Source organism: Melanostigma gelatinosum (genome assembly GCF_949748355.1).
Source record: "Melanostigma gelatinosum genome assembly, chromosome: 11".
Taxonomy (NCBI): Eukaryota; Metazoa; Chordata; class Actinopteri; order Perciformes; family Zoarcidae; genus Melanostigma; species Melanostigma gelatinosum.
Genome location: NC_136644.1, coordinates 23,966,132 through 24,038,220, shown reverse-complemented (window position 1 = coordinate 24,038,220; position 72,089 = coordinate 23,966,132). Strand labels below are relative to the sequence as shown.

The 72,089-nt window shown below is 44.6% G+C and overlaps 3 protein-coding genes across 7 annotated transcripts in view; 2 read left to right on the top strand and 1 right to left on the bottom strand.

Moving 5' to 3' along the window:
- The window catches only part of strn (striatin, calmodulin binding protein), a 27,024-nt gene extending 18,175 nt beyond the window's left edge, over positions 1–8,849 (bottom strand). For all 5 annotated transcript variants that reach the window (XM_079278373.1, XM_079278375.1, XM_079278374.1 and 2 more), the window contains exons 1-2: positions 8,520–8,849; positions 1–32 (exon numbers count right to left, since the gene is read on the bottom strand). The exon at positions 1–32 is cut by the window's left edge and continues 72 nt beyond it. In XM_079278373.1, coding sequence (XP_079134499.1) covers positions 1–32; positions 8,520–8,744 — 257 coding nt within the window. In that variant the 5' untranslated portion in view covers positions 8,745–8,849. The remainder of the gene's footprint in view (positions 33–8,519) is intronic.
- A 1,404-nt stretch (positions 8,850–10,253) lies between these two features.
- Positions 10,254–11,839, top strand: map1lc3c (microtubule-associated protein 1 light chain 3 gamma; the record flags this gene model as incomplete). Its single annotated transcript, XM_079278402.1, has 4 exons — positions 10,254–10,320; positions 10,408–10,463; positions 10,556–10,662; positions 11,677–11,839. The coding sequence occupies exons 1-4, from the start codon at positions 10,260–10,262 to the stop codon at positions 11,837–11,839; spliced, it is 387 nt and encodes a 128-aa protein (XP_079134528.1). The 5' UTR covers positions 10,254–10,259.
- Positions 11,840–46,618: 34,779 nt separating this feature from the next.
- On the top strand, positions 46,619–49,267 carry irf2bp2b (interferon regulatory factor 2 binding protein 2b). Its single transcript, XM_079278385.1, has 2 exons — positions 46,619–47,722; positions 48,028–49,267. Exons 1-2 carry the CDS (start codon positions 46,954–46,956, stop codon positions 48,786–48,788), a joined length of 1,530 nt encoding a protein of 509 aa, XP_079134511.1. The 5' UTR covers positions 46,619–46,953; the 3' UTR covers positions 48,789–49,267.
- Positions 49,268–72,089: the final 22,822 nt, after the last annotated feature.

The window sequence follows — 72,089 nt, the reverse complement described above, 5'->3', positions numbered from 1 at the left end:
CTCCTCTCCCCCTGCAGGAAGGCGATCTGAGCCTGGAGGGAACAGAGGAAACACCGACTGATGACGGAGGACAGACAGAACAGTCGACACCACGTTTCGTCTTCTTTATCACTTCAGTCCATAAGATGGGATCCCTGCTGCGTGTTTTCTATCAAACACCAAAGTGCAGTTAATTGCGTGAGGCTAAGAAGCAGCGAAAGCCACAAAACCTCAGAGGGGGTTCGATAAAAACATCTAAAGTCCATTAAACATGAGGATGAGGGTGAGAGACCAAAATAAAATCATTCAATCAACAAAACAGAGAATCATTTAGTGAACGGTGTGTGACTAAAACAACTCACAAATTCTAACTTCATCCAAACACTCCCCTTATTCATCTGCAACATCACAGAGTCGCTTTCTCCTCTCAGACGCGGGTCGGACGTGAGTCAGGAAGCAGCGTGGGAACAGACGACATGTGACCGTCTCGAACCATTTCTGTGTCTACGTCTTAGTTCAGTTCAGTCAGAGTCATACATCCGAAGCAGCTTCAAGGTTGTGTGGTCTTAAATAATGAAATGGGTTCGTCCATGACCGTGAGTTCACTGTGTGTTGGGGCGCTGCAGGCTCTGTGTGCAGCTGTTACCCAGCTGTGTTCATGGCATCAGTGCTGACGTCACACCCTGAAACCCTTCTTTACCCCAGAGGTTCAACCCAGCTGTGCTCCTGCTCCTCCATACGACCGCTGTTTGTGTGCGCCGTCGCTTTAAAAACCAGGTCAGCGACATTTATGTAGCGCCGTCATCAGATCAACCTTTTTCAACGTGTCCAATACTTCTGTTTATGATCAAACACACGCAGAACTAATGACAATACAATGCGTCTTTGTGTTTACTGCCAGTCAGCAAACATTAGCATTGACCAGGCTGGTCTCAGTCTGCATTTGTAGCTAAACCTACGGAAGATAGTCCTGAAGGAGGATGTAAATACAGCGCAAACGATGATGACGGATGATGAAGGATGAGAAGTCAATGTTGATGTGTTTGAAAGGCATTCTGCATCCTTCAGTAACAGCACTTCTGTAGTTATTTCAAGTAGCTTTGTTGCCTAACGCCGGCCCTCAAGTGACCGTTTGAGGACCTGCAGCTTTTGGCACTTCCGACATGTCAGAAAATAAGGAACATTTTGAGACTTTTCCTGCTCACTCGAACCTGTAAAACAACAAAACCTAAACAATCAATCAATGGTGAAAATAGCTGCTGATTAATCTTCTGTTGAGTATCTAAATCGAATAAATCTGAAAATAGTTTGAACTCTAGTTTCAACGCTCACAATATTGCAGTGAAAGGAGGACCAGTTAGTGACCACATGAAAGTGTGAGTCATCGTTCCCCCCCCCCCCCCCACACACACACACACACACACACACAGACAGACAGAGGAGGAAGTAGGACACTCAGCCCTTCATTCATCTCAAACACACATTACAATTGCGTCGCGCCGCACTCGAGGCGACTGCCTCTGAATTTCACAGAGACGATGAACTTCATTCAGAGGAGACGAGCTCTCTGTTTGATCACGCAGAGCTGAACATGAAGATGACTCGCCGCAATCACAGAGATCAAACCTTTTTTTGGGGAAGGTAACGCTCAAACACAAGCATCTGGTGACTGCGCTCTGGTCGTTTTCTCGCTGCCGTTCTTGTGACTCTGTGATGGATTTCTGCTCGTGTGATTGATGCCGTTTGACCACATCATCAATAGAGGTTTTAGCTGGTGTGTTCAAGAGCAATCCGACAACTGAGATTTAAGAGTCAATTGTTGGTTAACATGCCAATTATTTTCTCAATTAATTGAATCATAAAAAAAACTAAATTATATGTTATAATGCCTCTATGTTTATGTTCTGTTCAGTCAGCGCTTGTTCTGAAAACAGGCGACACACGAGGCTTCACAATGAGAGTATCGCGCTCGCATTAGCTGCTGACAAACGAGTGCGTATTCAAGCATCATTTGGGCTCATCGGTGCATGCGACTTGTGAGTTCTGATAGAAAGCCACATGATATTTTCTGTTCTAGTTTCTTCGACTCTCTGTTTCCTACATTGTTTAAATAAGAAGAAGTGTATTCCCTTTAAACCACACCTTTCTTTTCCCTCATTGACGTTTTCTTTCCTGGATACGAGACATTCAGCCTCGAATATCTCACCCGAGCAACAGTCCAGACGCAGAACAACTACAATCATTTACAACAGAGAAGAGCAGCTTCAAGCTCAGAGGCTCCCAGAGAGGAAGTCTGGGTTTAACTTCTTCTCCTTGAAACCTGGAGTCAGTTAAAAACACACACACACACACACACACACGAGGAATTCACTGTGCGTGTTTAAGTTTCTGCACTCACCCCAGATACCACCTACACTTGACGTAAACGCCGTGCGTGTGTGTGTGTGTGTGTCTGCTATCAACACGTCATGGTTATTCTCAGCCCTCCCACTTTTGCCTCCAACTCGGAGCTGTCAACACTGGGAGGTCAAAGGTCACCAAAGCCAAAAATGTTATTCTGTCGACTGGGTTTTTCCCCCGGCTCAGCGTTTCCTCGCAGAGAGAAACGTGAAGTGAAGTTACCGACGTTAACGTCTTACAGAACGGCCCTCAGGTCACAAACACACTTCCTCTCTCTCTCTCTCTGACCTGCGGTGGATCAGCAGTGGGTTTTATCTGTTCCGATGAGGTCAAACTGGAATGAGGTCACCGGTCTTGCTGAGTCAGTCATCAGAGCTTCACAGCGGTCTGGAGAGTCTGGTCACGGCGCTGCCTTGAAATGTATCCGACGAACTCGCTCTGAACGCCAAGTCGGATCCACGAGCTTCCAGACGAACCCGCCGGCAACGCAGCCAGGAAGTGATTCACAGCTACAGACACTCTGTACAGTGAGCGGCTAAAACGCTATAAAACCTAAATAAAGCCACCAAGAATTAATGGGTTAAATATTGTGATGTTTGTAGAAAGGTGAAAAAGCAAGAAAGACTTTTGAAAACATATTGATTTTTCATTGTGATGAAGTGTCGTCGTATGGAAACCCCAGGAAGAGCAGTTTCTACTTGCTGAAGGGGCTTCTAGGTAAATAAATGACTTCCCTGACCTGCTTTAATTCTGTTATCTTCTCCTTCTGAACCTCAGCACTGGGCTGGGTGGTAGCGCTACTCTCACTGTGTGCCGTGAGCAGCGGCGCCGGCTGCGTTCACGTCGGGCTGAGGGGAGAGCGCGCTCATGTCATGGCGACTCTTGGCTGAAGGCCTGGTAAAACAAAGCCTGGTTACAGCACTGAGGCGTGGCAAGGGGTGGCATTCCCCGTCTGAAAAACAAGCAGGTGTGCATGCCATTCCTTATACGGCGGCTCGAGGGAGGAACGAGGTCGTCCGGCCGGGTTTCAGGAACCCGGGCCGGGCCCCGTTTGTGTTGCTGCACAAAGAGAAGGAGGCCGTCTTGTTGTCACGGCTCGTCGGGGCTGAAGGCAGAGGATCAGGTTCAGCGGTTACATAAGACACTTTTCCTTCCTCCTCATGCGTGTAACTACAAAAGATGCATTATTTAGATACACAGCACTGCAGCGGTGCAGCGCTGAGCGAGAATAGCGACGCTCGGGACCGGGGAGGTTTCTGCGCCGTGGGAAGAGTGAAACTGGGGTTCGGTACCATTTCGAACACAGTTGTGAATCCAGAATTGAGTCTGCTCACCAAAGCAGCTAAAGCCAGTACAGAGTCAGCTCAGCTGAAGTAGGCCGGGCAGGGTTGGTTGAATTAGCTGAACACTTGAGTCAAACGTCAACGACTATTAAATGCAACAAATATTCAGGGTGTTTTTGCCCTTACTCCGAAAAAAGACAATATTCTTAATAAGCCGTTTACATAATAGGAATAATCGTGGAACCTTGTGTCACACTGTCTGCACACAAACCCATAAATCCGCCGCACACAAACAAAGAGCACATCTGTCTTTCTGCGTGGGCAAATATCATTTAATTAGCGAAGGAAACGGGCTGCAGAAACAAGGCAGCGGAAAAGAGAAGAGCGGGAGAATTACTCATCGCTCCAGCAGTGATGGTGCACATGCCCCCAATAACACTTCCACGCCGATGGTGCGCTGTATGCACATGTGCAAGCTCGTGGTCTACGAGCAAAATAACCGGGATTGTGTTTTTGGACATAATGGTGCGGCAGAGGGGAAATACTCCAGTGGTGGAAAGTAACGAAGTACGTTTACTCACGTATTACACAATTTCCAGGTACTTCTTCCATTTTCTGCTCCTCGATATAAATACTGGAACCACTACATTTACTTGCCAACATCAGTTACAAGTTCTTTGCAGAGTAAATAAATATAAATGCAAAATGTAAATGATCAGTAATAGATTATGATGTATGTTTTATGGATTAAGCCACCTGTTCGTATAAAAAGTAGTTGAAATTGGCCAATGCCATGTAATAATATGAACCTGAAATGGGAATAATACTTTTGTTCAATTAGGGTTTTGAATGCAGGACTTTTACTTGTAACAGAGTATTTCCACGCTGTGGTACAAGTACTTTTACATAAGTTAAAGATTTGAGAACGCCAACGACCGTTTGGAGGCTCGTCGGCTGGATAACTTTGCATCAGCAGAATTATGGATGCACTCATTACTCCACGCTCCGCCGGCCACATCTTGATTCATCACGAACCAAAAGTAATAATGTAACGTGACGTCGTTAACGAGATGCTTTTGTGGAGAGGCTTTTTGAACCCGTCGGGTGAGCCCAGCACGCTCATGTCAGACGCCATAATGCTCCATCGCTCCATCCTTCCTCTGGTTGGTGCGTCTGTGTGATGGCCGGCCGTCGTCCTCTCGGCGGTGTATTTATAGCGGAGGCCGGAGAGGAAGGAAGCCGAGCGTCCAAACATCCTGCGCGTAACTCGCTCTCAAAGCTCACGCATGACTTCACCTCAGTGAAGCCCCCGGCAGCCCCCCCCCCCCCACACACACACACACACCTCCAGGGCCAAAAACTGATTTTTATTTTGGAGTGTAATCGACCGCTGGTGATGTAAATAAAAAAGGTGGCTGTTTGGAGATTTACCCAGAGTTCCTCTGCTCTGGGAGAGGCGGTCGTCTGTCCTGATACAAGACAACATCTTTACTTACAGGTTTGATGCAAAACGAGCGCATATTAAATTAATATTCCAATATGAATACGATTCAGACGGCAATGTATTTCACAATATGGCCGACGTAAGTCAAATCACGTATGAAATGATTACACCGACGCTCTCTGTTCCACTGTTCCATCAGACGAAAGCTCCTCGTGTTTATCGATATGATGTATCAGATATATAGATATGCTACATTATACTTCTATATCAATACAGAGAAGTACTGAATCATATTATATATTTTTAGTTGGTATCATATTACTTCACACATATTGCACTTTGCTGACATTGCAGTACTTCATAGTTTCTATTTTTGTTGTATTCTTAAATTAATGATTTGCTTTTTTCTTTTCATCTGTACGCATTGTGCTACTGCAACACCTACTGAGGATTAATAAAGGTTATCACAGTCATATTGGTGTTATTTTATTATGTTGGCCTATAATACATTTCTAAGTCTTCTTTTTAACTGTAAAACGTACAAGTTGTTTGATGATGTACTTACTTTTCAATATCGAAATCAGCTTTAAAAATTCCGGATTGGTTGAAATGATGTCAACTATGATTTAAATTACAGGAACAACAGGTGAGAGGTGATGAATGTTAAAGGTCTCACACTGTCGGACCAAGTCGTGATGATTAAACCACAGAGTCTCCTCAGCAAACTTCCTTCACAATCAACCTTTTCTGAGGGTTTTTTTTTGATAATAAACTCGGAGTAATCGTTCCCATCTTGTGTGCCAGCTTCCCCGGTTTCCTCTTCCTCTTCCTCCTGCAGAGGATGACCTCAGAGGAAGCGGCACTCTCTCTCAGTCTCAGCTTCAGACACTTGATGACGACACGCAGTCCGTCTGCAGCAGCACATTCAGTCAACACGGCAACGGAGCGAATGGATTTACAGCTGAAATTGGTTTTTACAGCTCCATCGCAGCTCTTGATCGACTCAATGGGAAGGAAAATTTTAAATCAAACGATGCCGCAGAGTGGAGGTTTTGGCACAAGTCTCTGCTCTGTGGAGCAAAACGCCAGTTTCCTTTCAGTACAAAAGCCCTCAAAACAGCCAGGACACAGAGGACGCTGCGGTGTGATTGGCCGGGAGGTTGTAGTAACAGTTAACGGTGCACAAACGCCACATAGAGCCACCTCTCAACAGCTCATCATCACAGGAAGTGACTTCCCTTCTGGATGATGTCGCACCGCAGGTCGGCTGATGACTCTTACTTATGTAATATAACAGAGGGAGCGCTCGTTTTGGAAGAGCGCACTGAGTGTGAACACGCAGCGGAGCAACAGTTTGGTCGTCGGTGCAGAGAAGACAAACACTCCTACGCACTCTGTCATAACCTGCAGGCTCATTGCACTGAATGCGTCAATGCCAGACGGGTCCAGTGGAGTCTGAACAAAGTCAGTTTTGAGGAATGTCAGATTTTGCAGGAAATGTCTGGCGAGTCACGGCACTTAAATATGAGTGAAACCAGACAGCAACCTCCAGTTCTACCGAGTGAAACCAACGCTGAAGTGTCTTAAAGCTGCATTCTCTCTACTGTCCACCAGGGGGCGACTCCTCAGATTGCATAGAAGTCTATGAGAAGATGACTCTACTTCTCTCTTGATTTATTACCTCAGTAAACATTGTAAACATGAGTTTATGTCTCAATCTCTAGTTTCAAGTCTTCTTCAACACAGCATGATGTACATTTAGTACATTATGGTCCATTTAGAGTCAAATAGACCATAAAGCAATGGATGAATTAGGGCGGGGCTTACTGTGATTGACAGGTTGCTGCTGCTACCAGAGACGTATACGGTGTCTCTACGTCGCTCCCCGCATTCCAAATATGGTGACTTCTGTTCATTGGCTGCAAAAAAAAACATGGCGACGGCCGTAATCGCCGAACTCGAGGCTTCAAAACAACGGTCCACAACCAACGGGTGACCTCACGATGACTACGTCCACTTCTTATATACGGTCCGTGAGTGGGACAGAGTCTCTGTTGTCCACAGACGATTTACAAATTATAAACACTGTCTGAGATTGGCTGCATTTCGATTTCCATGAACTATCAGATCACAGAATAAGTAAAGTAACGTCCCCATGCCAGCTTTGGATTGGACCTCAAAAACGCCGCCGTTTCTATACTTTGTTTTTGCTAAACTCTTGTAGAGCAGCTCGCGCTTCAATTGAATTAAAAGCTGCTGGGTTGACACATTTGGCTTGTGTTTATAATGACACACAAAAAGGTTTAGCAAGAAAAAAAAAGCATGATTTTTATAGATCAGTGCCCAAACTACTGCTGCCGCCAAAAGGGTTTCATACACTTCCTGGTCCCAGTTTGTTTATTTTTTATGCCAGTGCACGATGTAACTATATTAGTGGCGTCTTATCGCACGCTCTTGTTGTCCAGCAAAGGATCATGAAGATATTCACATAATGTGTCTGCACACATGTTGAATATCATCAATATCACAACCCTCTTTCCAAGAATGAATCTGATTTTAAACATGTTCCTCCTGGATGTGCTAATTCTTCAGCTATATATTACATTATAAATATCTCGCAGGCCTGAACCACAATACATCTCGACCTCATACACAATCTCTGTGGCTCCACAAATAAACTTGGTTCGTGACTCAACCTCATCGCGCACTGCATGGAAATACAACGTGGAACCAGCTGCAGACACGAGGTTGTTGTTTTCTCTGCGCTGCAGGTAATCGAGCATTTAAGCAAATGAAACAACGTAGGTTTGCTCAGATGAATCAATTATGAATAGAAACTCACACTCGACACCAATGGGGGAAGCCTGAAATCCCAGCGCAGATACAGCCTCAGTGAACGCAACATTGACGGAGAACTCCATTTACATAAAAAGCAATTATATCTGGTCTTGCTCGACATTGGCAATCAAACATCGCCGACAGTATTCAGTGCATGTACTGGGTTTATATGGGTCTGTGCTTTAATTCGGCATCACAATGCTCTGTGAAGCAGTCTGCATATCAACAAAACTTTACATGTCAGGAGGAATGTGCGTCACTCCTTGTGCAGACCAACGCACACCGCTAAAGGACGAGGCAAGTAGCGAGGCATCCATCAAAGTGCAATTAGTATACATACAATGAGCTGCTCACTGGAGAACACTGACGCCGAATCAAAGAGAGGATCGTTTCCACTCAAACCAAGTTGTGTTTGATACTTTACCTTGGAATTGTATTCCCAGATTTGCGATGAAACAATAAATTCCATAATTTGTCAATGCGGTTTGGTGCGATTTTCTGATCGTTGCGGAGACCACGCTTAGCTTAGCACACAAAACAATGGACACACCTGAGAGACACGAGGGTTGCTTTACCTGCAGCTCGGCCCGCTCGACCTCCCAGTGCGACTGGTCCACCTCGTAGCGGGCCCACTCGTGCTGGAGAAAGTGTAAAATCCCCGGGATGTTGTACTGAGCCCTGGCCGCCTCTGCGCACTCGACGTCGCCAGTCTGCGGAGCTTTGATATTCCCACCGCCCGGCAAGCCCGAGTTGTTGTTGTTGTTATTGAAGAAGACACCGGGGCCCGCCTGCTCGTCCATGGCCGGACCGGGGCAGTGCGGTTCTTCTGGTTCGGTCCCGGAACACTCAACCGCTTCGGTATAATATCCTCCTGAAGGAAACCTGATCCATCAACAGACCTCTACTCTGCTGGCCACCACAACTCCTGTCTGAACCAGCTGTCAGATGATGAGAGGACCGTGAAGCTACCGGAATCAACACGAACACGAGACTTCCGGTTTGGAATTTCAACATACAACCGATGTTAATGCACATGTGCAACAGATAAAATAATACATAACAACACGTGCCAATGTAGAAAGAATAATTATGTGTGCCATGTCTAATTTATTATAAAATGTCACACACACACACACACACAAAACTTGACTGCCAAATTCCAAAAACAGACAAAAAACAAATCTCACAGCACACTTGAAATTAAGCAGGTCTCGAACTTGTTTTAATGATTTATTAATTGTATTGCCATTTTACAATGAATCATTCATTCATAATGATGTCATTATTTCAGTATTGAACATGTCTATTTTATGATAAGCCATGTTAAACATTTACATGCACACATTTATCTCTGGTTAAGCCTTCGACCGTGTTGGCAAACTTTTACTTTGAAGGCACAATCCTTTCATTACCGGTATCCCGGTGGCGAACTGGAAATCACTTGACACACCTGAGCGGTGACATCAACTCCTCTTAGCCCCGCCCACTGTCGTACATATTGTCATATGATTGGCTGATCGGATAAATGGCACGAAAATGATCCAATTGGAGAAGTGTGCGAGGTGCGCCTCCAAACTAGCGTTACCACGGTTTGTGTGAAGCTAATTCAAGTTTATGTAACTCATTACAAATGTAATTTGATCAGCATTCATTTATGTATTAGCTTAGTTAGATCTTCAGAGTTTACATGAATAAAAAATAAATTCACTTCAATAGAATTGCCACCAATGCAACATTATAATGTATCAGTACTGACCCTTGCTTCTTTTATTTTTGTTGTATTATTCTTTTTTTCAAAGATATTTTTGTTCACTTCCTTCTTTTAATGGCTCATTGTATGCTACAATAAGAAACATTGCAAAAAGGAAATACAAAGAGGCCCATTTATAATGTTTATTCTGTCATGTTTGGAAAAAGGGGGTCTATATTTAGGCCTCCATGCTTTTACTTGGAGGCTAAGTAAACATTTTCAATGCAGAGTCTTTTCACAGGCTGGTAATACTTTTGAAGAGGCCACTTCTTCCACTATGGCGTATGGGACAGTGAGTGGTGCTCAGCCCAGCGGCCACCGTCTGTGTGTGTGTGTTTGTGTGTGTGTGTGTGTGCGCGCGTCTCTAAACTCGATTAAACCTCGCGGGTGATTCCTCCTGCGGCCATGTGCTCATCAGCTGACGCGCCACAGCCGCCTCTCCTCTCCTCCCTATTTAACTCCTGCTCAGCTCACGCGGTAAGTTCAACCAGCTCTGTCGCTCTCTGCTGCCGCTTCCTCCGTCACACACGCGCACTCACAACACACGGGTTCGAACACACATAGCATGCCTCCGTTTGACAAAACCCAGGTGCAGAACAAACCGTTCAAACAGAGGAAGAGCTTCGGTAAATGCCTCAAACACGAGAGTAATGTGACTGGAAACTTGAAAAAAACAAATCTGATGTGTTCTTTTTTTTTTTCTTCCTGTGCAGCTATAAGGAAACAAGAAGTGGCGGGGATCAGGTCGAAGTTCCCCAACAAAATCCCGGTGAGTTTGCAGTGGAACTCTCATAATTAAGTTGACTTAAATTCTCATTTTAAAGTGTCGTTAACAGTTTCACTAACTGATGATGCTCGCAGGTTATAATTGAACGGTTCGAGAGGGAGAAGTATCTTCCTCCGCTGGATAAAACCAAGTTTCTGGTGCCCCACGAACTCACCATGACTCAGTTTGTCACCATCATCAGGTAAAGTTCACCTCGTGTGTTTACAAGTATAAACGATTATTATAAGAGATCACTTATGGCACACTTTAAATGTGTTAAAGGATCGAGATTATTGGGAGTCTGACTATTTGCCTGAGCTGAGCTGCGATAGAAAACAGGGTGATGTGAAGTTTATATATGTCAGTGGCGTGGTGGAAAGAAGTGTTGCTGGTGAAATGGTGGAAATGCCTGAAAATGATTTCATAGAAACTCTTTGTTCAACCAAAAGCTCCGAAACTCAAAAGATATTTAGTTTATTATCATAACACCAAAAAAACCCAGAAAGCTGTACTCTGAACCCTTTTAAATTTTATTTTGTTTTGAAATGGCTAAAAATGAATATTAAATTAGGCCAATTGTATTATCTCCAGAATGTATTGTCTGGAAAATGTATCTTCTAAAGTCTTAAACAATTATTTTCAAGAACAGAAGAAGAAGTTATTTGCTGTAAAAACTCAAGGCTGCAAATTCACACTTTTACTGCGTGAAAAAAAATGACTAAAAGATCTGTTTGAGAGTTCTGCAGGGACGGGTCTATTTTCTAATATAAAAACGTCACCAAACGTCATTATGGAAGTCTCCAGTTCCTGAGAAGCTTCTTGTTGGTCATGATTACGCAGCAGAGACGGAGTCGGTCCGTTTGTCTCCACACAAACTGACTCGTTTAAAAGATTTTAGGACTCAAAGTGACAAACAGCCGGTGAGACGCAGAATATTTGAACGCGCTCTGTAACTGAAGCCTTCATGGGTCGACATCATGCATTTTTTGCATGAAGTGATCATTCAAAGAACCGCTGTCTACTCGAGAGACCTTAACCTGTTTCAGTTTGGCGGATCGGATTCAGATTCTTGTTTTTAATGAGTTTATTTGATTCCCTTCCATAGCACATTTTAGTGCTGAGCCAGCGTCCCACGTGGGAGCTGCAAGTATGCGACGCCGCTAACCGTCTGCAGGACGTCCCCCATTAAAGGCGCTCTTTGTCTTCTGTCCCTCAGGAACAGGATGGCGCTGCTGCCGTCTCAGGCCTTCTACCTGCTCATCAACAACAGCGGGCTGGCCAGCATGTCTCTCACCATGGCGCAGGTGTACAAAGACCACCAGGACGAGGACGGCTTCCTCTACATGACCTACGCCTCGCAGGAGATGTTCGGCCACTGATGCCGCCTTCAGATTTTATCAAGTATTAAAATGCTGCAGGCCTCCGGATCTGCTGTAAATATAAAAATATTGTGTAGATATTGTAATTGTTGACATGTTCATTGTGAAGGATGGATTTTAATTAAAGTATGTGGATCCAATAAATCATATGAATAGTGAATTGGTGCAGTCTGATTTATTTCTTTTAAATAAATGGTCAAGGCCCCAACTTCTCCAGTTGATTACGTCCATCAAGGCATTGCACATTTTCTGGAATTCAGTTTATCTGTGAAAATAGTGCGTTGTCTTATAAAGTATGCGCTAATTTGCAGATGTTCCCAGAACAGAACTCAACCTTGACTAAGGTCTGCTTCACAATTCTTGTTTCATGTTGAGTAAAGGCTCAAGGGCTTCTAAAGAGGCCACTTTGAAGATCTCTTTAAATTAAACTGTAAACCATAAAATAATTTTCTAGAGATAAAACTCTGTAATGTATGACTAAAACCTGCAGAAAGATGAGACTGAAACTAGAAAGTTAGGTGGATGATACTGAAGTGGAGATTTCTGACTCAGTCAGAGGAAAAAACTAATTCAGAGAACTACCTTTGAAGGTGTTCTACAATTAAAACTACAGAGTAAAAGACTCGACATTACCATGAAACTTTACCATTTGATTACTTTACGACTTTTTTTTGTATTACAAGTTTTCTAAAATGAGGTGGCGACTAACATTTGAATTATGGAGAAATCTACCGGCGCAAAGTAGTAAAATAAACCCCTAAATGTTTTTTTCCATTAGTCTAAAGGATGTTATGGAGGCAAAAAGCTAAAAATGTACCAGTGCATGAAAAAATGTTTTTGCCTGAAGTGTCTTATCTTTACAGCTGTTTTAGCAGATGTTTTCAGCAAACCAGAGAATGATTAAATAATGAATGTGCAATTCAAACCAGACAAGCCACAAAGAACTTGTGACCTCAATAATTGTTAAATCAAAGGGTTAGAATGAGTTCACGCCTTCTCTTACTTACTGTATTTGATGGGGGAAAAAAAGCAAAAAGTCGCAATGGTTAGTTTAGCTGTACTAATGGAAGAAGTTCTGCAGTGCATTGTGGGACAATGAGTGAAGTGGTGATGCTGCACAAGGAGGAAGTTTCCCCTCAAGACTTTCTGCCGGAAAGAAAGCAGCATCGCTTTAAAGTTCACACAAACTAAGTGGTTACACTACATGCGACAGGAGTTTTTTGGATGACAGCTGATTTCGTTTATTTTTCACGTTTTTCACTGAAGCAAACAGGAAATGAATGAATTCAATCTTCCCATGAAGTGATTCTTGTATTCTGTCTCTGCACTAGATGGCAGCAGCGATCAACTGACTCCTTCAGTTGAGCCTCCATTCAGACCTCTGATGAAATAAACAAACTATGATGGTCTGTTGGAGAACATGATTGATAACGAGCTTTATCTGAGCTGCATCAGCTCTCATAAGATGATGCTAAACATCAAATCTCTCTCTCCATTATCTCCATTATCTTTATTTTGGTGAACATGTTTCAGGGGAAGATGAACAAAAAAAATGTTTCTAATTATAAAACCAGACATTAAAAAAAATGCAACAACAGATATTTGTATTTGATTTGAAAGTAAATCAGATCACACAACGTCCACACGGAGGTGCTCTCTTCTTCATGTGTTCGTGCAGTGATGAAGTCGTTACTTCCTTCTTCACTAGATTTCATTACAGAGGTCATTAGAGGAGTTGACGAGAGTGGCTTTTCTTCTTCTGGATCTCACTTGTTCGTTTATGGTCCATTAATTGTAATTGAATTAACAAAACTGATTACATCCACTGAACCTCCACCAGCTGCTGAACCGAGGAGGAAACACAGACTCATCAGTCTGCCATCACAGTTTATCGAGAGCAATTCAGACTGAAGCCGGTAGAATTATTTATAATCGGTTCAGATTTTAACATTTGTAAGAAACAATCAATATTTAGGCACGAAATAACTGTGTCTCTATGTTAGCTGTGTGTAATACAAGTTATATATATATATATATATATATATATATATATATATATATATATATATATATATATATATATATATATATATATATATTTTTTTTTGTGACCAAATACCTGCAGAACTAATGACGGTCCCATCAGCCTCAGCTAAGATGGTAAACCGGACAGCCATCATATCTTTACATTACTGTACCTAAACATCAGCGTGCACGGCAGTGTGACAGTCAGTGAAATACGTTATCACTGAGGTTTCATCAGCCAAACTGTCTTAACTGTCTTACCAACTCATAGGAGGACATTTAATTAATCCCGGAGACGTAGACGACGTCTCTACGTCGCTCCTCCACATTCCAAATACGGTGACTTCCATTCATCGGTTGCAAAAAAACCAACATGGCGACGGCCATATTCCAAGATGGCGACGGCAAAATCGTCGAACTCGAGGCTTCATAAAGGCCGTCCACAAACCAACGGGTGACGCCGCGATGACTACGTCGACTTCTTACACAGTCTGTGGACTTAACAGACATTTAAATAACGGTCTGGTGTGTAGGATTTTGCGGCAGCGGTGAGGTACACAACGATTCTTATTTTCTGGTCATGAAACACACTTAATTCCATTTCTTTCAACAGATCCCCCTAAATGTTACACGCTGTACCTTTAAGTGAACATCTTTGCGATCATTACTTTTAAGCTGGGGTCAGCATCATTAAAGAAAGTCGATTTTTAGAAGCATCCAACTGAAAAACCCAGCTCAGTGTTCTTTTCCAATGAAAGTCACGAGCAGCAATAGCTTCAAAAGTCGCGAAAGTTAGCGAGAAAGTCGCCAAGTCGGCAACACCGACAGCCCGTCCCTTCAGGCCTCCCTCTGAAGCCACTCCCCCAAAATTGACATAAACATAAACAACTAACATGGGTATTGTTCAACGTATCCTCATTCATCGGGTCGTATAATGTCCTCGCGAACGTCAGCAACACATGTCAATGCATGCAGACGGCTTTCCGTCTTCACAGAAACTAATCGGTTAGCTTCAGGCAACATAGCTACTGAGTTGTTTGGGTTAAAATAAGCACAGAAGTGCTACTCTAAGCACTTGTTCTGCAGCTCTGAACACAAACTATTCGTTTGTTTGGGCGGGACGACGACATCTTTTCTTGTTCCCGCCGAGGTTGAATACATTTAATGTTAAGTTGCTTTGGACGAAATAGTTTGCCAAATGTTACGTTGCTTAAATCATACGCAGCAATCAGCCGGTGACCGCGGGCCTCTGGAAAAGCCAATCGCTGCAGTTAATGAAGCCTGTTGTGCAGCTGTGATGGTCCCAGCTTCACACGGACTCATCACGCCTGTCTGGATCCACTCTCGTTTGGGAAATGGGTTTTTGTCTTACTCATCAATTAACAGCGCTGTGAGCCTCTGGAGTTTAGAGGGGAGGAGATCGGGGAGTGTCAACTTGTACTTTAGAGACTTTTATTCTTTTACTTGAGTTTCCCAAAGTCAGTGAAGCCTGCAGAGGATCAATCTATTACTTTGTAACTGGTAATTAAAAGATTAAAAGATGGAAAGCATATTATCATAAATTAGTCAGTAGTGGAAATTAACTAAATACATTTACTCAAGTAGGCTACTACTTACGTACAATTCACTTGAGTATTTCTGTGTTATACTACTTACTACTGTGACTTTACTACATCTCAGATGTACATATTTTACAATTCACTGCATTACATTTATTTGGAACTTCAGTCACTTTGTACATTCAGATTAATAATACAAAAATATAATCAACAAATAAATTATGATGCAAGTATTTCTCTGATCTGATCTGAGTACATCGTCCACCACTGCAGGAAAATTTTATTTTTGTAGTTTTTCATAATTTCTATCAGTGATAATAAGATTGTACTGAATACAACCAGTAAGATATACACATATATATATATATATAGTTTGAATATACAGGAAAATCCACAGTACAACACAACAGCATCACACCTGTGACACTGAGTGTCTTCTACAAATTCGTTTTCGACAACACAAAGGTAAGGAGCAAACTGTAGAGGCAGTAAATTGTTGAGTCAGCAGACGTGAGAGTCACACCAGCAGAGTCTGCAGAGGTCTGTTTAGTTACAGGGAGGGAAAGTGACTCCGTCCTTATTGATATTCACCCAACACTGAAGCCACACTCCATGCGCCATTTATGGACATAAAATGTCCCATTTAACCTGCGGCTCATTAAAAGTTCATGTGTTCCCTTCACAGCCCTGCAGGAACGAGCTTTAAATATTCATGACACAATCACCTCCACGGAACCAGACTCCGTCCTTGTTTGGCTTCGTTTTATTCGTCCTCCTCGTCCTCCTCGTCCTCCTCGTCCTCTTTCATGTCAGTCCTGTCCGTCTGTCTGGGTCACAGCAGAGGACAGAAAGTTGTGTTTGGAACCAGTGTTGAAACTGTGCCTGGCTGTGATAAACAACAACAAACAAACAAAGGACAAACAGCACACAGGTTGGTGATGGTCCAGTTTTAGTAACAGATTTGTGAGTTTGAAGGTTATTTACACGTCACAGGGGTCTGGAATATTTCCTATGAGACAACATTTTAGTGCTGCCACCAGTCCTTTGAATTAAAGCACCAAACGCAGCATCCGTCCACGGCCTTTAAACGGACACAGATGCGTTTACTGATCCGACTCCATCAGCGGGACGACATCATTTGTTTGCGTCTTTCCAGCGTCATGAATAAAGTTTGGTTCGCTTTCGGCACGAAAACATTTTGGTTTGGTGCTCGACAGTCTTTGAGTGTGAAACAGCAATCTCTTATACTTACTCCTATTTATTTATTGCTTCTTTAAGCATGTTGCTGTTTCAGTTATGATGTTATTGTTGTACTATTATACTTTCAATGCATCTGCTGTAGTATACCTTAAAACACACCAATACTATTCCTAGGCAAACATTATAGGGTTAAGGTGGTGTGTTTGTCATACTTTCCTGTGTTATTTATAACATGTGGTCTCTCTCTATCATGTATTAAATAATGCCTATAGTGTTACCATTTACAGTATGTTTCATATATTTATTAGTACTATTAGAGAAATAAGACAAAATATGAGAAGAGTCTGTGAAAAATAACGATGTTTGTTGATTTTAACACCAGAAAAAAAATCTGTCATGAACAAAATAGAAGTTGCTTGCAAAAATAAGTTGACAGACACTCACCTGCAGGGGGCGCTGTGGCTCCAGGCAGCAGGCTGCCGTCCCAGCATCCTCTCTGTCTGTCTGACGTCACACCTCAACCGGGAAAAACACAGTTTACGCTGAGAGGAAGTGACCTCTGGATCTCCATCACCTAGAAACTGCCTCTTCTCACTTTCACATTTTTACGTCTCAACTGCAGATCTCATTCAAAAGAAATTCAAAAGTTTTTAAGCAGAGAGTCATGATACTGACTGTGACTGTGTGCTGTATTTATCCTGAGAAAAATAAATTCAGTCAGAATCAACACGCCGATCATCAGATTTTTACATTTCTGTTTGTGAACACATTCATTTCGCAAAACATAAAGTGTTTCAACTTCGTGAAAGTTAATTCTAACATTTTGTTGTTGCCTAAAAATATCTTGTTCTGCGTCTGCTTGTACTTAGCTCCACCCTGTGGTTGCAAGAAAAACATAATGGCGACGGCCAAAAACCAAGATGGTGACGGTCAAAATGCCAAACTGGAGGCTTCAAAACCGCATTCACAAACCCGCGGGTGACGTCACGGTGACTTGGTCCACCTCCTCTGTGCAGCCTATGCTCTTGAGTCCAGCTCCCACAATGTTAAACTGCTCCTTTAAGACTCTCTGAAAAGCTAAATCATACGTGTATTTATACGATTATTTCTGGATCCAGAGCACTTTGCAATCGAAGGAATGCATCCAGACGTATAATAACAATGTATTTTAATCCCTCTTATCCTCTCATGAGGTTGTGTGGGGAAATTCTCAGATGATGAAAGCCTTTGTCCTCTCTCTCTCTCTCTCTCTCTCTCTCTCTCTCTCTCTCCGTTTCTCTCTCTCCGTTTCCTGTTTACATGGCTGAGAGCTGACTGCGCCCAGTGAGAGGGAAACTGTGATGATGCAATCTGACCTCCATGACTCTCTCTATTTCTCTCTCTCTCTGTGACATGCTCACTCACTCATCCACTGTTATTTTTTCACACACCCCTCCTTCCTGTTTATGTTCTGAATTCAACAACAGCATCAAGAGATAGATGTAGGAAACAGGGAGGTTTCATGTCTTCTGCTTCACTCTTTTAATGTTGATGTCAGCTTTGTTATTTGACTCTGAGGTCTTGGCCTCTGACTCACAAAAGCATACGCACACACACACACACACACACACACACACACACACACACAAAGTGGAAGTGATGCTGTGCGGCCGGATGTATTTGGAAGTCTTCTCTTGCTGCTGCTGGCTGTAAATCCAATGCGGTTCCTGAGGGATCTGGGAGCATCATCAGAAACCTCCATCATCCAGCACGCCTGCTGCAGAGAGGCCTCCTTATAAACTACATGTGTCATCACATTTGTCATCATCACTTATTGCTCCTTTATCACAGCTGCCTGAGAGGCACAACTGAGGACAGGAAATTCCCATTAAACACAAACCAGGCAGTCACACAAGCAGTGGTCCTTCGATGTGGTTCCTTCTCTCTTGCTCTGTTGTTTGCTCTGTTTGGTGTTGATGGAGGTAAAAGGCCAACGTCAGGCTACGAACGAACTACACCACTGAAGGCTGGAGTCTCATCGAGCCTCTTGTTCGCCTTTTTAAACCGCTTCTGTGGTAGTTCACGTTACAGTTGGTGTCTCCAGGACCACATTTTGCCACGAGGACACACACACACACACACACACAGAAGAATCAACACAAACTGGACATTAAAACCTGCATGAAGGAGGATGTTTGTGCGAGACTGTTGTTTTAGCTCGGTATAATAAAGTCTACTTCAGACTTTAATTCATTGTGCATTTATTAATTGGTGGTGGTGAGGGTGATAATTGGCAAATGGGAAACAGGTGAGACAGACAGGTGAGTGACCAGGTGACCCCCTGAACTCCCTGAGGACGACCGGAGGACAGACAATGAGCTGATGTTCAGATGTCCGCAGAGTTTAAACTGCAGCGTGTGGTCAACAGCTCTCACTGGTACAGTGTGTTATGATCTGTTTGGGGAAAGAAACTCACCCGCTGGTCCTTGAATGCATCGTTCCAACAGTTTCTGATGTTTGATCCTCTGTAGCTGATGTAACCCACACACAGACCTCCTCCACCCCGCTGGACCACCTCCTCCTCCTCCTCCTCCTCCTCCACCCTGACCTCCTCCTCTGTTTGTTCCCACAGTTTGACGTGTTGTTAGGTGGGACCTCAGGCTTCAGTTTGATTTATCAGGAGCGATGATTAACCACAGTTTTTTTTATTCTTTTGTTGTTGGACTGGAAGGACAAACTCACAGGAACATCTGAAGGAACAAATACTGTCTTCATTATAATGTTCTGTTGCTGTTTTATTTTATTGTTGTGTTGTTTTGCGTTGCATCATAATGCTCAGATGTTACTGTTCTATTGTGACGGTAATAAAAAACAGGCTAAAATGCACGATGTAGTATTTTTACATGTAATATCCAAACAATATACAGAATACACTATAAATATACTAAACTACTACTAACACCAATAACATATACACAATAGACAAGGCTGGACATTTGTTTGATGAAAGATGAAACATGATTTTCATAAAATAACTGAAAGTTGCTCCAGGAGTCCCTCTAATCTCAAAACAATAGGAAACGCCTCTCACACATGGAGGCCGCACGCATCCTCGTTAACATGGCAACACGCTGCCCCGTGTCAAATCTGGGTTGCCAGGTAACAGACGGGATGAGAGCGTGGGTGCGTGAAGGTCGCCTGATGAGAGGAAGAGGAGGAGGAGGAGCCACGAGGCTGCAGGAGGAAGAGGGGGAAGAGGTGACATGACAGCTGGAGAAACTGTTTCAGTCGGAATAATAATGATGAAAATAACACGAAAGGTTTGGAAATTACAATTTTGTATGCTTGCCATATTTTTCTTCAACATGTGTGTCTCACAATACTGTCTGACTTCCTGTCTGGCTCTCAGCTACAAGCCCATTGGTTCCTACTGAAGACGGGAATCTTTAAAAACACAAATATTTAGTTTAATTTATTTTTCTTGCTTCTCAACATCGATTTTTTAAAAATCAAACAAACAGGAGGACATTGTGCATTAGTTTGGAACTATTTTCAGCGGCGGATTAATCCACATTTGGGTCTCTATTGCATTCATTCCCAAAGACTGGCTCGGAGCCTCCGGGTGGGTCGCAGGTGATTTTTACTTAGGCCACCAAATAAATTTGCTAAATTTCTTCCACAGTCTTTTACGTGACGTTTATTTCTGCAGTATCCAACATGAAAAGCTACAGCGTTCATTCTGTTTGTTTTGCTGATGAGAGGAAAGCAAACTGCCCGTTAACTCGGCTTAAACGTACGTCTGGTCTCACGTAGAAAGTGTTGAACATGCGTGTATGTTTTCAGCAACACATGCATAAAGCAAAGGTGTGATTTGTCAAACATATGCATGTTTCTCTTCTTAATGTCTCGTTTACCTTTTCAAGATAACATGATGTGATGTGAAAATGGCAGAAAGAAATGGTCAGGAACAGTCATTTACGCACAAATTTGCTCTTCTCACAACTTAGAGACGAGGCCTGTTGTGAATTGGATCGAGAAAGTTTGTCACTTCAATATTCAGTCATATTATGTCAGTCAATATTTCCTTTTTTAAAATAAATACAATGACAATATCGTTACAATCATTTCCTTTGAGCCAAAATACTCGTGCGGTGAGAATCTGATATCGTGACAGCACTAATCTGGGCTGAGGATGCTGGAATGTCAGCTGGTTGGTTGCAGCCCAGAGGGCACATTTAGCTCCGTTGTCACGAGTAGATTGATCGCAGCTTGAAAGAGAAACTTTAAGAACCAGGCGTTGGTGAAACTGAGCCCTGAGAGGAATCCAGGTTCTGCTGGTTTGATGGGTTTCACAGTGAGAAACCAGTTCAGTGCGACGGAAACTCTGCAGGTCATTCGAGCCGAGCACACCTGATTAGTTTCAGTGTCCCACTGCGTTCGCATCGCGTCAGACACAACACACATAACATCCTGTTCCCTGGCAACATTGCTGAGAGTGTGAAGTGGTAATTACATGCAGGAGGAGCGATCCTTTGGAAGTGTCACGTAGATGAAGAGCTAAATAAAGAACAGCGGCAGAAGTATTCAGATCCTTTAATTCAGTAAAAGTACTAACACCAAGTAACTGTCCTGCAATCAAAACCGTGATGAAGTAAAAGTATGGAAGTACTATCAGCAAAAAAGTATAAAAGTAAAAGTATTTATTGTGCAGTAAAATGTTCCCTGTCAGTGTTTTACTATTATATCTGATGTTTGTGGATTAATATCACTGCTGCATTAACATTCCCCTTTAGGTCGAACTGCTTTGACCTGCAGCCTCCGGCTGACACAACTAGCAGCGACTCACACTGTACCGCCTGCAACCAGGCTCCTCTGGCAGACGAGCCCCACGGTGATCTCACCGTTCACACACTGCAGCATGTGGGACGGACAGGTTGGGTTTTTGTGTCGCGGAGAAGCTGCTGAGTCACCGCCGCTTCGGCCACATTTCACCGTTGTTGGCAAACAAAGAGCAGAACCTGCTCAGGCATGATGTCGCAACGCTAGAACACTTCCTGTCAGCAGCTTTTCACATACAGGCATGTACGGTATGCAACTAATGTTCAGCGGCAGAAACCTCACGATGTACTCGATATGACCGACATAAGCCAACGGGACCATCAGCAAGAAGACTGACTGTTTATATATTGTTATTCTTAATACTTGTGATCGATGCAACCGGGTCGGTCTCGAATGCAAAATCATGCAGGTTCACCAGAAACTCCTTCAGCGAGGCCTCCAGCAGAGACCAGCCCGCCGCGGACCGACCCAGATCCGGCTGACAAAGCTACAGCGTCATCGTTTAAGTTTAAGTGTAGAGCCGCTGACCCAACAGTGGTGTTTGACAAGTTGGGAGTGAGAATGTAGTTTCATGTTTCCAGCTTCACAAATGTGACGATTTGCTGCTTTTTCTTAATGATTGTAATAATTGTATGTAACAATGTTGAGGTTTGGACAATCTGCTAACCATCAATTCACACAAAAACAACTGATCAAAACTCTCTAGGTGACCCCAAACAGACACACACTAGATCTTAAGAATGCTGCTGCCATGACTTCTGAGCAAGGCACTGAGGTCATGAGTCACACGTCCACACTGCAGCTCTGAGTCTGCTGTTAAACTCACCTGTCGAACCAAACCACACCTGCCTGTCCTTTCCCTCCGTCTACCCTTTCACTGCTTCACAGAACGTAATGCTCCTCTATTAGCATTCAGGTGTGAGCATGTCTCACACACACACACACACACACACACACACACACACACACACACACACACACACACACACACACACACACACACACACACACACACACAGGACACTCTGGTCATTGTGCTGCTCGCTCGGCGGCTTTAAGAAGACAGTGATCTGATTCCAGGCACGTCGGCTTGTGTGGCAGATGAATGGCTGGCCCTGTTGGAGAGAGCTGCAGGAGAGGGATAATGGAGTTATTTGATGTGTGTGTGTGTGTGTGTGTGTGTGTGGGGATATGGAAGTTGCAGGATAAAATAGTAAAATGTGCTTTTGCCTTTTCTTATGAGTGACGACTCAGGAGGGAGGATGTGGAAGCTGCATGTCCTCTCTCTTCCCTAACATGCTGTTGGTACACCAAGGACGAGTGTGTGTGTGTGTGTGTGTGTGTGAACAGTATCTTTGTGTGGACGCGTGTGACTTGCATGTAATTATAATTGTGAGTGTGTTTATTGTGAGTTTTTGTGGTTTACGGTTCGAGCAGAAGCAGAGCAAATCCAAGCGCAAGCAGAGACTTTTTAAGTGCAAGGGCAGCGTTTTTAAAAATCTGGAAGTGGAGTCAACAAGTCAGGCTCTCAAATTGAAAGACCACGCTCTTGAACGAAGATACGATAAAGCTCCATGGTCTGTCTTTATTCTGCTTTAGTGTGCTACAGTAGAAACCATCACTGAGCAGCGTCATCACTGTGTGTTACTGTGTCTTATGTCACTGAAGCCCCTCAGGACTCAGGACTGCCTGTCCTCACCGATCCTCATCCATCAACAGCTGGTTACTGTGGCAACAGCTGCGAGCGTCATCCTCTCCGGCCTGAATCAGCTCTGTGTGACGTTTGATTTGTATTCTACATGTTGTGGGTTCATGCACAGGACCATTAAGGGAACTGACAGCTTGTTTGACAAACACAGAGAATCAGCAGCAGCTCTTCCGCTCTTCTCTCAGCCTCTTTTAGCTCCTGTGTGGTTCAATCTCAGTGTTTCCAACAGCGGCTGATAGATCGATCCACTGTGCTCCGCCTGCTCAGCAGCAAACAGCAGACAGACACAGTTAGAGACTAGCTGGTGGACACAGTGCAGCATTTAGCAGCTTAAGAGATGTTTCCCTCAGGAGTTGGTGGAGACCAAAAACAGCTAAAAGAGAGAATATTGGACTCATCAGCCGCACACAAACACAGAGACCTGTTATGAATCATCGTGTTGCTCTCTCACTGCTGGATGTGGAAGTAGCAGCTTTTTTCTCTATTTTAAGGCGATAATAATCATGACAGTGTTGTGTTTGCTACTCGGCTAGATTTGTATTATTGTTTGTCTCGGTGCATGTTAGAATAGTATTGAATGGAAGATGACTGTATTGTGGAAAATTGTCTTTGACCCATCTGGCATTTATTAACACACACACACACACACGCATACACACACACACACACACACACACACACACACACACACACACACACACACACACACACACACACACCAAACAATTAGAATGCTGACAGTGTAAATATTCCAAATAATAAAATACAAAAGACAAAAGTTTGTGCCTGCTTAGCTCCACACTTTGACATCACCCCCTCTTCATGACTTCATGACTTTGTGTGATTTATTTACCTGTTCGTCAGACCGCTCGGTGTTTTGACCCTTTTTTGTTCCTCTGTGTTGCTTCAAAGTTTTAGGACTCCTATTTATAAACAAGTTTAATGAAAGTCAGACATGGTCAGTGAGGGTCCTCTCAAGTAGAGTCATACATCTGTGTGTGTGTGTGTGTGTGTGTGTGTGTGTGTGTGTGTGTGTGTGTGTGTGTGTGTGTGTGTGTGGTGTGTGCGTGTGTGTGTGTGCGTGTTGAAGATTAAGATGAGACGTTTAGAAAGGACAGCTATTTGGCTTGCAAAGCCACGCTCTCATTGGAATGCAAGAGCATATCTCACTCTGCAGCTCACCCGGCATTAAACACACACACACACACACACACACACATTCATGCACGTCCTCGCTCATCTGGGAGGGTGACATAAATAGCTCTGCGGCTACAAGTTGTTCTCAGGCCTCTCAGGAACACCCCCCCCCCCTCTCTCTCTCTCTCTCTCTCTCTCTCTCTCTCTCTCTCTCTCTCCCTCTCTCTCTCTCTCTCTCTCCCTCTCTCTCTCCCTCTCTCTCTCAGCGTTGATGATGTAACGTCCTCGCCATCGGCCCGTCAGCTTGCTCGCTGAGATTTGTTGGTCTTTGTTCAGCAGGAAAGGAAAACGCAGCTTTCCAGATGAACAAAACGATTCCTCAGTGGTGGAGGAAGTATCCTTCACTTCAGTTCATGTACGAATACTGTAACACTGTAAAAAGTCTTGTTCAGTCGTCGATATGTTGACAGCCACGTGGATGCAAAAGATGTGATCTAAATTTTGAGTTCAGCACCATTAAGTATGAAGTATGTATGAGTAGGAAAATGTACTCAACCAACTACAGTGAATGCATGATTAATAAGATCGAAATCATTCGATCTTATTAATCATGCATTCACTGTAGTTGGTTGAGCTGGAGCTCATTTTGAAATGATTATTTTTTAACATTAATCGATCGATTGTTTGGTTTGTGAAAATAGTGAAAATAGTGAAAATAGTGAGACATGCCGTCACAATTGCTCAGAGCCCAAAGTGACACCGTCACAAAGTTTGTTTTGTTCCAAACCTCAACATTATCACGAAAGCATTAACATTAGTAATGTTAAAAGGAAAAGCAGCAAATCGACAAATTGATGAATGGACTCATCGGGTTGGTGGTTTATTTCATAACAAAACGTCATATTCCATAAACTCTTCACTTTCTCTGCACAAATCGCTCTGAAATGTGGTGGAGAAATTACAATGTCTCAAGTTTAGTAAATGCTAAATGGAGTTGTAGTCTTCCAACCACTCAAAAGTGCTTTAAAACTACATGTCATCATTCACCCATTCGTACACTAATGGCAGAGGCGACCATGCAAGGTGCCATCTGCCATCGTAATAACCATTCACACCCAAACATGCACCAGCTGCACAGCATTCCGAAGCAATTTGAGTCAAGTGTCTTCCCCGGCTCATGACTCTGTGCTTGTTGATTGTGTTGTGATTTCCTTTATTTCCCGCTGAAGCGTTAATCTCTCTCAAATTTCCTCCCTCCGTCGTTTTTTGTTGTTGTCATTCTCTCTGTGGTCCACAGTGTCGTCCCCTCTGGCTGCTGCTGGTTTCGGTTACTGCAGAGTGTGTGTGTTTATGTATACAGTACGGTGAGCTGCCCACGCAGAAACCCACACACACTCACACGCACACACACACACACACACACACACACACACACACACACACACGCACACACACATACACTCTCACACACTTCAAAACATGAATCAACCCAACTGCTCATCGCGCCTGCAGGAAGGAGTTAACAGATAAACTCCTGTGGTTGTGTGTTCAGGTGTGAAAGCTTAGAGTGCCTCAACGCTGACAATAAGACGGCACAACTACACACAGTAAATGAAAATGATTGATTGATATCTTTACTTTGGTGTCACGCACATTATTTTGGTGTGCTTGACACGCTTCCCTGTTTGGTCTCAACACTAATAATTCCATCTGGGCTTCAGATGTAAAACTTGTTCTTAGAGTTAAGGGACGGTATTCCCTCACTGAGTGAAATGATGCTCCAGGATCAGAGTGTTTGTATTCACTTCATGGCAGATTCAAAACTTTGCGGTCTCGTTCAGCTTCTTCTTCATGTGTATTTCCAACATGGCTGCCACAGAGTTAATGGTTCATGTAAACACGCAGCCTCCTCTCTCAGTTTCACGCTCTCTGCTCTATATTTAGGGCGGTGAAGCCGCGCCCGTGGTTTCTCTGCTGTTCCCATCATGCCTCAGTCACGCAGTGGACACGCACTTCTGTTACGGTCTGTTTTATGAACCGAGGCCACGAGCTTCACGGACATGAGTAGGTCAGAACACAAGACGTCAGCAGAAAACACATGGTTGTGTGTGTGTGTGTGTGTGTGTGTGTGGTCTGCATACATGTGTACGTGTATACAAACACTGTGTCTGCAGGCTCAGAGCCTGAAGCTTTTACTCGTTGAAGGTCGACTCCGTTCCGGGTTTTTGAAATGAAAGCGCCCGCTCAGTTTTTACCAAAACGCCGTGACGTAGGTTACCAAAGTCAGCGAATCCATAAAGTTATGAACAATGTGAACGCTAGGACTAGCTCAGTCAACGTTAGCTTCGTTTGAAAATAACTGAACCCTTTCAGTTATTTGCAAACATAAGGAATGAGGTTGTATGTGTACGCCCGTGTTCTGCAAGATGAAATTAAAGGTTTTTTTCAATTACTTTGACGCGACGACATACGTACTTCGACCAAAATTTGAATGTTTGGATTGGAATACATTATGAACACCGCTGGGAAGCGAATGATACAAAAACCTAAAAATAAATAAAAAATGTACCCGCCGTTTCAGTAATTATTTCACTCAATACATAACTCACATTCAGGATAACGCTTCATCTTAAAAACAGACTTTTACCTGAAATATTGAGGGTTTATTTTCACGTGATATTCTTTGGTGGCGGAAAGTAACTAAATGCATTCACTCAAGAAGTGTACTGATCATTTTCAGATGTTTGCGTGCTCAAAATGTCTTTGATTACTTTTGCATTTCCACAAGACGAAGCGTAATATTAAATACAATGAGTCATAACTAACGACTAAATAGTGACTGTGATGGACGCTCTACTGGTTGATTTCCATTGAAGTTAATAGAAGACAACAGCTGCTGGGGAGAAGGAGACAGCACATCTTGTAGAAAGTTCTGCATATAATTTATGTAAAATACACTGAAGTCAATCAGCTAAAACATGCAAAACTGTCTGTATGGATCTTTAAATCTCTCCATCAGGCTCAGCGGCTGACTGGTTGAATAATGCATTGTGGGTAATAGGAGCGCTGTGGTATTTCCATTCAAGCAGAAAGTTCCCCCGTATTCCCCACGCAGAGCTAACAACTCTCCTGGCGGATAATCAGAGGAGCGGCGGCGGCGGCCGACTGCGTGAGGTTCACCGACATCAGGGGATGAATTTCAAAAGTCTGAATCTGTTATCGTCGAGAGCAAAGCTTCCGTCTGGATGGAGCGTGTTAAATCTCACAGAGTTTGAAGAGCGAAGGAACCACGTGTGTCTCAAACAGAACAAAGAAAGATGTCTGCCTTCACTTACATATTATTTCTGTCAGGTTGTTCAAAATATAGATCTTCAGAAATGAAAAGCGTAGAAGGCTTCTCAGGTCAAACACGGAGACAAACCGGTCCTTCTGCTCCACTGACGAGCACTAACAAACTATTTGATATGACTGCCGTCGTTTCAATTGGAGACCGGAGTTTGAGCTGTTCGGTTCCAAGGGGAAAATTGCGATCGCAGGAAAGAACGACGTGATTCACATTATTTCCTCCGTTTAACCAAACGAGGTTCAACGAGTCAGCAGGACTCAGTGGAAACTGCAGCTTTGTTCCTCCTCGCCGGCCAAGTGGGTCACACGTGGAGCGTTTACAGGACAGTTTACTTTCCATCCCTTTCATTTTTTTTCTGTAAATTTGGCCAAAAACTGTCACATTCATTCACCCACAGTCTCTCACCCCTTCCTCTCCTTCAACCCTGCTGAAAATGTTCCCTCTCTGTGCCGCTGAAGTATTTCTTATTTTATTTTTGACCCAGCAACCAGATCCCTCTGAGAGAAGCCGAGCCGTCGCTTCACATGGTGTCGGGTCTCGGCCATATTGAATCCGAATGGGAACGGCAGTGTTGGTTTACGCTCCTTCCCTGTATAGCGGAGGGACAATGGGAGCGGGACAGGCGAGAGGCCCGGTCCTCCCTGGACACACAGAGGCGAGACACACAGAGCATTGAAGAGGATGAGGATCCGTCAGAAACCAGCGCCGGCTCATGTAGAAGTCTCAGGTTCTGTGTCTGGAGAAAAGGCTCCTGGTCGGTAACAGTAGCCTGGAAGCTTTGTGGATCCATCTTTATGCAGCAGAACGAACTGCTGCAGTGTGGAGCTCCGCTCACATCACAGCGGACTGAAGGAAGCTGACGGCATCGTGGGACGTCAAGCCGACTGACCGACCCGATTCTGACTGTTGCAAATGACACGACTTCTTAATGTCCTGACGTTTGACCCAATCGATATGTGCTGTGATGACGTCTTGATGTCCAATGCCATTCTATATGGCATGTTTTATTTTGCAACTGTAGCGAGATGACAGGAAATGAAGGATGAATGAGCGACCTGTCAATCACAGTAAGCCCCGCCCTAAATCATGCTCTGCTTCATGGTCTGTTTGACTCTAAATGGAGCATAATGTACTAAATGAACATCATGCTGTATTGAAGAAGAGTTGAAACTAGAGATTGTGACCATACACTCATGTTTACAATGTTTACTGAGGGAATAAATCAAGAGAGAAGTGGAGTCATTCTCTGATAGACTTCTATACAACCAGAGGAGTCGCCCCCTGATGTAGAGAGAATGCAAGTTTAAGGCACTTTGGCTTCACTTTTCAGAATTGGAGGTTGCCGCCTGTTCAAAACGGTCGTCCAAACCAAGGAGTGACGTCACGGTTGCTGCTTCCATTTCTTTTGTACAGTCTACGGTAAAAAAAAAAAGCACACGAGTCTGAACACGAGCGGCGAATGTTTTTTCTGTGTTCTGCGTCTGAACTCAAATAAACATCGGTATTGGGAAGGCGGAAACGAGCAGAGAGGTAGTGACGACCTTTGCTTCTGCTGCCCTTTCCTGTAATTGTTGCTCCATTGTCTGAAGACAGAAACGTCTGAGTGAACAAATGAAGGTTTGGAGGAGCAGCTGGTCACCTGCTGTCAGGGTGGCAATGGCAGGAAATCCACCATAAACACTCGCTCTGCGGTCAGCGCCGGCTCCGCTTAGTGTTTCCCATCCCAGAGGACTTCTGACTGATTGGGAAAGCTTTTTTTCCAGATGCTTTTCTTTGTTTTGTTTTGTTTCAAACAAACCATTCATCCAGACAACAATGAGGTCATCCACGATTCTGGCTCCCCGAACAGGAATCCCATAACAAAGTTCAGCTCGTTCATGTTTGGCTGCGGTTTTGTGTGTGTTCACTGGTGCGTGAACTATGATGGACGGACATGAATGGGAGTTTGTATATTGGTCGATTGCAGCCAAGTGACATCAGCTGAGAGCAGGAAGGCTTTGAAACAAGTGGCACCGCCTGGAAACTCCTACAGGGGGATGTTTAGCTGCGTACCAACCAGAACAACGCAACGTTACTGCAGGTATTTTCTCTTTTTTACCGAAATGTAAATTTCTCCTGACCATTAGGCCTTCGAAACCGATTCACGAATTGTTCCACGTGTTTTTGAAAGAAAAACTCTTGATGTAATGAAACACAATCAGACGTCTTTTACGGGCTACAAACAAAAACATCGTTTTTACTTTGAATCTGTATTTGTTTTTTAGTCTCTCATCTGGTGAAATATGCAAATCATTTGTTGGCTGATTTCAATGGAAATTCTGTGGAACGTCAGGCCTTGTGTCAAAGAACAAAAGTCTGCAGTCATAGTAGTGGCACAGCGATGCTTTGAGTTAAATGCTCACTGCACAATGCCAATGCCAACATGCTGAAGTTAATTGGTGATGTTCCAATGGGCAAACTTTAACTTTAACGAAGGCCTGAGAACTGAAAAACGTGGTTTTCTCTCCTCTGCACCCGCCACTCAGACTTTTGCTGTGATCTGCCACATTGCTACTTAATATTTATCTAAACTTGACTTGTAATCACTTATTGCTGTTGAAACACTTCTCACTAAATGCGCCCTCAGTTTCCTCATCGTCTCACCACCTCTGTCCTATTAACAGCTCACTGCCGAGTCCAGTTCAACAGCTAAAGGTTAACTCCAGCAGGAAAAACAATGACTAACATGTAGCCGCCCGCCCAGCTCTCTGGAAATCTGGTACAGCACATTTCAACAACAAGGTAATTCAAAGTGCTTCACATAAAACCATTAAAAGCATCAAAACATAAGGCAAAAGAAAAGGAGATTTTAAAACAATTAAGAACATTCATTGCATTAAAACATTTTAAAAAAAAAATTAAAAAAATAAAATAAAATAAAATAAAAAAAGTGTAAGAAATAAAATACAGTAGTAAAATGCAGAAATGCAGGAAATTTATGAATATATTAATTGAATGTGGTTCAATTAAAGGCAGCAGCAAACAGAAAAGTCTTCAATCTTGATTTAAAGGAGCTGAGGGTCTCAGCAGACCTGCAGCTTTCTGGGACTTTGTTCCAGATATGAGGAGCAGAAAAACTGAACGCTGCTTCTCCATGTTTAGTTCTGACTCTGGGAACAGAAAGTAGACCGGTCCCAGACGACCTGAGGGGTCGGGATGGTTCGTAAGGTAGCAGCGACAAATGGTGACAAATTACAACCTTTCCTGGAGCAGGTATGATAACAGTGTTTACCGCTGATGTCATGCAATGGGGAGACTCATCGTTCATCACTGTGGTTGGTGGCCTGAGACTCAGATCATGTCAAGAGTTCATTAACCAAACATCTAGTGTCACAAGGACGAAAATGTGATTGAAGTGTTCAGTGTTAAGTCTCTGAACTTCGAGGTTCGGTGTTATGAATGCTGTCGTGGGCTTTACACTGACTTTTATTTGAGTTTGTATATTTGTTTTGTCTGCTATTTTCTCTGCCAGGTCCCCGTAGAAATACTTTGACTGTATGAGTTCTGATGTTGCCATGCTACACGTGAGCAGGTTGCCACAACATATGGCATCCTGCAGGGTTTGGTTCTGGAGCCTCTGAGGGGGCCGTTTTGAGTTGAACATGCTCAACATCACTGTGAGTGAGCATGTACATATCAGTATCTCAATCAGGAGAGACAAGTGAATCATTCGTAGTTGACATTTATTATGACAGATGCTGCGTTAATGAGTTCCACAGAAATTCTTCGGCGAGGAGATTTGTGATGGAGTTGTGATTTCCCTGAGCGGCAACGATATAACTGATTGACAGCCCCAAACAATAACAGCAAGGACATCATGAGTGTGCCCGCATGAGGAGCGATGGCCGATGTATGTTAAATAAGCTATGGGCTTATGCGAGGGTGTCGTCTTCCTGTCTGGAGTCACGCTGGAGCTTCGTTAGTGCAGCCTGACGGAGCTGCTAGCCGGATGGCTGGTTTCCAACTCGGTGAGCCGTTAGTTTAAGTTTCAGCCCTGACCTCGCTTTGTTGTTCTCTGCTGCCCTTCAAGGAACAGATCACTCACATTTGTTCTTGGCTCTGTGCCATCATTGTGGTGTAGGCGGGCGGGCGGGGGGGGGGGGGGGGGGGGGGGGGGTTGTCTTGGCACAGTGAGCTGCAGGCAAAGCAGCTCTCCAATCACGTGACTCTGTGCTGAAGGAAACGGAAAGTCAGACGGAGACCGGGACCAAGGTCGCCCCACAACTGCCACCTTCGAGCCTTCCTCTGTTTACAAAGCACCGTGTTCCCAAATGACACACGTCTCTGTTCATTTGAAACACACGCGGCGGACTTGCAGTGGGACCGTCAGAGTGGTGCGGAGCGGTCAAAATCAGCAAGTACGGGAGAGATAAGGCAAATGTATTCAAAGGGGATCAGACTAAAGCGGGTTAAGTGGGAACAGGTGTGCAGGCGAGGTCAGGTGATGGGGAATTAGAGGGAACACGGAGGTTACTGCAGGCCAGGTGGAAGTGGCAAAGTCTGAAAGAACAACAGAGTTCATGGCAGCAAAAGAGCAGACAAACAAAGTGTTAGACTGGCTGACATTGTGACATCTGAGTACAGGCCTGCCCTCACCAGGACCAGCGCTTTTTATTTCATCATCAATGAACTATCTTAACCTTTAACTTATTTGTCATAAACCACTTTTTATTCTTGCTTTTAACATTGTTTATCTTTCGTACGTGCACATATATGTTTTGGACTAAGACACTGAAACTGCAGTTAGAGCATCTTTATCTTCTGTAATGTGTTTTAAAAACAATTTTTTTAGAGGAAGACAGAAGATTACAAATTTTTTGCACATATTTAGCAAAAAGAGATGAATTAACATTGAACACGGGGACACAGGATGCTGTGAACCTGCAAACATTTAGGAAACAGTCGTAACATCGTAGCAACGTTTTAGCCGCAATCTGCAACAAACCAACAGCCAACAGCAGCACATTTGTGATGTTTATTTGAGACAGTTGTCAACTCTTTATTGTGACCACACAGACTGAATATAAAGATCATCACATGACCCTGAAAGTGAAGCGGAATCCTTCCGATCGCCCCCTGGTGGCTGGCTGCATCATAGGCCGTGTATCGGACATTTTGGTTTCACTTTTGTACAATGGGAGGAAGTGGGCACGAATCTATGCAGTCTCTGTTCATGATCAAGTCAAACTGATTATTTGGGGATTTTAGAGGCTTGAAGAGGTAAAGTTCCAGGTGAAGAAATCGAGTTACTGACAAGACAAGAGCAAACATGAGAGGGAAAGAAATGAATTTACCTTCATGTTGGAAATATTTACGAGTCATTGTCAGATGTATGTTTCGACTCCTTGTTTGGGGAACAGTGGTAAACACACAAACACCAACATATCAGCAAGACATAAACACAAACCAAGCAGCAGAAACTGTCACCAGGAATGTTCTAGTTTGCATATAAGATCATAAACAGTGTTTTCTTTACTTTAGGCCCATTCAGCAACACTACAGAGTGGATTGGTGGGACACTTCCTGGTTTAAAGTCGGGTCCCGCTGCAGGTTTGAGAGCAGGTTTCATGTCTGGATGTGTCAGCTGCTGATGAACTCGCACCATGTTTTGGAAAGTGACTCTCGCGTGTGCAGTGAGGTCACGTGGCTCCTCTGCCAAGTCAGCAGTCGGACGGGTGTCTCCGCCTCGCCCTCGCCGTGAAACGTGGCTCAGCGATGAGATCACAGGTTACATAACCTGCTCATCACGCCATCTCATCTGTGAGGTGAGATGACACGGCGGCTCGTCGCCAGCGCTGTGACAATATAAAGTGGCGTGCGCTGACAGGGAGGGGACAACCTCCGTCCTGTTCACCTGAAGCTGTAAACGCTGATCCTCTCCGACTCTCCTTTCAGCTGCTTCTATTTTTATAACCAGGACTCGCCCAGTGCTGTTTAATCAAAGGCCAACACCTGCTGACAAACCCAGTGTTCCCTTTTGTTATTTCATCTTTAAGGCCATGTTGTCTTACTCCTATAACATGTTCACAAACACGTCCACATCCAGCTATTACAGAGCAACATGATTATTACCGGATGAACTTAAGTCCAATATTCTCTCCTCTTTTAGCTCTGTAAAACGAGACGCTGAAAGAGGCTAAAAATCTCCATTGAGCTGTAATGATGGTTTTCATCACCATGGAAGATACCTTTGACATTACACAATGTTACTGGAGAGTCAATATACAAAATACTGATAAGTGGGGCCTTGAGTTTCCGGTGCTGTCTGCACATACTGTGACCTTTGTTTGAGCACTACTGCCAGCTGAGAGTGTAAACAGCAACATCGATGATAAAAGGCTCGTGTCACGGACTCAAGGAAGAGAGGCCACGAAGCTGGAGTCGATTTAAAGGGCAGTCTGACATTCTACAGGCAGGACTGTTCTTGCTAGTTGGTCTTAATCAGAGTCACAGATACTGTAGGCAGGACGTAGTTAGCTTAGCTTAGCACAACAAAGACTAGAAACTCTTAGCTTGGAGGTGGACGGGTAACACAATCACAGAGCGGGACCGAGACCTGTGAAGAGGGAGGTTTATTTTGAAAAGACGCTCTGCACGCCAGAGGGGTAGGTGGAGCGTCATCGTGTGAAGCGTAGGGCCACTGGCCAAGCGGCGTTATTTGACACATTGCTGTGTTAAAATGTACAATTTTGGAGTGTTGTTTTTTTGCACCTGTCATTTCCTCTGACTGGGCTTCTGTTGATCTCCATGGAGATAAGTGGAGGTGCAGTACTTCCACCTTACACTCCAGCTCTCTACAGGTCTGAGTTTTATTTTGGTAACGTTTTTCTGTCAGCGCTCTCTCTCTCTCTCTCTCTCTCTCTCTCTCTCTCTCTGCCTTCTCCAATTAGAGCACTGAGTCATGGGGTTGCACAATAGCCGAGCTGCGTAATCACATAAAGTCGGCTTATCTGTCTCGCCAAGGGCACCCAGTGTACTCGGACCCACTCTGTATGTGTGTGTGTGTGTGTGTGTGTGTGTGTGTGTGTGTGTGTGTGTGTGTGCAGATCTAAGCAGTCTGAGTGCAGATCCATTTGGGGGAAGTGAAATTGAGCATAGAACAGGTTTTCGAAGAGCAACAGAGCAGGTACACGATCAAATGAAATCACATCCAGAGATAACAGCCGACAGGGACACGTGAAGATCAGAGCAGAATAACCAGCGGTGGAGGAAATATTTAGATTGTTTACTTCAGTAAAAGTAGCAATACCTCGGTGTAGAAATACAAGTAAAAGTCCTACATTCAATATTTTACTTAAATAAACGAGTACTTAGCACCAAAATATACTTAAAGCACCAAAAGTAAAAAATACTCATGATGCAAGAAAGGCCCATTGCTGTGTATCTACGTTTACTCAAGTGAGGACGCGGCTGCCGGTAGCTCCCGTGAACTTGGCTACATTTTTTGTTTTGTTTTAATTTGTCGCCTTTTTTTGTGTGTTTTTGCTGGTGAAGGGTGGCGGACCTTGAGATGATCACTGCTCGCGGCGTCGTCTGGAGAATGTTGGGTCTCTGTGAACGATCTACACCGGCTCTCTATGAAAAGACTCACACGATAATTGCTGCTGTGATTTGGTGCTGAATGGGAAAAATGTACTTGATGTGTTGCTACGCTTACACACACACTCACACACACACACACAGACACACACACACATGCACACACACACACGCACACACACACAGATCTCAGTTACGTAAACTGTTGTGATCTCACTGCGTTGGACGCTGAGTCAAACCCTCAGAGTGTGATGACTTGGAGCTGCAGGCTGGAAAACAGTCATCGGGCAGTATGGTGTCGGTGTTGGCTGATTTCTGTTCGATTTTGCACAAAATCCGATTTGGTGCCACCGATGACACGCATAGACGATAACCACATAGAAATAGACGATGTTCTCTCTGATGGGCTTGTTTACTTAAGAAGGTCATATAGAGGCGTCGGTATTAAAGCTCCTCACAGCAGCTTTAATGGTCCCCATGACCTTTCCTCTACAGCGCCACCTTCACAACAAACTCAACATTTTCTACTGGTAAATCTCTGAATCATCAGAAATGTGGAGTCATTGTATGAGAATTTTATTGTTCATAAAACTTGTCGTGTTTTATGTTCGCTCTGATAATTTGGTTATATGGACGCTCAGCGGCACTTAAGTGAGTTCAAAGGTTTATAGGACCGAGAATAGAAAAAGGAAAAGGAACAATGCTACAAACACACACACACACACACACACACACACACACACACACACACACACACACACACACACACACCATAAAGATAACCATATGCAAATAAACACACGAAGACGGATGATGTTGTCTTCATCCTGTCTGATTGTTTTGGAAAGAATCAAACGCACGCCGCATTCATAACAAAGGCACGCGCACACACACACACACACACACACACACACACACACACACACACACACACACACACACACACACACACACACATACACACACACACACACACACACATCTGCCTCCAATGACTGTAATCAGACAAATGTCTGCAGCGGTGGTGTTTCAGCCACGCAGGGAGGCCTGGGGAGGGAATCCAGCAGCAACAGCGTCTCAGCAGCCGCCCGGAGGATTAAAAACAGAAGTGGGGTGGAGGTGGAGGGGGGGGGGGGGGGTGGGGGTCCTGGAAAATGTCTGAAAACTGAAAAAGTGGAGGGGGGGGGGGGGGGGGATTAATGTGCTAGACATCGTAAAACAGTTTCCTGCGGCTCAAGGACTCAGGGAGGGACTGGGGTTGTCATTTCTTTACAAGCTTCTCCTCCCAAAAATGAAAAGAGCTCGTAAGAACACGACCAGACGGAAGAGCTTTTCTCGATTATTTCCCCATCTTTTTATCCTTCTTAGAGGTTCCTAGTGGTTTAAAAATAACAATTTGGCAGCTTTGTGCGCCCAGTGGTATACGACAAATGAAAACATATCGAAACTATATTTAAAGGGTAATCAAAAAACAACCAACAAAAAGATTTTTGAGCTGTGTATATACACTGTATATGGACATTTCTATGAGTCGGTTGGCTTAGTTCCACGCTTACATCTATTTAAATAAAAAGGATTTTCTGAAACGTCAATGGATGAATGAACGAATGGGAAATTCACTTCCTGAATCAGGAGCCGCTCAAAACGTGGGCGTTTCACTGTTGAGCTCTACAGTCCACGTTCCTGCCGACGGTTTCACACTATTCCAATTACAGTTAATGTACCAAGAGACGGAGCAATGAGCCATTTCATGAGGACGGATTAAGGCACTCGACATGTTTGTGAGGCGGACACACACCTACACAGAACTGTGTTTGCCTTCCTTTAATTCAAGGGGACATGTTTGTACCATCGCCTGCTGCCTCATGACGGACACGCTGACCTTTCTGCGTCTATTCGTGCAGCGGTTTATACTCCAGCAGAGCAAGATTCACTTAAAAGAAATTGGATAGTGCAACAACGCCAACAGGACAAGCTCCTCCATTTCAGGCGCCCTGCGCTCCATCACAGGTCGAGACTGTCATGGCGGTTTGCTGTTGATCAGCAGTACAAGCTCAAGCTCAAGCTCAGGCTCAAGCTAACTGGAGTTGCTAGGGAACTAGCACACTCCTGGTCTGAACGCTGTGAAATTTCGGGAACTTCACTTGCTTTGACTCAGTGAGGAAACAGATACCTCCCAGTTTTGTTGGTATTTTGGGTCTTTGTCTAAAGATATGCGCATTGTTTTGCAGGTTTGGGTTCAGTGAGACTTCTATGAAAAGCTCATGCTGTGACAAAGGCCTCTGACTAAAACATGAATCACAACGCCGCTTGGATACTGTTTGGTTTTTGATGAAGAGACAACTTTTTCTGCTTTAAGACCGAGCAGTTTCTGGACTGCACACTCGTATTTTTCTGCGGGCCATTTACTTTTAATGGTTGAACCGCATTATCAATAAATATGAGACGTATGAGTGAGATCGAATGCACTGAAGGCCTTCCCGAGCCTCTTGGATCAGATGAATCTTCAAAAGCAACAAACGCCCTCTTCCTTCTGCTGCCATGGAGTGTGTTTACTGGCTCGAAACCGTAGAGGAGAAACTCCCTCTAATATTATACCATCCGCTTTTCAGGCGGCGGCTTTGAACTCGTGGCGAGCTCAGTGTTTGAAGTCAGCAGTCTGGAAGAAGCCCGCAACCCGTGGTTTGGTTGTGGTTTGTCGGGACGTTACGTAAGCCGTCATTAGTTGCAGCTTTCTTGCTCCGGGGCCCTCGGTTACATCACGGTTGAACTTTGCCGTGTGGCGCTGATGTTATTATTGGCAAAGCACCTGAACTGAGAAAGGCTGGCGCCGTACTCAGGAAGAAGAGGAAGGAATAGGAGGAGGAGGAGGAGGAGGAGGAGGAGGAGGGGGGGGGAGAGTGAGGTGACAGGAACGTTTGCTTCAACCAGCGATGCTGTTAAAGTCTCCATGAAAGTCAAACGCTCCCCTGCTGATGAGTTTAGCAGTGAGTTCCCGTAGACGCTGTCGGAAAGAGTGAAGAGCGACGGGGAAGGGAAAAGGAAACGTCGACCAGTTTTTGAACGAGTCTCCTTCAGTGACTGCTTTTACAGATCATGATTTTCTTTCTGAGCTGAAAAAAAAACAAACAGAAAGAGCGGTCTGCGTCGGGCCGCGTCTCCTGCCTCTTAAATCGTCTGCGGTCTGGAAATGTTTTCCTGACGAGAGAACCTGGAGAGGCTGCGAGCTGCTGGACGACTCCACTCTGCCATCATCATCATCATCATGTCAACTCGGTAACGAGGCCGAATCTCAGGAACGGCTCTCCTCCCATCTGCTTTTTAAGCTTTCGTTCTCTTTTAGAAAAAAAACAAATAAACCCATTTCTTTCTTCCAGTGGAAATTCCGATCATTTCCCCTCCCGAGGCCTGAGCTGCTCCCTCCTCTCGACAGTTTATTTGGAAATGTAGACTGTTAGACTCAAAGCCCTCTCCTCCCTGTGTGACCACCGACCCCCTTCCAAAACTGGCAACCCCCCGCCCCACACACACACACACTCAGAATCCCCACCATGGCTGCAGATGTGGCACATCTGGCTCCAGGAATGAGTCATTATTCTTGGCTCTCTCTGATGCTCCGCTCCCCTCTCTTTCCCTCTCCATGGCAACTGACGGATGTTTGGCAGGAAGTCCTTGGCACCGTGCCGGGCCTGAACGAGTACGAGAGCTGTGGAGCTCAGGGAATGAGAGAGAGAGAGAGAGAGAGAGGGAGAGAGAGGGAGAGGGAGAGAGAGGGAGAGGGAGAGAGAGAGCGAGAGAGAGAGGTTTTTCTGTGTGTATGTCAGAGAAACAGAAGGCAACAAAGTGTATATGCCTGTGTGACAGAATGAGAGAGTTAAAGTGTGTAAACAAAAGAGAGGGGGGGGTGCGAGGTGGGCGGGGCTTTAGTCTGGCGACGGCCCAGTCCGACCATAAAGCTCTGACTCTCAATCGAGGCCTCTGGCAGAACAAAGCTGCGTGCCACACGGCCGCCGCCACCGCTTGGCAGCGGCCGCGTTTTCCCAGCAGCCCCTTGCCTTGGCAGCTGGCCGACCTTTCCCTGCAGGCCTGCAAAGAGGATTAGGACAGAGGAGGGGTGGGTGGGGAGGGGGGGAGAGACGAGGGGAAAAAGAGAGCCTTGTTGTTTTTCTCTTGTCCTTTCACTTCGCCCCCGGTGACATCACCACCGCTCCGATTCCAGATGCGAGGCGCCCAAAAGTGTTTCTCCCCGGGTTTATTGCACTTGGCCGACCATTTTATGAAGGTTGCGACCGGTGCTGTATCTCGGGGTGATATCGGGAGGGAAGGGGGGTTGTGTGCAGGATTTTATCTGGAAATCCGTGTGCCCGACAAATGATCCTAATTAACTTTCCTTTGGCATTGTTCCCATGGTGCTGGCACGTTCCAGGTCATTTCCCATATTTCTGTGAGATCAGGCTGGAAATATCACAACAACTCCCGCATGGAAGCGTGAAAGTGTTTTATATACTAAATGCTAACAGCTCACACTGACACATGCTCGTGTTCCGCAGATATCATTTACCATGTTCACAGTTTTAGCACATTAGCTTGCTACGGTATGCTAATTAGCAGTAAACACAAAGTACAGCTGAGGCTAATCCGAATGTCCTCAGATCTGCAGGTATTTGGGCAGAAACCAAAGTATTGGACACATTCAAATGTTGATATGTGTACCAAGTTTCATGATTTTCCTTAAAAGACAGTCGTGGCTAGCCTGTTATTTTGCTAGCGCGCTACAGGAAGACGACGTGGCCAATCTAAATCCCGACGGCAGAGCGCTTTTAAAACACGAAAAGACATTTAGAGGTCTGGAACCAGGTTGGAAGCTTTCATCCTTTCTTTGTCCAATCCCCATCTGTTCCCAGCACTTATTGATTTAAACCTGTGTGGAAGTCTATCAATAGATCAGTGAGCCATTTCCTGAGACTGTGTCTTTGTAGGAAGGTAGATGCATCTGTCTGATGGGGATGTTTCCAGGCAGGAGGGTTTACTGCACAGAGACGCCCGGACGACTCTGTGCATGTAAATGAGATGGAGATGTGTTTGTTGAAATGGTAAACAGACTGTTGTTGGTCCTGCGCCAACAGTCCCGCAGCTGGAAGAGAAGAAGAAGGCAACGGTGGCATCCCAGTAAACAGGAAGCAGTTCATTACTGGTAATATCCTGACAATGAGGTTATGTGCTGATAAGTGAGGAGATTAAAGTGCATCGCCGAGGTTCTGTTTACCCTCCGCAGACAGCAGGAGACACATCACATCTGCTGGGTGTGTGTGGGGGGTTACCCAAAAGTCTGCAGGGAAGTTTGGTGCTAACTTCCAAAGCTTCAACCTGCCGAACAACTCAGGAAAACTGCAAGATTTGAAAAATACATGATGTTAATTTAGGAAAAAACTAGCCTAACGGACCAAAAGCTGCCATATAAAAGCCAGAGAGTTCGTTACAGACTCAATATGTAAAGCATCCTCAATCATCCTGTAGGTGGCGATTACAAATCTATAACTCAGTAATCAGTAATTCTGATGGCAACAAAATCAGGAAATCAGGTGTCGTTTCACAAAGGTCGCAACGTCCGCGTACGGGTGGAGGTCTAAGTGGATGGTTGGTTCAAACAAACACAGAACTTTCACCCAGGAGACCTGAAAATGTATATCACGGTGTAATCTCTAAGCATGGATGGTGACGATATATATCATGGTATATTTGTTATTCCTAAAATGTCAATATAGATGCTTTTGAAAGGGTAAAGCAGTGGCAATGCAACTGCATGGCATAATGTCAACCATCCCAAAGTCAACGTAAACCCTCAAACAATCAAAATGTTATCTTTTGACTTTATTGTTGTCATCGTGGTTATTTGTAGAAAACGAATAGGAAATAAATGATTGTATATTTATTTCAATATATGACTGTGACGTTGCTGTCTGTGGAGCTGTGTGCGTTCATAAACTATCATGCGGCACACGTGTGTAAATCTGACTGGAAAAAAATCGGAAATAAAAATCTGATTGCCGGTTATGAACAGCTGAAAACCGGCCAGTTTCAATTGGCACCAGATCAATTGGTGCAAGCTTTACCGGGTCAGCGCAAGATTCAAATAGGGCAAATTCACACCTGCGTATTCTCTATACCTTTAATACCTTCCACCCCTACGTTATTACGTATGCAAGAACCATGTCACGTACTACGTTATGTAACAAACGCTATTTTAACTCAAACCATTATCTTTTCCTAAACCCATAAAAAATGTTGAACGCAACAGTCAACAAGTTGAAACAGAAACCAGGGAGGTAGTTTCCCTTAATAAAAGCAGTAAACTTGTGTTTACAGCCAGTTAAACCTCCCTATGAGTCAGTGGTCGTTTGTTCGGCTGAAACAGCCATAGAGGCATCGGTGCAGGGGGGGGGGGTGTTCTTAATAATTGAGCAAATAGCTTTGTAGCATTAGCTTTGATGTGTTACAACGGGTTTCATTTTTAAAGAGAGCGTTTGGTAAATTAAGCATTGCTGCACACAGAGAAAAGGCTTTGATGATGTGGAACAGATGATGCATTCGGGGCAAAAACACATTTCTGTTTTATCTCGCCTCAATCGGAGGCAACTGTCGGCGCTCCAAATAATTAAGAATTGGCCTTGAATTCAAACAGAGATACAGATTAGCCTTCGCACTCCCAGTGGGATCTACTCTAAACACGTTTAGTGAAAAGCCGTTTGAAATGGTATTTATAGACGTCATTAATTGCAATTAATGACGTCTGTCAGCACAGACTGCAGAGATCTGCCAAACGGTGAAGGAGATCTGAGCTTCACCTCCTTATTGGACAGAAATCAGCCAACAGCTGTGTTTACATGTGGACATCAGCGGGACAAAGACAGTCCACTGAACACTTTGGTCTCGAGTTAAATATCTCAACAATTACTGGACAGACGGACTTGAAATTTGCTGGTGATATTCAAGGTCCCCAGAGGATGACGACAGCCACCCACAGCCACTTTCGGAAAACAAAATGTCAAAGAATATGGCCAAAAATATATGGATACACCAAATATTATGCCCATACGTGATGGATGTGATTGTTGCACCATTTCAGGGGAAACCGTTTCTTTATGTAGCTTGCTTTGTGCACGGAGACATTATCCTGTTGACAGAGACAAAGACAATCCACAGCTAGAAGAACACTGTTGTCTCAGATATCATTTCATGCTGTAGCTGTCAGATTTCCCTTCATAAGAGGACCACATCAGGAAACACACCCAGGCCAAAAGTAAGCCGAAGTATGTTGTGACCACATATTTTTGGTCGTTTGATGGTGTATCTCTAAACACAAAAATGAATCATATGCGTCAGTGATAACATGATTATCTCACCAGCAGATATAAAAGGATATGGACACTTGAACTTCCTGGAAAACCGCAAATCTGAAAATGTATCACATGAGAGTGTGAAAGCGATCCCTCTCAGCTTTATAGTGAGTTTGAGCTCATTGTTTATCTGGCCGGCCCACAGCTTTACTCTTCTGGCTCACTCTCACCACCCTCATGGTGACTTTTTCAGAGAGAAAGTTGTAAAAACTCACTGTGCGCTACACCTGCTCAGCAGCAAACAGCAGACAGAAACATTTAGAGACTAGCTGGTGAACATAGTGGAGCATTTAGCAGCTAAAGAGACTGATCGGAGCTGATCGGACCTCCAGCATGACAGACTGACGGGGTGTCGAGTCACAAGAAGCCCCCTTAGCAAAGCTGCCGATGCAGGAACTGAAGGCTATTTTCTGTGACTGTAAACGGTTAATCATTCCTGGAGCTCCAGCTTGACCTCGGCGTCACCTCAAAGCTCTGCCTTTTTCCGGGGGCTGATTTCCCATCGTGGAGACTTCCTCCCCCAATGTGAAACTGCTAAGCTGAATAAACTGACTGGGTCGACCCCTGCAGACACGAGGCCAAGTCTGCAAATCTCCCATCGGCGTGATCCACGGGGAGGCTATTTAAAGACCCCGCTGATCAGGCAAATCACGGCTGACAGAGCTTCATTAGCTTGTAGTGTCCCACATCCTGCAACCGGTTCAAAGTCTGATACAGTCGCAGGGATGTTTTGTTATGTAGGCTTTATAATCAGAAGGGGATGCCGCTGTGAGAAGGGGTGTCTTCCTTATTGCACTCCTTGTAAAGGCCTCAAGAAGCTTCAAAAGCTTCAAAACAGAATTTTAGAAAGTCAGTGGAAAGACACGGCACCAATCGAGGCGAAGAGGCAACCTGCGCAAGTTTAAAGTGTTTCACCTCAATAAATGAAGCGCATATGAATTTGCTTTCCAGTTCGGCTTTCTTTAAATGTCTGTCCTGGTATTGGTATTATTATTTAAACGATACCTAGCCCTAAATACGTGAATGTAAATAACTTTTTTACCAAAGGAAAGAATTTGAAATATTGCCTGTAACTCACATTTGTTATTAATATTTGTCTCCTACAAAAGTACGTTCTCATACAACCGAACTGCATTCTCAATTATATTTCGGAAACGAATTTTCTCCCAGATTACGGTCAAAGTTTATACATGTGATAAATATTTTAAAAATGTTTTTAAAAAAACGCATGATGACGACTTTGTTAGGTTTAGTACAAACATCATGGTTTCGCTACGTTTGTTACGTTACTTAAGTTACAGACGTTAATCAAAATACGTCAAAGTTTGCAGACTTCCGCAGACTAAAATAAGAAATATTTGGCTAAAATAAACATAAAAACTGAGAAAATATGTTTCCCACGAAGCATAATTGACAATGCAGATTCATTGTATAGAAACAGAGTTTATAGCTCTAGTTCAGTGCAGTAAAACATTTTAAACATTTTAAACTAGGTATACGCATGTTGTATATCCCATATAAGTATGTACTGTGCCTCTGCAGCAGTGTGTCAGACCCTCTATGTTTTCTGGGCCTGTTGATCAGTAAGTTTAGTTCGGACGTAACACAGAGATCCCGAGCCCAAAATGTTAAAATAACACCTCCCCGTCTGTGTTTAGGTGCTCAGTGAGTGATGTGGGAAATGTCGTCCATGCTGTCAGTTCATGTTTGTGTTTCCATTTGAGAGGGGAAATCACATGAAGGACCCCCCCCCCCCCCACGCTGTGGGAGGCTGTGACTGGATGACTGGATGTCAGCTGACAGAGGATTTATTGGGGGGGGGGGGGGGGGGTTAAATCTGCAGGTTGTAAAGGGTCATAGGAGAAAGGCTTCAGAGACGACCAGCAGTGATGAGGAATTCCTGATCGGGACGCAGGTATTTTTACAATCGCGCCATGATGCTCAATGGAGCATTATGGATTACAAAGTGGATTAAAAAAATTCACGTCATGATGCCGTGAAGCCCGACAGCAGCGACGTGGACTGTGAGGACGAGACGATGCTGCTGACTCTCAGCAGGTCAAACACCGACGTTATCACACATCAGCCGGATGCTTCTCTGTCCCTGAACTCATCTTCTCTGCTTCTTTGAACCTTTACGCCAATGTTTATTGACTCTTTTGCTCGGCCTATAAATATTTATTATTTCATGGAGAGAGAACTTTATTAGTTTGTTGGTTTTCATCTCAAAATATGTAACTATTTACAACAGAAGATTTGCAATTTATAATGGCATCTTCAAAAACAGTACTTTTCTTTATTCAGTAATCCTAAATTTATAGATTGAGAGGAAAATAAAATAGTTGTGGTGATAAACAAGTGTAAATAAAAGACTCAGTCACACGATACAATAAAAGATCAAAGTAAGTATTACTGGCTTTAACTTTGCAGACCAAATTGACAAATTAACATCTTGTTCACTTCTATATTTCGGCATCGTTGGGACTCCACAGTGGTTATTGCTGATGCGTTATTATCTCAGAGATGTATCCCAGGGTGAACTCATTCAAAGCCCGACACACATTCAGATCAAAGTGTGTCGTGTCAGCAGGATGTTTGTTTGTCAAAAAAACAAAACAGGAACTGGAACCGGTTTTACATTTCGTGTGCAGCTGCCATGTTTGTCCTCGGCTTGTACAGTCTGAACGGAGAGAAGGGGATTCACACTTTGCTTGGCAACAACAGCTGAATTCTGTGATTGGCTGCTGGCCCTGTGACGTCACGTGCGCCTGGCACCGGAATGCAACAGAGAGAGAGAGCGAGAGAGCGCTAGCCTGCGGGCAAAGCGTCGCCGACACCACTTGTTGCTTTCTGCACACAGTTGTTCTTGTTTTACAACCCTAGACATGACACGCTGTGTTGAAATGTTTTATTTTGATGCTGCCATGTGCTCTTAATAGAGAGCAAGCGAAGATTAGTAAATAATAATATATTTTTTAAAATCTAAAATAAAGTCTGTGGATTCGGCACTTGTTGAACAGTAACAGCAGTGGGTGTGCAGGCTGTCAGCTGAACTCCATGCTCAGGGTTTTGGTATTTATAAAACCTCTTTGATTCCCTGTGGGCAGAGAGGAGCAAAGGGCGGCACGAGCTCTCACTCTGCCTCCAATTCCAGGGATACAATTTAAACCACAAAGTAGCTTATGGAGCTAAGGCATCGGCTTTACATTTTGGCAATGAATGTTTTGTGGGAATACAACTTTCTCCAATACCAGTGTTTTAATGCCAATGTTTACTTTTCAGCTTCATGCTTTTGTTTTAAGTTTCATTTTCAATGCCAAAGTTTAAAGTTGCTGTCACAAAGCAGGCCAAGATTATGTGGACTCTAGGCCACAATTATATACTTAACAACTTTAGGATAAAATGTTTGTTTTTGCTTCAGCTAGTTAAGAATAACTTATTCTGTATATTTGGTTTTACTGCCACATATTGTTGAATTTGACTTCATTCTAATGTGTATTACTGGAGGGCTACAAATACAGGGAACCATCTTGAATGAATGATTGTCTGTTGACATGGAGTGAATATAACATAAAGAGCAGAACCCAGAAATAAACCCAAATCAAATACACATGGTTAAAGCCTGTTTGGGATTTATGATTATATTATATTCTTCAACTTTATACTTCTACTCCACAACACTCCAGAGGTAAATTATACTTCTAGATTCAGATATTCAGATCGAATATAATATGTTGTTCTGAAATGGGTCATTCTTCAGAATGAGTAGCCTACTTTTACTTTGGGTACTTCAAGTATGTTTTGATGCTAATATGCCTGCTCTTACGTACAATTTCCAGTGCTTTTGCAAAGTACTTCTTTGCTGTGGTATAATTAGGGTGAGTAAGATCTGAGTACTTGACAGCAGGCGTAGCTGCGCGTTTATATTTCGGTCACACCAAAAACCGACCCAGAGTGATGCCTCCTCTCAGACACAGACGATCCGCGCGCGTAAAGCTCTCCGGATAAAGATAGAGAAACGGTGAGCATGCGCCCGAGGGGTTGTCGAAGAATCCAGTAAATAGAACCCCGGAGCACGAGCCGAGGGTCGGCGCTGACGTCACGGCCCTACGTTGAGAGATCGAGCTGAATTGTAAGCGCGAGCAATCAGACGGAGGCGCGCCGAGGCAACGGACACAACTACGATGAACTCCAGTCGGTGTGACTCTACCGTCTTCTGAGGGGAAAATACAACGGTTGTTTTTTTTTAATGAGAATTGTTGGTTCATTTTTTTTCCTTCCAGCGACGTAAACAAACTACCGGGACATTTTTGGAGATATTTTTGCATTCGCTTCGGGGTTACAACATGTCCTCCGCGGCGGTCGCTGCCTCCAGAAGGCAGTCCTGCTATTTGTGCGACTTGCCCCGCATGCCGTGGGCGATGATCTGGGATTTTACTGAGCCCATTTGCCGTGGATGTGTCAACTACGAGGGTGCAGACCGGATTGAATTTGTTATCGAGACGGCTCGGCAGCTGAAGAGAGCGCACGGCTTCCAGGAGGGTCGCTCTCCGGGCCCGGGGAAGCCCCACCACGCCGGGAAGGAAATGCACCACTCGGCTGGAGACCCGGGCTCCCGTGCGCCGCAGCCGCTGGACCGCTACCCGCTCTCTGACCGGCCTCCTCGGCTGGGACCGGAGTACCAGACGGGGAGGCAAGCGAACGGCCTCCCGCTGCCGAACGGATATCCAAAACCCGACGAGCCCCCGGAGCTGAACCGCCAAAGCCCAAACCCCCGCAGGACTAGTACGGTTCCTCCCAACCTGGTGCCTTTGGTGAACGGCGGCATACCGACCATACATCCGCTCAACGGCCGCCCGAATCAGATGGGTCTGCCCGGGGTTCTGGCGGCGCCTGGCCCCGGGGAGCACGGCAAGCGTCCGGAGGAGCTGAAAGACAAACACAGGCCGGACAGCCTGTCGGACATGTCGGACAGCCACAAGGAGTGGATAGGCAAAGGCAAAACAGTCAGGGACCTGATGGCGCTGCACACTTTCGACAGCAGGTTTAAAAAGGAACACGCCGCCATGCAGAGGGTGATGGGATATGAAACGAGTGCCACTTCCTCAAAAACAGGTATTTATGTGTTTTTCCCCTTCTTCTTCCCAGCGGTGGAGCATTGTTAATTGGCATGCGCCATGAAAACAGGAACTTAACAGCACTAATAATTATGTGTCAGCACATTTTACGCAGGGTGCTGACGTGCGTTTAAACCCGACATGCTCGGTAACGCCACGCTGCTGAAGCGGCCCCGTTCGCCTCTGTGTGCGTGCGCGCGCAGAGCTGTGGCAATGAGCAGCAGCGACATAAACAAAGCCTTAATCACTGCGTGTCGAGAAATCGCCTGTGTTTGTGTTAACCCCACTCTTCCTCTGCCACAGACAGGGGGAAGCACCCCAGGAGCATGAAGAGGAAGGCCTCCCCAGAGCCAGACGGTGAGGGCAGCGCCCCCAAGATGAATGGTGGTGAGGGCCAACCGTGGCTCCCGTCGCCCTCTGAGGTCCTGAAAATGCCCCCAGTCGCCATGCAAGGCTTCTCAGCCGCTCCCTCCTCCACCATCTCCCCCCACTCCCGCACCACGCCCCCTGAGGCGGCCACGGCGCAGAACGGCCAGTCCCCGATGGCGGCGCTCATCCTCGCCACCGACAACGCCGGCAGCACGGGCTCACCGAAGGACGGCAACCAGGTACACTCCACCACAGCGGGCGCGCAGCGGAACAGCGGCAGCCCCCTGTCGCCGTCCTCGGCCTCGCAGAGGAGGCTGGCTCAGAGGGAGGGCCCCGGGAGCGGCAACCCCTCTGCCCCACACATGCCCGGGGGCATGGACCCCCACGCGCCGCCACTGCAGAGCATCCCGGACTCTTCCGTGCCGCCCGGCAGCGTGCCGCTGTGCTGCACTCTGTGCCACGAGCGGCTGGAGGACACTCACTTCGTCCAGTGCCCGTCGGTGGCGTCGCATAAGTTCTGCTTCCCTTGCTCCCGGGAGAGCATCAAGCAGCAGGGCGCCACCGGCGAGGTGTACTGCCCCAGCGGTGAGCGGTGCCCGCTGGTCGGCTCCAACGTGCCCTGGGCCTTCATGCAGGGGGAAATAGCCACCATCTTGGCCGGGGACATAAAGGTAAAAAAGGAGCGGGACACTTGAAACGCTCACCAGCTGTTCTCGAACTCTTTTCCTTTTGTAATCCGACTACGGCAACAGCAGCAAGTAACACACACACACACACCCCCCAAATATGAATCATCCAGCAAGCCCCCAGAGAGACTGATGGACATGTACATATTGGACACAAGGGAAGTATATACTTCGTAAACATGGCTGTATAATTTTTTTTGATTCTTCTTTTTCAATACATTGTGTTTCTATATTTTTGAAGATAAAAGGTATGTACTCTTCATAACAGCCCCCCCCCCCTCCTCCTCATCACACTTGTTTCTTTTCAATCTGTTGGTGTATTTTAGTTCTGGAGACAGTCCTGTCAAACATAGAATGTGACTAATCTGAGCACTTGGCAAAAAAATAATAAAAAAAACAAAGAAAAAATGCTTCTAGCTGTACATGTATGCACTTGTTTAAGAAAAAACAACAACTTGCCAAATACAGTTTCAGACCTTGTAGTAATACCTCGAGTGTCTCTGTGGTTTTGCTTATTTTCCATAATCGGCGAGCCAGGAGTTGGTTGGAGAGTCACGGCCTGATTGTGATTCAGCCATGATGCAATACCTTCCGACAGGCACAAACCGGCTCCCAGGGAGGAGTGGGTGGAAGAAAAGTCGAGGAGGAGGAGAAGGCCGGTGGTAGAAGTGTGTTGCGTGAACGTTTTGTACAGTAAGTCACACGTAGGCGGGCTGAGGTCGCTCGCTGCCGGGCCTCGTGTCCTGCGAGTGTTGGGAGATAACGAGGGCCTAAAAATAGCCTGCCGCGGAAACGCCATGCTTCAAAGCGACGCACCCCCCAGCGACGCGTTTGTTGATGCATCCCTGGTGTCAAAATGACGCTTCGCATGCCCTGACAATATGTCTCTACAATGTTGACATGTTTGGATCTAGATGCTTTTTTCCCCTCATGTTGCTGAGTGATGCTCCCTCGTGGTGCAGAATCAAGCTGCTCGTCTTTTCGTTTTGAAAAGAGCAAATCGGAGGGCCGTTGTTGACGGATCCCACGCCCTGATTTCGGTGAAGGTGTACGTGAGACGTGAGGTCATGAGTGGCGGGCCCCGCCGGGACTGTTAGCGATGGGAGCCGAGCGAGCGGCTCGTCGCCGGTTTTTCCACATAACTCGCTCTGTCGGGATGACGGCGCGCCTCTGGGCTCTGTTTTTGGCCCCGGGGGACGAAATCCAAACAGGCTTCATGTGACAAAATGGCTCCTGTCCGATGGGATTTGGACGAGGCTTGAATCTCGCTTGTTTTGTCATTTTGTCTCTCCAACAACAAACGTTTGTTTTTGTTTCTTCGCTTATTTTTCAGTGAATATTCTACATAATGTGATTCGCTCACGTGTGGATATTCTCTCTGCGTCACGTTCGGCTGGTTTTGACTTCAGGGAGAAAAACAACACGAAGAGGGAGGAGGGGCATGAAGGGGCCCCTGCCTCAAGAGTAGAGGGAGGACATAAATGCCTTGCTCAGGGGTCACGTGCTCCGCGGTGGAATTCCTGAGTCACCGCCCCCCCCCCCCCTCTTCTTCGGTCTCCTCCCCCTCGCTGCTGCAATAACACGCCTTCCACTGTTCAAGGTTGATCACACAGCGAGCGGATGAATGGGGGCCTGTGTGTGTTTATGCCGGGGCCCCGTCGCTTTCAGCCGCCATTCAGAGCAGCGAGGAGAAAACGTTAACCCTTTCCTGGCTCTCCGGCTGCTTCCCCTCCACAGACTTGTTTTACTGGCAGGGTCAGGTTTTAAACCTGAGGCTGACACGTTTTCGCAAACTTTTGTCAAACTTGACACATTTGCAATGCGCAGCACAAATCTGATGCTGGAGTATTTTTATACTCCTGTCTGTACTCATGTTTTATTGGCTCATTAGAGACGGGGAAGGCAACAGAATGAGTGTTTTTCAGAACGGTTGAAACCTTTAGCCATGGAAATATAAACGTATTTTAACCATTTCTCGTCAGATTTTAAGAAAAAACATATATTGTTTGGCTTCAGCTGCTAAATTGTGAGGATTTTTTGCTTTCCTCTGTTTTATATTGTTATAAACTAAATATTAAAAGCAGCCCGTCAACGTCTAAAATAACATTTTGTGTCCCGTGTTTTGGTCTCTTGAGATTAAATCAGTCCGGGTCAACAGACTTAACAGATCAGCAGTTATAATCTATTATAGTAGGATTATGGAATGTAGGTTAAGTTATTTTGTTAAAGGTGCTTTGAGTCTCAAAACTTTAAATACTTTTCAAGAATGCGCTCTTCAAAAGTTTAAATTTGAACTTTAACTTTTAGGCGTTTTTATTGCAAAAGGTGGACAAACGTCTCCTGGCATGTTTTCTGCACTAAAAGACAGCTGATGGAGAAAGTACACTACCTCTCTCTGAGATCTGATAAAATAAAAGTATGAAATGTAACAAAGGAGGTACTCGAGCAGGGCAAACCCTCAAACATGCATTTGGGCACACTATTCGTATGTGTACACTTCGTCTAATGAGCCTCTAGTGAATGTAAACTGTTCCTACTTCCTGTTCTCTGATCAACTGAACGACCACGTCGAGCTCCAGCCTCTGACTGAACTGCTGCTGCAGATCTGAGGCGACAGTATGGTACTTTTTCATGGAGCGAGAGCAAACAAAAATACATTTTCAGGGATTTTAGGGCCATCTGACACCAGCGTTGACATGTTTCTACCTTTTTGGTACCGATACTAAAACACGTTTATCAATAATTGTAATTAAATAAGCTACATTTAAAAAAAATGAGGAACTAGCTGAAATAAAAAACAAGATTCTAATTCTAATGTTCTCCAATCAGACTCCCCTTGCACGGCAGCGGGATTCTTGCAATGTCACGCTAAGAATCCCGGGATCACGTATTGCACGTAAAATCCATCTCGTCGGGCTTCAAGTGATGCGTTTGAGTTCAATAAGCCAGAGCACGGACCAATCCGCGTCCTGTGAGGAGCTACTGGCATCTATGGGGGCGTGGCTTAGGTGTGTGTGTGGAGAGGCGACTGTGTGTTGTAAACAACAATGGCGGCCCCTGAAGAGGTACAGTAGATGCTGCAATAGCGTCAGCTATATCAGAACTGGAGAGTATTTCTTAATTGAAAGAAGAGCAACGAATGGCACTGAGGGCTTTTCTCGCTCTTTTCTCAACTCGCTTCGGTAAAAGTTTGACTTTACAGATGCTTCATCCAAATCACCTGCAAAGTATTTTTTTTCCCGATGTGCCTGACCTTTTTCCAGACGGTTTCTAATGATGACTTCTCAGATGGTTCTGTGTTACAGACCATCTGGCGGGTCAGGTTAGCAACAGTTTATCGCTGACGAGAGTACATTTTCCACTTTTTTGTGGAGCATGATGAAGACCATGAGATGCAGTTGAAATCTCAGGAAAAAAGTAAAACTTGTAGCTTGAGGTGTAGTTAAATCTGTTTCATAAACTCAGATTTAGGAACAACGAGGGGCCCTTGAAGGGGTCCATGAGGTCCCCTAAAATGTCCTCGGGGTTCAGAGGATTACTTTGAGTGTTATTGTTCTTTATTGAAAAGAGAAAGAAGAAGACTGACTTCCACTCACAGTTTTCGCCATCACATTCCTTTGAACAAAACCTCTCAGATGGGGTTAAAACTTCGGTCTGCTGCTCCTTTTGATGTCTGCCAGCCAATCGGACGGCCAATCTAAACCAGATCCAGACCTCCGCCCTCTCCCTCCCTCTCGGGCCGGTTCATCTTCGGCGTGAGGTCGGCCTCAGATTCCAACCGAGCCAGCTCATTTCTTTTCATCTGCCACCGAAACTCAACACCCACGAGGCCCGAAGAGCCGGTGGCCCGAGATTAATGGGTTTGCTCAAATTACGTGGCACACTCGGTGAAAAACTCAGGGTTTTCTGCCCCCTCCTGCTCCTCTCTCTCTTTCTCTTTCTCTCTCTCTGTTCCCTCTGTTTGTTCAGCTGTCCCTCTCCCAAAGTGCACCCCCCCCCCCTCCTCCTCCTCGTCTTCCTCCTCTTTCCTGACTCTGAACTGCAGGATGGGGCTTGAGGAAACATGTCCTGAACTCATCGGCTGGAGAACAGCAAACGCACAGCGAGCAGGAACAACAAACCTCAGCTGTTCTCACCTCGGAGAACGCTGCCAACGACAACAGAAAATAGCTTGTGATTTCATAACAGCTGGCTGCAGCTTTACACTGATATAAGGAGCCCGAACAAAACCAAAGTAAGTGGTTTTGTTGCGAACCTAACAAACTTATTTTGTCGTGTAAAGACTTTGTGACGAGCAACACGAAAAAAACCAGCCAGTCTCTTTACACAAAATCCAACAGATAGCATTTTGTGACTATTTCTACTACTTCCGCAAGACTATGTTGGATATTTAACAAGGAATGATTCATTTTAAATTGACCTTATTCCAATTATGTCTGTGTTTAATTTATTGCACACTTAAAAGGTAGGAAACTACCTAGAGGGCTTATCCATATTGTTATGAAGTACAGTCGACTGCAACCAGGTCACGAGAGTTTCTGCAAGAAACAAAAGTAAGAAAGTGATTGTTACGGCCATGTCGGGTAGACTGCACTAAAGAGGCTCTCGCCGAGCAGAAATTAATAGAAAGTAAATGGGAAGATGCGTCCACTTTGGGTCAAGAATTTATTTTGACAAAATTCTGTGCCGCAACTTTTTAATAGCTGCTACTGCAGACAACAAAGCAAGCAAGGCTTGTTGAAATGAATCGCTGCTGGTCGCCCGGCTGTTTTGTTTTCTTCCGGGTACGGGTCACGTGACAGTGAGTGTGACGAATCAGGGACGGAGACGTCATGGCTGGTAATAACCAATCCAGTAGCGAGCACGGGTGTGTGCTCATTTTTTCTAACAGACATCCGTATCCGACGTCTACACTGAACCAAAACCCCGGCGTTCTCAAATACCTCCGACCTCGGCGGAGTTTTCAGGTTCCTCCGTTAAGGCTGCTCCAAAACCCCGGCGTGGTGTGGCTGCTCAGTGTAAACGTAGGAAAACTGGACTAGTGTGGATATCGCCTTAGCAACAAGTGCTCACAATCCCCCCCCCCCCCCCTCTCTCCGCTCTGCTGAGCTGGCTTCGGGGTTTTAGGGTTTAGGGTGGGGTGAGCCTATGTTTACCCTGTGCCCCCCGGGTCATTGTGTCCAAACGAGCAGCTCGTTCAGGCAGGGCCCCGAGTCTCACTTCATCTGGAGTGTGTCCAAATCCAAACGCTGTTCAAAAGGTCAGTCGGCCCCCCGCATGAAAGACGACCCCAGCTCAGGCAGAACATGCTGTAGTCACACAATGGTCGGCCTGGCCCCTGCCACGTCAGCACTTTTTTTACAAATCAACCACACACACACAGACACACACCCAGTGTGTGCTCTCTCAATATAAATGCCTATACTGATACTTGGGCATACTACTACTTAAATCTGTATACAACTTTACTTTTAAATACCCAAATTTCCTAAAAATCTATATTTAGTAGAAGGGACACTGCAGCTCTCCTCCAAGACCAGTGGCGGAAGAAGTACTCAGATATTTTACTTTGGTAAGAGCAGTAATACCACAGTGTAGAAATACTCTGTTACAAGTCAAATTCCTGCATTAGCATCAAAATATACTTCAAGTACATAAAGTAAATGTACTCATATTGCAGAATGAGCCATTTTAGAATGATATGTGTTTCATGTTGCAGCTGGTAAACTTGGAGCTCATTTGAATTGCTTTATATACTGCTGGGTAGCTTTATCTATAATAATATAAATCACATTTTACATTTTGTATTAATAATCACAATCTGAAATAAGTGGAGTGAGAAGAATAATATTTCCCCTGAATTGTAGGGAATTAGAAGTATAGAGTACAATGGAAATACTCAAGTTAAGTACCTCACACTTGTACTTAAGTGCAGTACTTGAGTATCTATATTTAGTTACTTCCCACCACGGACTAAAACCCAAAATGACCTAATGACGGTAACAAAATAATATTTTCCTGTGGAGAAACTTGGGTCATTGCAACAATCAAAGTGAATGCATTAAAAAAAAATGCAAATTCAATAAATCAGCAAGAAGAAACTAAAATAAATATATAATAATTGCAAAGATGAAACAGTTTAAGTTGCAATACTAAAAGTGAGAGCGCGAGGAAAGTTTTAGGGGAAATGAGACTCCTGAATTAATCTCCTGGATCTATGCTGCGTGACACTGAGTGACTGAAGACCTGTCGCATGCTGTCGAGCTGGCTGACAAAACATCAAGCCTGTCACAAAGTCTGCAGGACAGGAGGGAGCCAGAGTGGACACGTTCAGAGGCCTAGAGATGAGGTTCATCTGGCAGGCACCATCGAGACATTTCATGCTTTGTATTTGAGTTTCACTGATCCATCGTGGGAAGTGACTGGCAGGGTGGAAAAAAAGATTTTCAAATCTTTTTTTTATCGAGTAAATGTGCAGGTTTGGACATTTCATCAGAATGTTTCCATCACGCCAACGTTAAAACTCGATAATCCTGCAGAAGCTTGGCATGAAAAGGCTGCTTCCCTCCTTGTTGGGATGAAGATCGCCTGCTCAATCAGTGAGAGTGGAAGCAGGTGTGCTTCATTAAGTCCTCCAGGCAGCGACAGACGTTTGGTTAAACTGGTTCTATGAGTGGTTTGTTTTTGTCCTTCAGCTCTTTGATGATATTTCTTTTATTTAGGGTCGGGGGTGCCTTTTCTTTATCATTTTGTGAATATTGTTTTGCCTTTCTTCGACGTCCCATTAACGGTTTATATGCGGTGGTGGCATTTAACCAAAATGATGCGCAATGGCAATGTTTTTCATTTATATCTGCACAGGACAACTACAGGTCAAAGGTTAAGGTAAAGATCCGGGTAACGCCAACATGATATGTTAGCTTTGATCTACACTACCACGACCTGTGCAGACTTCAGGTTGAGATGAAATGAAAGTACCTTTTGAACCCTTTTTTGATCACATCTCTGGTCATATTGTGCACCTATTTAACAATATATGCAACAAAAACAATATATGTTTATTTCCTAATATTTTTATATCGAAATCCAATCATAAATATGACGTGTGCTTACGTAAGCTGGTACCAACCAATTGCAACAAATAATATCAAACCTAGTTTGTTCAACTAGCATGACACGGATGGGTTTACATCTGAGTTACCTGAAAGTCATGGTCTCATACAGACTTCAAAGGGTGCGTTGTGCGTCAGTATCAACGTGAGTATTTGGAGACCAGGGATTGATTGGCTGGGTATTCAGCTGGGTTCACCTCCCCACTGCTCCTTGTACAGCGAATTGTCCAAATTTAAATCATCTGATGTCAGAATCAGAGAAGAGATGAGGAGTTTTGTTCCGGTCCAACATTTTGAACTGAGCCATGTTGGGGTTTCCTATTACTTATCATTTCTATCCCTAACATATGAACCCTCCGAAATCCCCCTGACAGTGCATCTTGCCCTGAGAGAAACATGTGAAAGGTGTGCGGTGGTGTGTTGGCTGGTGGAGGAGGAGGTGGCGTGGACGGCGGCGGGTCAAACCCAGCAGCTGCGCTCTCTATAATTAGCCGTCGAGGCGGGCAGAGGCTCCTGTGCCATTAATCAGTGAACTCCCAGCAGCGAGCACCAAGAAAGGAACACCGTGCTGTGTTGACTCTTTATCTGGAAAAGAGGTTTACGGAGCGAAAGGCCCAAATATAGCAGCCAGCGCCGTCAGCCGCGGCCCTGTTGCCTGGATATCCCTGCTGGAAGGTAAACAGAGGGGGACGCTGGATTTGCCACGTCAATGAGCTGGCAGGAAGTAAAGGCCACAGCGGGAGGAGGGGGGGGAGGCAATCCCTTTCATCCAGGCTGATACTTTATAACCTGAGAGCAGCAGGCCGGACTGTTTGCTGGCTGGGGAGGCAGTTTTACAGTAGAGCTGAGGGTTTAGAGGCAGCATGCACCTTATCTGGCCCGACAGTTTTATTACGCAGCAGACGGAGCCGAGCAAATCTGATATTGATCACGTCAGACCTGCAGAGTTGAAAACCGACAGGAAGCTCTCTGCTGCAGCATCTGGTGGCTGGAAATCAGGTCCAAAGTGAAAGCACACAGGAGAGACTTGTCAGGCAAAGACGTCTGAACAAAACACCTAGAATGACAAACCAAAGAATATATCTTCTGATTAACACAGATTACATGCACTGAAAACATTCTTTTTGAAGTGAAAACTGAAGATGTTAATGATCTATGTTTTGAGGTGCCAACAAAGATGTTTTTGCACTGAGTCAGTCCTGAAGACGCGACACCAACCACGTGTGTCTGAGCACACTGACGCTGATAAGATCTGGCAAGAAACATCCCTGCTAAAGTTTCCTGGTAAGAGGTCTAGCGAGTACAACTCAAGGACAGTAAAGATGTTTATAATCTTTTATAATGAACATTATAAATAAATATATTTTATAAAGGATAAGGCTAGTTTTCTATATTTTTCTGTACTGTCAACAAATCCTAAACCAGCTATGTGTTAGTATATCTCGCAATGCTTTCCGACTTTCCCACCACTGAAATGACTAGTTTGATTTAAAATATATATAAATAAAGGCTTTGTCATTTCCGAAAACATCTGGTCACTGGAGTTTTTATCGAGCAAACAGGAGGAAAGAGTGCGATTGTTGGGGACTGTTTGTTGGTGTGTATGTGGGGTTGAAACTAAATAAACTACAGTGTGTGTAATTTCTGGACAGTTCGGAAGAATCAGCCACGTGGAAGCATGTAAACAGTAAATAGAGGAGGAGCTAGGACAGAGCCTTGAGGTACTCCTCAGTTCAGTTGTGAAATAAGTGACATCAGGCTCTTGTGCTCCAGAGGTAATGGTATCAGAATCAGTTCTGTTTGCTTTCATTTGTTCATGTTTATTTTACAGGGGTACATTCTGTACATACAAGAAACCAAAATTACACAGAGACAGCACGACTGGTAAATATTAACTGTCAACAAACATCAACCTTTTCCCTTCAGACAAACCAATGTGGAAATAATGAAGACAAGATTTCAACTCTGAGAACAATGTTTATCTTCCAGAGGTCTCTTCCTGCGCAGGTTACATGAGGCCTTTTTATTGTGATTGGGTTATTATTATTCTGGAACATGTAAATGCACCTATGTGCTTTGTTTCCAAACCTTAAGCAAGTGTTTTTTATTTTAACCATAGCGACGAATGTCCGCTAACTTTAAAGTCATTTGAACCCAAACGATGATCTTAGGGTTAGGGTTATTTTATTCTAAAATGGTATTTTTTTGCCCAAACCAATCAACCATTTTGTGTCTCAGGACACAAAATGGTTGATTTTTGTTGTTGTCACGGTTTTGGGAGGCAAAGATAAACACTGACGCTGAGTCTCATTTCAGAGAAGATCACAGCAAGTCTTAAAGTAGGTATTATCTCATGAATCCTGGCTACTGCCCTGTTTGTTGCCCTTCATGTTTAAGCTTTTCTTCATACTCACTTTGATTTTGATTAAAGATTCATTCATACATTCATCCGGTCTGCAGAGTATCAAGTTTTGGCAGAGTTTTTTCTTCTTCTTCTTCCTCTTCCCTTAAGCCTCGTTGTTTCATCTGCTTTTTGATAAACATCTCAGAGGTCTGCTCTTTAAAAAGGAGCTCCCATCCTTCCGGCCCCTCTGTTTAGCCTCAGCTTTGAGCGTTAGCTTTTAAATACAGTGTGGTGTGTGCTGCGCAGGGCGGAGCTGGGCTCTCGGCCGTGTTGGGGGGCCCCGGATCATCTTCTTCAGATCTGCTTTGTAATTAAATATCCCCCGCAGCAGCACAGGGCCGCTTACAGAAGGGAAGAACTGCTTCCCTGCCAACCGTCTTCTGGTAAATGTGTTACAGCTGCTCAGCACTTTCAACCAGGCTTGCCCAATATTTGGGTTGTTTCCCGAATCAAAGTCCAACGTCCCCCCCCCCACCTCGGCCTCCTGCCCCGCCTCCGTGCAGGAGGCAGCTGTATTTGATATGTGTGTGCGTCAGCACGCCTCCTCTTTATCTCCGGTAACATCAGTTTATGTCATTCGTGTGTCACAGAGGCAGTGTTGTCCTGAGGCTTCTGTTGCAGCGCTTCAAATCCTGTCTCAACTGTAAACGTTTAGCTCGACAAAGAAAAAAATAGACATTTAGAAGAAAAATATTGTATCTTGGCAATACTGTAGACTGTATTAAATATAAACGCAGTCTCCCCAACGACACCGATAGGTGTCTGAAGAGTCGAGGAGCTCAAAGTGGGTGGCTCTGTCAGCGATGACACAGCCTGGCTCGTGGCTAAAAATGGACAAAAGGGGAGATGGTGTTTGGATCTGAAGTGGGCCCTGGTGACAAGTGACGAGTGACAGCACCCACCTGCAATGCGGCCTCATTATGCCTGGCTTTAAGCCTTAATATGATTTAAACAGGTGAGTTATAATAAAAAGTCACCCCCCGTACAGTTGTCATGAACGGGGATATTAGCTATAGACACCAAAATCATTTTTTTGTACCAGGCTGTAAACATGATTATTTCACATTTTTAACTTGGAGGTCGATGTGGATTGACCCACTTTTGGAGCCAGCCTCAAGAGGAACTGTAGTTTTTCTCATCACTAGAGGCTTACGCTTCGACTTCAGGAGCACCACAAGCATTAAGCAGGACGATTACACACCTCAGGAGGTAGAGCGGTCGTCCACCAAGCGGAAGGTTGGTGGTTCAATCCCTGGCTTCTGCAGTCTACATGTCAAAGTGTCCTTAGGCAAGATACTGAACCGCAAATTGCGTGTGCGTGTGAATGATTAGTGTACCTGAGGATGAGGCGTCACCTTATATGGTAGCCTCTGCCACCGGTGAATGAATGAATGAATGAATAGGTGAATGCTGACTTGCGTTGTAAAGCAGTGTGAGCGGTCGCTAAGACTAGAAGTAATTCATGTGGATTTCGTAAAGTGACAAAAGTGAAAAATATTTGAATTGTGTTTAATTTGAGAGTTTGGTTTTGTTGTAATTGTGTTAGACGGGTTCAACTCCCGGAGTGTCTCGATACTTTTGGCCATATACTGTAGTTATTTAGCTTAACTTTAGTGTTACACATCTAAGAGGGTTTTAAGATAAAAGAGTGTTTCCTCGTTAGATAAAAAAAAGTGCTGCCTTCTAATTTCTGCAGCTTCTTTTCTTTGACCAGTTGACCTTTAAGCCGTGAAATAAATACAAATCTTATCTTGAAATTACAACATTCGCCATGTGGCAATACCGAGAATTGAGTGTGTATTGTGTGTATGTGTGTGTACGTGTGTGTGTGTGTGTGTGGGGCTATTGTTGAAGGACAAAGTCCAGAGGGAATGTGCATGCAGCTTTGGGCTTTGGTTAGTTGTACAACAGCAAACACGTGGTGGGAGACGGTCTGCTGCTCTTTTTACAGACAATTTAGCTCTGTGTTGACCTGCTAACGCTGCGTTGAGAGCATTTAATCAAATGTCAAGCTGTTTCCACCACGTGATATACATCACCGTGTGTGTGTGACGAAAGCCCGCATCAAAGCAGGCCTTTACAAATGTCCCAGAACGCTTCCCTGTGGACCGCCAGAGCACAAAACAAGCCCCCCCAAGAGAGAGGAGGACCCACCGGATTAACATCCAGATGAGGAGGCCCGTGTCGCTGCCGGGGATGAGGAAGACATTCCCCATCTGAATGGCAGTCAGCTGATAGCGGGCGGATAAATGCAGGCAGTGTGGAGGCAGGGAAAATCAGGTCACTGCTGCTCTGAAACAAGGACACACGTTTTTATTTCCTCCCTGCTGCTGTTCCAAAGAGGGGAGGGAAAACGACTGGAAAACAGGATTTATAATCTGGGTTATTTTCATTGGAGTCATGAGGTTTCCAGACTGCTGTTCTTCCTCGGAGCGCTCCAGCAGTATGTCACCTCGCTGGCATTAAAGTCCACAAACCCAGAGGGACCTTGAGAGGACTTGAGAGGAAAACAGCTCCGCTTTAAAAGTCTCACCTTTCCTCTTAATTCTTCTTGGCGAACTCTTAACGGCGGCATGCCATTAGTCAACATATCTTTGTGCCCAGTTTCCGACAGCACAAATCAGCAGGACGTACGTCAGTGTCAGCACCGACTGCTACAACAGGACTGCAGGGAAAAGTGACAGACTTTTGGAGCCTTGAAAGGAAGAACAGATGTGCTTGAAGTCACACCGGCGTCTTCTGAATTCAGTGCGTTTATAGGCACATCACAGGCCAGTGTTTTAATATGTAATGTGGATACGTCTGCTAGTTTTCTTCTGATTCCTAATGAGCTGCATGTAAATGCAGTGAATTACTGTTGACTGTTCAGGTGAACACACATTTTTTTGATTTCCTTCCCTTCAACCTGCTTGTGTGTCAACCCTGTCGGTGATAAAACTGGCAGGAATGAAAATAAATGTGCAATAAAACACAAACAAAACACGTAAAATGAATATAAGTCAAACTATATGCAGAAGACAAGGGCGGCAGCAGCAACGCTGTACGCGTGGACATTACTCGCGTGAGAGACGCAGTGTTTGATCTCCGCCATCGCCGCCCTCCGAGACAGGAAGTCAGAGTCTTTGTTATTGTTTTGAAATCTGCTCTCACTCTCCTCCTCCTCCTCCTCCTCCTCCTCACTCAAAATCCAGTTTGTGGAGTTGAGATATGTAAAAGCACACTGAGGCGGTTTCATGGGGGTTTCTGTTTTTTTTTTCTCCCCCTTGATGAAAAAAGAAGCTTTCTGTGCACCAGTGTGTGGTGACATTAGAGCCCAGCAGGGGAGGAAGAAAAGCGAAAGAGAGAGCGTCTGAGAAGATGGAGGGAGGAGGATTTTGAGATGACTTCATCCATCATGTGAATGGCGGCCAACGGAGGATGCTGGCACTCCCTGACATGGTCGTCTAAAAATAGACGGCAGTGGGGCGTAGTGGCGGAGCACGACTTTATTCATCTTTAACGTGACAGCTAGGCTACATGCTAACACACATGATGGACAAAACGCTGGTGAGAATACAGCAGCTGCTGACCTTTAACCCTGTAACCTCCACCAGCACCTCACTGTATCATGAGGGTGTCATCACACTGCAGACCACTTTATCTCTGTGTGTGTGACTCACACTGTTACTAAGCCCTGTATGAGTGTGTTATGCAAGCCACACACACACACATGATCGCTCATAATTGTATATGTGTGTGTAAAATGTACTGACACACATCACATGTGGTGTGATGAAATGTGTGTAGCTGCTGCGTATAAACAACCTCTCTCTCTCTCTCGCTCTCTCTCTCTCTCTCGCTCTCTCTCTCTCTCTCTCTCTCTCTCTCTCTCTCTCTCTCTCTCTCTCTCTCTCTTCGTCTTGTTTCTCTTCTGCCTCGTCAGCATTTCATCTGGAGGCGGGGCGGAAGTGCCGACATGCGTTTCTAATCCCGCCGCAGGTCAGAGCCAATCATCCGCCTCTGATTATTTCAAAGGCTCTGACGCAGTAAACACACACACACACGCACACACACACACACACACACACACACACACACACACACACACACACAGACACACACACACACAGCAAGATGAAGCGAGTGTTTCGCCCTGCAGCTTGTATCACTTCTCTTCTGTGTGGAGGGTGGAGCTGCGTCGTGTCAATCAGACATCGAGGAGCAGCGGCTGCTCGTTTTCTTTGTTATTTTTCACCTCCACCACCTTTTGTTTGTGACGTGGACCGACGGATCGGCAGCCGGGTCGACGGCCTTTGACCCTGTGTTTCCTGCCCACTCCGAACGCCGCGGCCTGCGTCTGCTCTCGAGATTTAGTCCTGTTGAAAGACGTGATATTTATTGGAAGTAAAACGGACGGGTTAATTGGTATTATTCTCTTCTCTCTTCTATTCTCCGTTGACAAAAACAATCATTTCACTTCCCAGAAGACGGGGGTGTACATACACACAACCCCACTTTAAAAACATCTCACCCAACTCTTTCAAACTAGTTGACACTAACTTCTAGCGTTCACGTCATTCATACGCGTTTCGATGAGCTTACTTTGGTAACCTACCTCACTGCTTTTTGCTAACGGCTGAGCGGGCGTTTACGTTTGAAAAAAAAAGAGAAAGTGAACTGAAGTGCAGTAAAATCAAACGATTTGAAGTGAATTTAAGTGAACGTGTAGCTACCCGTCATTCTTTGGTACGAGCTGCCATTTCGCTTTTTCCTCCAATTTGTTTGAGCTGAACGTCACAATTCTCCCGATTTGATCGGAGCGTCATTCGGACCGACTCCCTAATTAAGAATGGAGAGCAGCTTGACTTAATGCCGTGGGACCTCGTTAAAAAAAAGGTTTTAAACAAGAAAAACTTGAAATAATCTTTTGCGGTCATGTCAGAATATTTAACCCACACAATTATTATGATTTTCTCAATTATTCCTAGCTTCATCTGTATTGTGGAGTAGTTTGTACGAGTCAACAACAGCGAAGAAGAGTTAGTCCTGGACAGGCGTGGTCTGGTGCTCCTGCTGTTATGAAACAGCTGCCTGTGAACAATACTTCCACTGAATTGTCACCGTCTTCACACATCAAAGGCTCGTCCCTGTTTGCTGCTGCAGGCTGTGAAATATGACTTTATTTCCCCTCCCACACTCCATCCATGCATACCAATCCGACAGCTCCGACAGCTCCGACTGGTGCGTGCGTGTGTGTGTGTGTGTGCACACGTGTGATTGTGTGTTGCGTAGCTCCTGGCTGTGACTGCATATACATTCCAGGTCTCGGCTCGGAGCGCTGGGTTTTCTTAACATCGGTTGCTCTTTCCGTCTCGTGTTGTGTAAGAGCCGCAGCCCACACGGACGAGCCGGGAGCCCGGAAAAACAAGCGCCGCGGCTCCCCATGGGGCCACGGGCCCGAAGGCACAGGGCCACTTTCATCACACTTAAAAGGAGAAATCCACAAAACCCACTTTTTTTTTTCACTCCACTTCTCTCAAAAATTTCAGACTTTTTAAGGTGAGGATGTGAAATTCTTGACAATTAAATTGGGGGTGGGTGTGGTCATGTTGCCACGATGGGCGTGGCCTCCACTACATTACATTTAGTGCATAGACTGTATACAAGATGTGGACATTTCGGTCGATGCCTTTTTGGTGGTTGATTTAACTTTGAAGTGAAAACACAAAGGACTAAAGTTGTAAGATGAACACACGGACAACGCCGTGGTGGCGACCTGTCACTCCCAAAGGAAAGAAGAGAAGAACATTTTCAATGAAAGATAATGATGCAACAGGTGCAGCAGCCTCTCACAAAATGATTTAAAATGAACCATCAATTCATCCCTGAATTCTATCAAATTATATTATTGAAATAAAATCAACTTTTACACTATTTTCCATCATTGTCTATTTGTGATTAATAAAAGCTTCTACGTTTCCTCTGCTGTCCTAATTCTATTTTAAATTCCATGTTTGTTTCCCTGTAGTTTGGTTTGTCGTTGGGTGAAATGAGATGTGAGTGGTTGTTGTTGTTGTTGTTGTTGTTGATGAGCCTTATAGCCTCCACCTGATCCTGTCCTTTCATTCGTCCCACAGGCGGAGCAGGATTTCCACCACGACCCTGACAGCTTCACATGTTCTCATCTTTTTCCCAAGCTAAAAAAAACAAAACAGACCCAACCCGACTCTAATAACAGCCTGCGCATCGTAGCTGAACTCCAGGCAGAGGCAGAGATTTCTCCCCCTCTGTCATTGTTAGCCGTGAACATCTGGTTCCCAGCCATGGAGGAGCGTCTCCCTCCTCCTCCCCCTCCCCCTCGGCCGTGGTTGGAGATGGGATCGAGTTTTGTGGGAGGGGGGGGGGGGGCTCTTTGGTGTCAGTCACAGCCTCATGGAAAGTTATCCAGCGGGCCAGGGGTAGGATATGTTTAGATGGTGGCGGTGGTGGTTGAGGGGGATGAAGATATATTTATGAGAGGGGATGTTTGAGTCCGGGACCTTTGCCAAGAGAGAGAGAGAGCTGGAGGGAGGATGAGGAGGAGGGAAAACATCCTATTTAAGGGTGATTTTGTTTTCTTGTTCAAGATAAATCATTTTATCAAGCAACAGTTGCATTTGTTTCCTTATAGGAAGGAATCTTTGAAAGATATTGATTTTATTTTATTGTTATAAAGAAGTCGGGTCACTGTGGTGCATTTTAAGGATGCACTAATTTGTATTTATATATCGACAACAGATCAACGTGGAATGTGTATTTGTTGGACTCTTCCACCTCCCAGCTTTGGTTTTGTGTCACATTGTGTCTGGTTCAGTGTCAGGCTGCCGTTGAATAGTCCCAAAATAAAAAAAGACATGACTTATGAAAAACACTTTTCCTCGACCGCAATGGAAAACATCGCGAGGTCAAGAAAAGATGAGAAGGAGAATTCTTAAGGACTTAGGAAAAGACAACCGTGGTGCCAAGAGAATCCAACTGCACTTACATAATGCAACAGATGTTTTTTTTAAAGCAACATTATGAATAAAAAATGTGTGTGTATGTCTGCAAACAGCAGACAGACAGTGTGAGACAAGCTGGTAAACATAGCGGAGCATTTAGCAGCTAAACAGACCAGAAATGGAGCTAAAAGAAAAAAATAGTTTTGAGACAGTAACTGTTTCTGTTACTGCATAATAAACAAAGATAATGTTGACTGTGGTTATCTGTCTGCAGCAAGTTTCAAGTCTCTGCATGTGGATTTTCACAGAAATAAATTGAAACCAATGTCTGTCTGAAATGAAGCATTCATCAGTACACAAACACATGATGACGTTCGGTGTTTTTAGTTTTTTTTCCCCTCCTGCGCATCGTCAAAGAGCCTGCGTTCAGACTGAGGAAGCGTTTTCCTCCTGCAGAGAAAAGCCAAAGTGAGGAATCGTCTATGAAGAGGAAAGCCAAGCTTCCACTGTGGTTGACCTACTTTCACCGAGAGCCAACCTCCATCAAGGGGAAAATGGCAAAAAAAAGAAGAAAATGGAAACCAATCCTCAAACGCTGCAGTTTGGGTTCAGAAGAACGAGAAAATGGGATTTAAATTGCTCTAAATATGGATGTGTGGGAGCTCTGAAATCTTTTGGGGTTTGTGTTTGTGCATATTTTTCCTCACACGGAAGGTGTAAGGAATTATAATTTTCAAAGTTGTTTTGTCTTTTTTTTTTACTGTCACTTTAAAGTCAACACCTGGCCTGTTACACCTCTGGCCACACCAAACGGTGATGTCACAGTGTACTGGAAAGCACACTGTGACTTCCAAAGGGTTTTAAGGTGATCTTTAAGGGACCAGAGAAATATTTATTCTGTAAACGACGCTAAATAAGTCCTCCACACTAAACAAGATGGTGGTATCGATCTCTACCAACTCGTCTGAGGAAGAAAAGCATGTTTGCCAAAATGTCAAAATACATTTTTTTTGGTTCGGGACTCTAAGGACCTGAACGTTCACAGGATCTGTCAGGACATGTTGGTGTGACGGCGGGACAAATGGACGCTCCTACATCACCAAAAGGGAGTAAAAATAGATTCACTACACCAACGCTCACTTACCTCGCTTCCTGAGAGCGCAGAGGGGGTTGCTGGGTAGACTTGGTGGCTATACTTATCCAAAGGCACAGTGGGAGTTTTATATATATAGATATATATAGATATAGATATATATATCTATATATATCTATATCTACATATAGATAAATGTATACACACACATGTAGATAAACCCCCCTCCTTTGACTGTGTGTGGGTCTTTTTCTGGATACATCAAGTTATATTTAAAACAAACATCTGAACCCCGACCCAGTGAAACCTAAAACCGCTTTTACCCTTTACACACACACACACACACACACACACACACACACACACACACACACACACACACACACACACACACACACACACACACACACACACACACACACACACACACACACACACTCGTTTGAACCCCTGTACTTGTGAGAACCCTCACTGACTCGCGACATTTCCTAGCCCTACACCTAATCATGACCTTAATCTTTAACCCCAGTCTTACCCGTCAATTACAGGCATGAAATGTTTTCTTACACAAAATGTCCTCCTCTCAACTGACTTTCCCAAACTCCAGTCACTGTTCAAATCTTTCATTTTCCATAAATGTCTTCACCGTCCACATTGATCACGCTTTTGAAATGATGTCCAAAAAATATGTACTGTGTTTTGAAAATTGTCTTTGTTTTAAAGTAATTCCCCCACTTGCCAAAAATGTTCTCACTTTTTCCTCACTTTCCCAAAAATATCTAGACTTTCTAAAACTTTGTGGACATTTTCAAAACTTTCCAAAACTCGTCAAAGATGTTCCCACTTTCCAAACTTTGCAAAAATTCAATTGCTTACCAAAGGTCTCTCTTTCAAAAAAATGTCCTCGTACGCCATAGTGTCCTGTGAATTAAAAAAAAATCTTCTCATTTACCAAAAATATGCTCACAAAAAAGTATACAAAAGTCCTTACTTGCCAAAACTGTTCTTCCTTTCCAAGATGTCTTAAGTTTTCCTAAAAAAAGTAATTTTAACTTCTGTGTTCTCTAAAGTTTCCTTGAGTAAACAGCCTGTTTACTCGTTTTGCACTCTGCCCTACTTTCATGTCATGGAGGAGAAGCCCATTTATTTTTCTTCTTTTCAGAATCAGGCCTGTGTCAAACGCTCTCGGCCTCATGTTGAATGTGGTCGGCATGAGAACTTAACACCTTTGACCTTTGGGCTCCTGTGATACTCCAGCTGCTCTCTTATGAAGGCTCCAGCTGACGTTCCTAAAAGGATGCTGGTTATTTCTGGCTCTGTCAAAGTGTCTAATGGGAGTTTTTACATCTTGATTTTAGACTTGATTGATTTTTCTAATGGCGGCGCTACAATCTGCTACTTCAGCAACTATATTTCTCATTGTAATATTTACATGTGTTCAGTGTGACTGAAGCACATACTCAACACATGAGCTGTATCCCAATATCATCACTTTTAATCTGAATGACCAAATAATTATTTGTAGAAGTCATCGTGCAGACAATTTTATTTGTTTTTTCCCACAATGCAATGTACATTGGAAACACAACAAATTGCAGTTGACCTGCGGATTGCAACATTTCCTGTTTCTGTAAAATAGGAAAGTACCTGCAAAAATATTATGATGTGACCATTAGTATAAAGTACTGTTAGTATGTTTGAAATCTAAATATATTCTAAATATATGATTTTTTTTTAAAATAATGTTTCTTTCTACAGAGTAAAATCCTTAAGATTGTTTGTCTTTATTGTATTTGTTGTTTGTGACAATTGAATTATCAGAAACTACAACCACAATTGTTTTCACCGAGTCACTCGGCATAAAGCTGTGGCTTAAGTTCCTTGAATGTAAAATGAGGTTTGGCGTGGTGTGGCGTCTCGTAGTTATTCAGACATGTCTGGACTTGTTTTTCCACCAGCGTCACATCAGCATATGGGTTTTTAAAGATTTTAAATCATGTCTCACACTAATATGCATGCTGGTGTGTCACAAACAAAGCAGCCAAACTCAAACGTCCACGTGTTTCCCTGCAGCTCGGAGCACATGGGCCGGTGTGCGTCCCCTGCATCGGGTGTCGAGGTAACCAAAGACACCCGACCTGTGCTCATGTATGTAAGCCAGCCGCGGGTCAGTTATATTTAGACCGGGGGCTACAAAAACATTCTCCCGGCTCCGCCTCGGGTTACGAGCCGCTCCGGTTTGCACAAGCGATGTCGGGGAACTGGACGGAGAACGGTCGAGGATTGATGGCCGACAGATAAAAACGTATCGGGTCGCGCTCAAGGACACCTCACTCCGCCCTACGTGACACTACGACGACCCGGAAAAAGATCCAGGGAGAGTCGAGGCACGAAACCCAATCAGGAGCGCGAGACTGACGCCAACACGTTGACTAAGTAGAGGGCTGGCATCCTGTCGCTGCTCGTCTCGACTGAAAGAACTTACCACAGTCAGATTTCAGAGAAGTATGCTGCTTTGTTCAGATTTTCTTTGTATGAATATCAATCAGCAGACTTTAAAGGGCAGAAGATGTTGGTCAAAATGGTCAACAGAGACGGAGATATCCCTGCAGAAACCTGTGACTCACTGCTCAGATGAGCTGATGATGCACACCTGCAGACAATCTGCACCTGAACGAAGATCACATTTACGCTTCGCACTGTGAAACTGACCTTCATGCTGGCTCGTGTTCACCAACAAGGGTCGAGTCACACTGCAATCATCAATCATCGATCATGTTGTTCAAGGTCGGTTCACAATGAACAGCACCCTGTTGGGTTTTCAGTGTCAGTCCCTCAGACTCAAAGAGCGAGGGCTTCATTAAAAACGTCTAGAGCTGCAATGTCGAGGTTGATTAATCATCCCCCGCAGCTGCTTGAGACCAGAACGTAGACACAATGAGATGCGATCATAACTGGCAATTAAAGAAGTTGTTCGGAGGCGTTCTGGGAGGTTTACAAACCAATAACTGTGGAGGACACAGGCCGACAGAGCGTGGTGGTTACAAACCTCAGTTACAGAGTGTTTCCTGGGAGGTGTTGACAATCTGAGGAGGCTCAGAGGAGGATGTCTCCTTTAAGGTCTGATCCATGAAAACTGCTGCTCACAGCGGTACAGATAAACCAGACTCCTCTTCAACTGCTGCAGCAACAGGGCTGCGGGACGTCCACACACACTGGTGATACCAGGTCTGACTGTGTGTGTGTGTGTGTGTGTGTGTGTGTGTGTGTGTGTGTGTGTGTGTGTGTGTGTGTTTCTGGCTTTCCTGGAAACATCCTGCTGTGCCCGATCAGGAGCCGCGGGGCAGCCAGCTCAGCAGATTGAGCTGAGTTTGTATCCGTTCGTCCTCTCAGAGTTCAGTGTTATTCTACACCGACGCTGGCAAAGAGCTCTTCTGGACCTGAAGCCTCATATCAACTCACAGAGGAGGAAGAGTCCTCAACAACAATACGTCTCACTTTATATAAGAAGTGGACCTGTCACCGAGGCGTCTCCCATTGGTTCGTGATACGGGTTTTCGCCATCTTTGTTCTTGGCCGTCGCCGTCTTGTTTTTTTGCAACTAGAAGTGACACAAGAGGGTGAAGCTAAGTGCAACGAAACGCTGAATAAGACATCTTCAGGTGACCGAAAATGTTTTCGTGAACAGAATGTGAAAGGATCAAACCAGGGCCCTGGTTTTGTGCATGCTGGCTCACTGGACTGGCTGTGACGGTGTGTCGGCGTGGAATGGAAACTATTCTGACACACATTGGACGGCATCCCCCCAGATGTGCCGATCACTGGGACGCAAACCCATGTTTTCAGTTTCATAACGTAAGAGATGCTTTCCAGTTCTATTCGTGACCTTTGGGGAAAGTGTTCAGTGTTTGAAATGTGGGCAAGATGTCTGCCTTTGAAACGTTGCACTTCTGTCTGACCACGGCTCCTAAACCCGGTTTGAAACACCCCATAGCTCCTCGTTTTGGTTTTCCTGTTCCTGTTCACGTCTGGAGCTAACTTAAAATTGGTAAATGTATATTTGAATTGTCAATAACAGTTGAGGGTTGAATTTGGATTGGCAAATGCATTTTCTGGAATCTGCTGGTCCGGGTTTTTGCAGAAATAATGCCAACTCATCAGATGTGACTTACTTTACTTTCATGATCTTCCCACAGGAGTCAGACGGATGGGTCCGGTGACAGGAGGGCGTGTGGTTGATATGTGACCCTCCGATAGATCGAAGCACCTCCACACCGTTGCTGTCCACTTCAGTTGTTGCTCCGGCAAGCGGGCCGGCCTGCAGCCTGTTCTGTCACTGTGACACCGTCATTGATCTCCAGAAATATCAGTGTTTGATTCGTGACATCGCTCTCTGATAAGTCCAGGCCTGTTGGCGGTGACGTTGAGGCCGGGCTGACGCGTGGCTGCGCAGCGACTCAAAGCCAGAATGCCGATCGTGTAATCTCCTAAATGAGAATTGACTGGCGCTGTCAGAGTTGAGTCTGCGGATGGAGCTGCCATTATTCTAATTGAACCAGGCCAGGGGAGGTGTGAGGACAGCGAGGGGAGGAGACGACAGAGCACGCAACACTGAGAGGCTTTTATTTTTAACGCAGAAACAAAGAGGATTAATGTTTAATACCAGAAACCTTTTTTGTGATTAAAACCAAAAGACAAGGGGATGAGCAAGGCTGGCGGCAGACAGTGGAAGAGATTAACTCCAGGTCCGGTTGTCAAAGATGCCATTTTTGCTGCCAACAGGATGAAGCACGGGAGGAACACAAATCTGAAATTAGAGTGTCGTCCAGTACAGCGATACTGTTTGGTCTGTATGTCCAGTGAGAGACATCTCAACGTTTCATTTTAGTTATTAATAAACATGGAGGATTACGGTTGACGCAGAGAGGCAGTTTCTGGCACAACGTCACCTCCTTCCAAGGTGCGTGAAGGGATAACAGTCTGGAACGCATTGGTCTGAATAAAGTTATTCTAAATACTTAAGGTGTTGCCGGGGTTTTGACCTCTTGGGATTGTCGTTGAATAACATAAATTGAGTTTCCAATATTTCCAGGGAATTCTTGCTATCTGGTCCGATACCAAAGCTAGCAACAGCTTTGATTATCAATGAATCCTACAATTCTGTTCTCAGTTCATCCATTAATCATTTAGTCACTACAATATTAGAAAATAGTGCGATATTATAATTTCTCACAGCTCAAGGTGATGTTTTATTTGTGGATATTCAGCTTAGTATCAAATATGACAAAGAAAATCAAATGTTTGACCATTTAGCTTGAAAAGGTATTAAAAGACTATTTTATTTTAAGTCTTCTATTCGATTAACTGACGAGTCTTTATTAGAGAAAACTGAGAATTGACGACAACATCAATCTGGTCAGGAGATCTGTTCAACTGTTGAACTTGAATTTGGTGAAGCACGAACACGTTTCATCTGTTGACAAAACAATATCACCTCAAGGTCCATTTAGTAGCTGTTCTGGATCACATGATCTTCATTAGCAGATACAGGATGCAGGTTGTCACTGAACTGTAAATGCTCCAATGTTGAATCTCAGCTTTAATACAACCATGGACAGGAAGTCTTTGAAAACGAAAAATTCCAACAGTTTCATGACAGTTTAGCAAACTGAAGATGAAGATCATGTGTTACGATTGAAAGCTCTGGAGCAGCTACTGAACGTTTGTAAGCTGCTGTTTCCA

Excerpts from the sequence above, each read along its gene's own strand:
- irf2bp2b (XM_079278385.1), top strand. The coding sequence starts at position 46,954 with ATGTCCTCCGCGGCGGTCGCTGCCTCCAGAAGGCAGTCCTGCTATTTG. Across the intron at positions 47,723-48,027 it reads TGCCACTTCCTCAAAAACAG|ACAGGGGGAAGCACCCCAGG; the intron begins GTATTTATGTGT and ends CCTCTGCCACAG.